General features: G+C 34.9%; 1 protein-coding gene across 4 annotated transcripts; it reads right to left on the minus strand.

The window, feature by feature from the left end:
• Nucleotides 1-18,238: 18,238 nt before the first annotated feature.
• On the minus strand, nt 18,239-51,269 carry LOC149538295 (uncharacterized). Of its 4 annotated transcripts, none has more exons than XM_089799670.1 (11): nt 50,639-51,269; nt 44,440-44,486; nt 25,121-25,236; nt 23,962-24,202; nt 23,461-23,811; nt 23,259-23,339; nt 22,318-23,076; nt 21,679-22,139; nt 21,385-21,494; nt 20,983-21,090; nt 18,239-20,091 (listed from the first exon to the last, which is right to left on the minus strand). In XM_089799670.1, the coding sequence occupies exons 1-11, from the start codon at nt 50,970-50,972 to the stop codon at nt 18,392-18,394; spliced, it is 4,308 nt and encodes a 1,435-aa protein (XP_089655796.1). In that variant the 5' UTR covers nt 50,973-51,269; the 3' UTR covers nt 18,239-18,391. The 4 variants fall into 4 exon arrangements, with proteins under 4 accessions (XP_089655796.1, XP_089655799.1, XP_089655797.1 ...); XM_089799673.1 differs by having other exon boundaries at nt 18,239-20,088; nt 21,385-21,491; nt 50,639-51,268; XM_089799671.1 differs by having other exon boundaries at nt 21,385-21,491; nt 50,639-51,268.
• Between the last annotated feature and the right edge of the window lie 20,820 nt (nt 51,270-72,089).

The following is a 72,089-nucleotide window of genomic DNA, read 5'->3' on the forward strand; positions in this document are numbered from 1 at the left end:
TTCTTTGGGGCTTAGCCAAGAGTGATAAGATTTTACTTCCAAGAGAGGTGTCTTTCGATTCACCTCTTGATTTTTATACTCTGCCAGAACACTGGAGTTGACGTCATTCCAAGGGGTGATGAAATCCCCAAGTAGGCCTCCTAAAAAAAAAAAAACAAGACCACTTATTTCTTGTGCACCCAAGTTCACCCGAAGGCGCGAGAGGAGAGAATACGTAAGTGGCCTCGTGGTTTAAAAGACACATGTTCTTTCCCAATGAAGCTTTAGGTTTTGTAATCTACTTTGAAGAGACACGTGTTTATAACATACAATGTTCTTTCCAACTTAACAACGTCGTCAACATAAAAATTGAGAGTTTGCCAACATAAGTAAATTGAGCATCATCAACATAAGCAAATTTGATAAGGAAAGAATCAATTCCATTATGCATTCAAGATTGAGTGATTGTTCATTTTAAGCACCAAATTGAAATGTGTATTGCAATGTTCATTGATCCTTAGACATGCAAGATTGTGTTATCATCCATTCCACTAAAATGTTCAATTTCCTTATGGCATTCAAGATTGAATTCGATTGTTTTAGCTTTAACCATGCATTCAAAGAAAAGTGCTTAAGCATACAAGTTCATTCCCAAAACAAATTTAAATCAAAATCTGCAAGCAATATGGTTAGTGATTTCTAGAATTCTCCAACCTTCAATGCACAAGTGCGAAAATATCTTTGCAAAACCACAAGTTAGGGCATTGAAAATGTATGACAAACATGAAATAACCCTGCAATGAAAATGTTAACACAAAGTTTGGTCTTTGATAGAAAAAATAGGGATCTAATTAGCATCAAAATCTAATGAAACCAACACCATCACGACGGGCTTGGAATCAGCTTTTCGGCGATATTTTGTTTTTCAAAAACGGAGTCCATATGCTCAAGTTATGAGCAAAAACCCAAAGATTGCTCCTTATGGTCTAGAAGAGCATGTGGAATGCTGGTGCAGTGATGATGTCAGCAACTTGTGGGCTTAAATTTGACAGTTAGATGCATGTTAGGGGAAAAAAAATTGTTTATTTCTACTAAAAAAAAAAGAGAAATCTAGATGTTTGATTAAAAAGATAAAATTTTATTTTTAAAAAAAATTGAAAAGATAATCAAGAATTATAAGCTTAATCTAAATATCACAATTTTTTTTTAAATGGGTTGAGGGAGGGAGGGCGAAGGAGCAAGGGTTTCAGCAGCGGCAGAGCAGCGGTGGCAAGGTTGAGGGAAGGTGAGCAACAAGCGGCCGCAAGGGTTAGTAGTGAGTGGAGGTTGTAGGCCAAGAGGAGTAGTTGTTAGCAGTTGTAGCGGCAAAGATGTAGGTTGAGAGAAGGTTGAGGGAGTGGAGGAGTAGTAGCAAAGGGTACTCGGCGGACAGAGAGGGGATATGGGAAAGGCTAGAGGGAGGAGCGGCAGCAGTGGCTGTGGGGGTTTCGGTGGAGCGATCGCAATCGAGCACAGGAGAGGGTTCAACGATGTGGAGAGATACAAAGGAGGTTGCAAGGAGTGGGGAGGAAGTAGGCGATGGTGGGCATTGCGGTTGCACGGGGGTTAGCTGTGAGTGAAGTGATGAGTTAGCTGCAGGTGAAGTAGCGGTCACGGGAGAAAGAAGCAGCAGAAATAGGGTTGCAGGTAGGTGGAGAGGGGAGATGGTAGCAGAAGGCGAAGGAGTGTGTTGCAGCTATGGCGTTTAGCATGGAGGAGGTGGCGAGTTTCAACAACAACGGGTGGTGTTTTGGCATGGAGGAGGTGGTGGGTTTCAGCAGTGGGAGAAGTGGGATGAGCCACGGGCTACGGGGCAGTAGTGGTAGAGGGAGTTGCAGGCAGGCAAGGTGGAAGGGTTGCAGGGGCCGAGTGGGAGGGAGCAGTGGAAGGGTTTGAGCGGGAGCGGTTAGCGAGGTTTGAGTGGGAGTGGCCAACGGTTGCAGCAGGGAGTGGGGAGCAGGGCGGGGCTCATGGGTGGCAGTGTTGCAAGTGGTGGCACCGACCTGCAACCAAAAAATAGTGACTTAAAAATGTTTTTTTTTTTTTTTAAATTCTCCCCTACCTAGACTTTTGCTAAAAAAAAATTAACAACTTCTATATATATATATATATATATATATATATATATATATATATATATATATATATATATATATATATATATATATATATATATATATATATATATATATATATATATATATATATATATATATATATATATATATATATATATATATATAATAGCATATATATTTATTATATATATAATAGCATATATATAAATATAAATGATTAAAAAAAAGCACAAACAAGATAACATAAAAAAAAAAAAACCACCCCCCCCCCCCCCCTCCTGCTTCTTCTTTTTTCACTAATAACGAAGTATATTCAACATATATACACTCCTATGACTTGGAAATAAAGAAATAAGAACTATAGAGTGTTATATGTCAAAAGAATTATCTTGTGTGCTTCAAGCACGATGATGGGCTTTTTGGCTCGATTTGAGACTCCTTATGAAACTTGATCTCCAAGTGCAAGCCTTCAACCTACAAGCTTGAAAACTCACAAATAAAATCAAAAACATGTTAGATGATTAGTTTGAACCAGTGAAATGGGTCCCACTGGGTATGCCAAAATGTGTTGCATAAAAATGTAACAACGAAATAAACAATAAGCAACTAAAGCCTATTCATACATATTCATGCAAACCTCAAATATGAAAGACAACATTTAAATAAGGATGACATGAAATCACAAGAGTTTAATCTACTCAAAATAACACTAATGCAAACCTCATAAAATCACCAAGAGTTGATGATTTCATTGTTATGGGATGTGGTTTCTCACAAATCCTACAACATAACAATGGGCTAGATAGTGCTTATGGAGATGAGGAGAGGGTTTTCCTTTTATAGGAAATGAGATGAAACAGGCGGTTGAGATTCAATGCAACATGAAGGGCTAAGATCTCTCAAGATCAATGAGGTGGAGGCCAAGTGGACTCCATGTGGATTAGGGTTTTTGACCATTCAAAGGGGGAAAGATGCTCACACATGTGTGAGCAACCTTTGATGTGATAGGTCAATGACAGGTGTAAGAGGTGTGAGAAGCATGGTTTCTCACACATGTGTGAGACACCTTGATTCTCATGTGAAGGGGGACAAATGTGTAAGAGGTGTGAGAAGTGTGAGGGGTGTGCAAAGTGTGAGTGTTCCTCACACATGTGTGAGCACACACTTAGGATTAAAAGGGGATTAGCAAGGTGATTAGGAAAAGTAAGGGGATTAAGTAGTGGGCAGGTTTAGAAGGATGGGTTAGGTTAGGAAAGTGAGGTTGGGTGAGGGTTAAAGTTAGGAGCCACGTGCTCAAATAAGATTAAATTTAATATTTAATTTCAAGTGGGATTAAAAGGGGTTAATTCAATAAACGAAGTACTTTACTTAATTAAAGTGAATGGGTTAAGATGTAAGTGGGATGAGGGGAAGTAGGCTAGGATTTAAATAAACCTTAGTTTATTTAAATCGAGGAAAAGCGAATGTAATTAAATAAATGTAAATTTGTTTAATTAAAGGTAAGGTAATTAAATAAATAATAAATATCTATTTAATTGGTCATGAAACAGGTATTTGGACAATTTTAGGTGTCTACGGGTATGCCTTTGATTGACTTTGTGATCATTTTTGTTGTTCTTGCTTGGGTGTTTGCAGTGAAGTCTTATCCTCCTATAGAGGCAAAGGGTTCAATGGGACCCACATAGTGAGTGCTAGAGTTTTACCTTTCTTGTAGGCTTCCAAGAGTAAGACTAAGTCCAGGGGGGTAGATGTAATGCCTACCCCTAGTTGAATTTTTATGTTAGATTGTCAGATTCTTTTAAGAAAGTTTTATGATTATGTTTTATGATTAGCGGTACTTGGTTACCAGATTTGATTAGATGTATTTCATATTCAATTGATATATGTGTTGAGTTACTTAGTTAATTCATGTGTTCATGATTATTTTGATAATGATAAATGTATGTTCATATAGTGATTTCAGTTATTTCATGATCTTAATTAGATGAATGATTTATATGTAGTTTCTATGGATACTTACTTCATACTTACAGGTGTATGGTGTACCTGTATGTTTTACTCTATGTATGATGTTTCTAATGTGGTTGAGGGAGGGATTCGTAGTCACTTGCTAGTCAAGATCTACACGATGCACCACTTCTCGTCATTGTCTGTTTAGTTTAGAATTATATATGTATGTACATGCTGAGATTATATGCATATTATAGGTACCGGGTATTGACTTCCCTGAATTGCCACGATGAGTGTACCTTGTCATGGTATCTTAATGGTAAAAGACGGGAGATAATCCTTGAGTCCAAATCTTAAACCTTAAGTCAGTTTTCCTAGAAAGTAGAACAAGTATCTGAGTTGTTTACCTCCTAAATTCATCAAGTGACGTTAATTTGTGATTTTGACCCTAGAGTTTAATTATGGTTTTTGTCTTCAATTGAGTTGTCGTATTTTATCTTGTGGGTGTGTGGTGATTTTCAGTTATAATTAAATCAAATTAAAAGATAATTTAATGATTTAATTTAATGGAAATTTAATAAAGAAAATTTAACATTGAAATATATTTAATTGAACGATGGATTTGGGTTTTTTGCTTTGCTATAGTTTCATGTGTCTCATGCATATGACTCTTTATCTATGATGTCCTTCTATCATCTCCATTTGTCATACCGTATTTAGTGTTGAAGTTTTTTAGGACTAGTTTATAATGAGCTCGACCAGTTGTGACCTAGTAGTTGATACTGGTGTTTACATTGCTTCTTCAAATAGCCATGGCGCCTCCATTGAACAAACGTCCTTGCAAGTTTGTCTTGAAGGTCTTTCACGAAGTAATCCTTATATTATCCTTCCTCTACAAGAATTTGATGTTGCAAGTGAATGTTTAGAACAACATACATTGATACGTTATTTTGTGGGTAGGACTCCTCTTGAAGCCATGCTCAAAGAATGGGTTACCAAGAGCTGGACTCATCACAAGACGTGGGAGGAATGTATCGGGTTTGGTGAATGAAGTCGATACACATGCAAATATTAATTCATACTTACAAAAGATCTAAACATATAAGTCACAATGATTTTGGGGAGAAATTGAAATGGGTCAACTTTGTAGAAAGACCAATACTAAGTTGGTAAGCTGATTTATAAATAAAATAAGCAGGATAAATTTATTAATAAGAGGGGAGTACAAGTCACAATATAATTAAAAGAGAACCTAATTTCAAATATCCTTTGTCTTATACAAAGTTATTATTTATATATATAACTCAAGAAATTGGATTTTTTGAAAACAAATACAAATTCTATATATTTCCAAGTATAGAACAAATACTTGAAGTCATTGAAAGACTTTAGCTTGAAAACTAAGAGTGAAATGAAGGACATCCAAAAACAGGACATTACAAGTGGTATCAAAGCATTTTTCTTGCCAGCCTGTGGAAAGTAGTTAATGCAAAAACACCAAAAGGATCAGAGAGTATTAGAAAGGGAAGAAAGGAAAAATTCCACCAAAATGAACAATCAAATAAGTAATGAATTAAAAGCCTTCATGGAACAAACAAACTAAACTACCCAAGCGCTCATGGAACAAACTGAAAGAAATGCTCAGGTTATAACCGAGCAAAGTAAAATGAACCAGCTCCTCTTAGAAGCCCTTCGTAATATAAAAAAAATTGAGAGAGATACAAATTCTCACCAATCTGAAAATGATCATAATAATCAATTGCATACACCAAAATCAAAGCATAGACCTACAAGACCCCCCTTCCTACCTAGAGAAGAACAAGAAAATGAGGATGAGTTAAATGAAGTGAATAATATAAATGAGTACTCTAAAATTGATCGTGAACTTAGAAGGGAAATACCTTTTAAAGACTATTGTGATGCCTGGATGAAGGCATTCAATAAAAGAAGAAGACATCCACATCAAGAAAAGAACCTAAAAGAGGAAATAAATAAGGTGAGTCTCCCAAAATTTGACGGATTACAAAGAACAACAACACACTCATGTGTACAAATGTTGGATACATATCTTTCCTTAAATCCTATGATAGAAAAGGGTGCTATTCAATTTGTTATCCTTCATTTAAGAGGAGTAGCACAAGATTGGTTTCAATATAGCCTTAGCAACGAGGGACATAGAAAAATTAAGAGTTATGATGAATTCACCCAAAAACTCATAAAGCGATTTGATTGAATAGACTCAGAATGGTACTTCAAAAAATTAACCCAACTTAGACGAGAAGGATCGGTGATGGAATTTTCTAGGGAATTTGAAAGGTTATCAGCCATGGTACCTGAAATATCAAAAAAGAGACTTGCCTACTTATTTATAGATGGGTTGAAGGAATCAATCAAGAGCATAGTGGGAGCACATGAACCCAAAAAATTAGAAGATGCAATCCAAAAGGAATTAAAATTTGATACACAACCAGCAAGGGATAGGTCCAAGAACCATGCACCGAGTGCACATTCCAGACATTACGAAAAATAAAGAAAGCACTCCAAGGAATTTCAAAAAAATGGGTTATGTTACCATTGCAAAGAACCATGGGAACATGGCCATAAATGCAGAAGAGAACTCAAAAGCTATCATGATGAACTAAAAAGAAAAAAAAATGTGTTTAATTGCAAAGAAAGTTGGGAACCAGGACACATATTTGGAAAGAGAATCCAAGTTCAAAAAATTAATGCCACACTTGATGAGGAAGTAAAAGGAAAGATGAATAAGAGACCTAAGTATAATCAAGAGATAATGAAGATGCGAAGGACTGACAAGAACTAGATGAGCTACAATTTAGTGGTGATTCAATAAATAAATTCTTAAAAAAAGGATAAACTTTATATATGTATAATAAAGAGGATTATAATAATTAGTGAATCTAATTACCTCTTAAGTAGACCACCTTGATGGATGTCAAGTGTTGCCATCAAGGCCAAGAGGGCCAAAGTTTCACTCTTGGGCTTAAGTAGGATATTTAAGAAGAAAAAGATTTCCAAGTAGATCACCTTGATGGATGCCAAAGTGTAGTCATCAAAGCCAAGAGGGCCAAAGCTTCACTCTTGGGCTTAGATTGGGAAAAGAATGTTAAGATGGACATCTAAATAGACCACCTTGATGGAATGATAGAATATTTTCATCAAGGACAAGAGGGCAAAAGTTTCGCTCTTGGCCTTAGATTGATCAAATTAAGAAAAATTTGACATCATGTCAACCTAATTCAATTAAGAATTTGCCAAGTAGAGCACCTCATTGGATGATTGATGTCTTCCATTGAGGCCAAGGGGGCCAAAGTTTTGCTTTTGGGCTTGGTGGGATATTGGTTTAGAACTAATCTTTTCTTCAAAAATATTTGTATGCTAACGATTACTTGTTCTTACAGGATTCATGATCAATAAAACATACTAGGGAAGTATATTTTGTAAATCATTCCCTTTTGTCTATTTCATTGTGAGAAATAAATTATAAAGAATATATAATGTGGTTGCATCGTGTTTGCTTCATGTTTTAATCTATCTACATCGTGTATGCTTCGTGCCTTTATGCATTCATATGACTAATTTTGTCTGCTTCATGTTTTCATTCATTAAAGATGTATATCTCATAAATCTTCTAGACCTTCAATATATGTCATGAAGGAGCTTGTGTACGAATGTTATTACTTGAGGACAAGCAATTTTGAGAAGGGGAGACTATCATGATCCCTCCCAAAAAGAGAATCCCACAAATTATAACTAAATAAAATTATATAATAATAGTTTATTATATGAATAAAATATATATCGATTATTCACACAACAAACATTATTGACAAATTATGTAGATAAATATTTATTCTACTAAATTATTTATATTTAATAATATAAAATTTTATTATTCATAATGATAATTATAAACATTATTCGTAATATACATCTTGTATAAATCTATAAATCTTTTATAATATACATCTTATATATCTATTATTATGCCTAATCGATTGCAATAGGGGACACTATATATTTAACCAAACATATTACATAAACTATCAAATCAATGTCATTGATGCATGTACGGGTGACATCACCTCTCATGCAAGGAAGGGTGATGTCACATCGTGTACATATTTAAGGAGGTGTGCATATAAAGGGGATCATGGAAGGACATGAACCGAATCACATTGAGGAAATAAGGAGGTGGTATGACTTACAAATCATCTCCCAATTTCACATGGATACTAATATGAAGGTCGTGGAGTGAAGTTTGCGGGACATAACAATATCACAATAGGAGGTGTGAAATGTGGCATATCATCGTGTTGGCATAAAGGAAGGATAATCACGTGGACCAAAGCATATTGAAATAAGGCGTGGAAAATCCAACTAGCAATTAAGGACACGTCGGGTATACGAACATCTGAATTAATTCTCTCATCACCACAACCGAAGTAGGCCATGGGAGGAATGTATCGGGTTTGGTGAATGAAGCCAATACACATGCAAAGATTAAATCATACTTACAAAAGACCAAAACATATAAGTCACAATGATTTTGGGGAGAAATTGAAAGGAGTCAACTTTGTAGGAAGACCGATACTAAGTTGGTAAGCTAATTTATAAATAAAATAAGAGGGATAAATTTATTAATAAGAGGGGAGTTCAAGTCATAATATAATTGAAAGAGAACCTAATTTCAAATATCCTTCGTCTTATACAAAGTTATTATTTATATATATAATTCAAGAAATTGGATATTTTTGAAAACAAATACAAATTCTATATATTTCAAAGTATAGAACAAACACTTGGAGTCATTCAAAGACTTGAGCTTGGAAACTAAGAGTGAATTGAAGGACATCCAAAAATGGGACAATACAGTTTTCATGAATGTTTTATCATGGAATGTAAAAGGTCTTATAGACCTCTCTAGAAAGTACTATGTCTGGGATACCCATCTTGATAGTTCTTGATAGTTTAATGTAATGACATTGTGACATGTCTTGGTAGTTATTTGACTTTAATCAGTTCTGATCTAGATTTTAAAAACTGAAACAAGATAGAAAATTGTGATGACCCTTTTATGGATGATTGTGATACCATTTGACACTACACAAATGGAATTTATGAGTTGGCAGGTCTTGATATTTGTGATGACATTGATACATGTCTTGATAGTTCTTTGACTTTAATCAAACCTGATCTAGATCTAAAGGTTCACATTCTTTGTTTTTGAGTTGGTACTATAGGGTCAAGAACTCTTGCATTCAAACATTGGCAAATTCAATTTGAGATGTTTGTATTCAAATATGTTGTTTGGAGACATCATCATGGGATAGGTAGTCTAGTAGCATGACATACATTGAGATCACTTCTCCAAGGGATAGGGAGTCTAGTAGCATGACATACATTGAGATCACTTCTCCAAGGGATAGGGAGTCTAGTAGCATGACATACATTGAGATCACTTCTCCAACAATTGTTGATTCTATAATGCTATCAATCATCAAATATCCTTATGACACTAACAACATGCTTGAAGCATTAAGCACAAATTGCAACATGCAATTTGTACCATATTTGTACCACCCTAGAATCAACATAATATGGAAACAATGGTGTGTTTATTTGGATTGTGGATTTTGATAGATACTTTTAGAAGTGTGATTGTGGATTTATATAATCTAACATATTTCAAAGTTTACATATACAGGTTGCAGGACACATCAAAGAAGACACAAGCTAGGAAAGAGAAGGTTGGTCAACACCATCTTGGCTCTGGTGGATATATGAAAATTCAATCATGCCTTGTAAGTAGCAGTAAATGAAAAAAAAATTATATAAAATTATAAATAAGAAATACATTCAATATTGATGATATTATGCAACAAATGTAGGGCATTGATTTTAATCTAGCGCCCACAGAAGAGGACAAACAAATTGACTTCAAGAAAGGCTATAAAGCAGTTGTTGCCCACCACCGCAAAGATTCTAGTGGCCAAACAAATGTAGAAGATTCTGGTGCACTAGTTCACACACAAGTAAATAGGCCTAATGAATAATAACAATAATTGAGAACTTCATGAGAAATTATCTATATGATGTTAATTTCAAACAATGATAACAATATGCGCATGACATTTCACTGCAGCCTACTACTCTTGGCACAAATCTTACTCATGGTGATGACAAAGACCTTTATGTGCATCACAATGATACAAGTACATATTCAATTTCTATTGAACATTAATCATGTAAATATTAATAAATTTAACATCTTAAATTAAAATTGGTGTAAGCTTTATGTGATATTTTTTGAGTATGTAGAGTGTGATGTTAGTGTTGAGCATGTTGAGGTTGGGCCTGAACAAAATGTGAGAGTAGATGATGTGGCACTATCAGGCAAAGAAAAATCCTTGTTATGTTCTTTAGATTAATGAAATACTTGTAACATTAAAAAAATGTTTAGACTTAAACCCATTTATTTCTTATTGTAGGGGTGTATCAGCCTTGTCCTAGAAAAAAGAAGAGGAAGCCTCACATGTCGTGAGATCAGAACCACAAGAGCCACAAGAGAATGTCGAAGATAGTCACGATGTGCCTATAAGCCTTTATCTTCAACAAAAGAAAAAATAAAAGAAGAAATGAATGTTAAAATCCTTATTTGATGATGAATGTGTTGATGAATTTTTATGAATGTTGGTTATTAATGAATTTGATGTCATGTTTTTTATTACAAAAAATAGGTTTTGAAGAGTTCCTGAAACCCTTTACAAATCATATAATTTTCAATGAAGGCCAAACATAAAAATAGCAATCCTAAGGTGAAACAGGTCGCCTGCCAAAACAAGCTGACTAGGGTGGCCTCACAGCAAACACAGTGCTCTGCTACCACCTAAATAGGTTTTAAACGACTCCTAAAACCCCATGGTCGCAAAAGAAGACATTTAATCTAGAACCATGTCAAACAACAAGACAAAAAGCCAAAAATACTAGGAGAAACAAAACAAAATGGGACAGCCTCAAAAAGACCAGGCACGCAATAGGATAAGAAATCTGAGCCTCAAGATTTACATTTTAGTCTCGTCTTTTGAGAACATAAAGACATATCAATTGCTGGATTGGAGGGATTGACCTTTTTTCCTTTTACTATTGTTCATCCATCCTCCACCTTCCCAGCAGCCTTCTTCCAAGCAAAGTCATCCACACCACAAACAGCCCCCAAAATCCTCTTAGCTGGAGAAGAAATACCACCACTAGATGAAAGACAGGCAATAGCTCCCTCCAGAGACAGAGCCACATGAGGGGCAACAATCAAATCAGCAATTGTAGCATCTGAATCTATATTGGCCACTGTTGTAGGGGAAACATTTAAATCATGAGGAACAGCAACAGAATCCACCACCAAAGAATCTTGAGAAGAATCAACCAACCCATCCCCAACAGAGGGAGTTTTCTAAACAATGTAGTGATCATCTGAAACCCCTTTCTAGCAAGAAGGTGACTTCTTTGATCTAACCTTTCCAGAGGAGCAACGCAGAATGAGGTGGTCGGTCTTATGGCATTTCCTACATCTGAAGGGGATACCCTCATAATTGAGAAGCTAAATCCAAGAGCCATTAGGAGAGGCCAACATGATCATTTATGGGAGCCCCTTGGAGATGTCTATCTCCACAAGAATGTGAGATATGTCATCTGAAACACATTGGAAGACGCAGTATCAATGACTAAAAAATTTCCAATGGCCTCCCTCATAGCCTCCAGGATAGAATCCAGCCATAAGTGAAGGGGAAGATTAGGCAACCTTACCCACAAAGGAATCTTGTTAAAGGATTCAATCAACGGATCAAAATCCACATACCAAGGTTTGGCCATCAAGGGGAACCTCTCCTCTCAAGAGAAACCGCGCCAAAGGATGGCATTTTGATCATTAGTAGTAGCAAATTTTACAATGAAAAAGCCTCTTGCCACAAGGAAAATCTGGACTAAATATGAAACGATAAGCTCCCAAAATTTGGAAATCCAAGCATGCAAATCTAATAAAGAAGGCCAAAAAATCCTAAAACAAAAAATGGCAACTGTAGAGGAGAAGTCCTCTACATAAGTAGAAATCTCATCGACAACATCAGAATTTAATGTCATGTTATTGAATATTGTTATGTGATTATAATGATTGACGTGTTCAGGAATTATTGATGAATGTTTATAGGTATTAATGAATTATATGTCGTGTTAATGAATGTTATATGAAGATAATGATTGATGTGTTCACAAATTATTGAGTAATATTTATACGTATTAATTAATTGTATGGCGTGTTAATGATTGTTGCTTATTAATAAATTTTATGTCATGTTATTGAATATTGTTAGGTGATTATAATGATTGACCTGTTCACAAATTATTGATGAATATCTATAGGTATTAATGAATTATATGTCGTGTTAATGAATGTTATGTGAATAGATTGATGTGCTCAAAAATTATTGATGAATTTTTATACATATTAATTAATTGTACATTGTGTTAACAAATATTATGTGATTATAATGATTCTATGATATAATTCTAAAATCAATGAATGAAATATTTACTTAGTTGTTAATGGGGAATTTAGAGTGATTATAGGGGGGGAAGATGCCAAATGAGCTTCCACCTTCACGTGGTTGGCCTTGTTAAGTAAAGAATATGAAAGGATTCTCAAAACCAAGTAAAGTTCAAACTAAACCTATCGAGTTGGGAGCAAACAAGACTTTCAGCTTGGAGGCAAGTGGCATCCTATAGTGGACTGGGCTAAAGGTGCACTAGATGCTTTTTGCTTTGTGTTATATGTTTCAAGGTCTCATATTAGGCTATATGCTTTTCATACATGATTGAGACAAATAATTTTGTATCAACTATCATGTGTTTCTGATTTGATATGATTTGCTTTTTGAAATACAAGTTAAAATTTCTTTTGTCAGCAATCTTCCAAACAATGCTAATGAAGACTTTTTAAGAAAGTTGTTTGGACCTTTTGGGAAGGTATAGTTTTTTCTTCATTCTTTATTATAAAATGAAATTTTGACAATTGGCAATTTTCTTAGCTAGTTTGTTGAGATATTTGTGGCTGCAGTTAGAAAGAGTTGTTATATCGATAAAGAGCAATTTGGTTGTTGCCTTTGTTCACTTCTTGACATGTGTTGTAAGTATAAAATCAAATGTCACAACAATAATTTGTCATAAGTATGCTTTGTTCTTTTTTGATGCCACAGTTTGATTGATATAAAACTATAACATTTTTTAACACATTTTATGTCTGATGTATTCTTTTGACTTTTTTTTTCACATTCTATAATGGTTGTTATGCTTGGTTTCTTTGTTGAGTGCAGATGGTGCATATTTTGCGGTTCGTTGTTGAATGGGTATCATATGTTTTGTAACAAGACCTTGATAAAGCAATCAAAGAACTTGATGGTAATACTATTGATGGTCCTAATAAAGGTCCTAAGTTCAAGATACAGGTTATTTTTAAAATTGTCATTCAATTGATTTTGTTCTTGTGCACCCTTCCATTGAATATATTTTATTGTTTGTACATGATACTTTTGTTTCTATTTTAAAGCTCCTATGTTCGTAGTGTTGACCTGATATCAAAATATAGATTATAAAGTCCATTAGAATTCTCATTAGCTTCATTCACTGGTATAGTTATGTGGTTGTTCAACCGTTGTTTTGGAGATACTACTTTGTTGATTTTCTCAATTAGGTAACAGTTGCAAAGCCAACGGAGAAGGCTAAGAAACAAAATCGTGAAGGCAAGTGGTCATAATCTTTCCAGTTAACTTGTGCTATGATCAATATATTCATCTCTCAGTCTACTTTAGCTTGAGAAGAAAGGGCTTTGAAGTGAGTTTTAGTTATTGGGTATGAAACTGTCAACAAAATAGAGATTGAATTGTTTTAGCCTTACTGGCATTAATGGGGACTGCAATGGGTGAGTTTATAAAAAGTCAAGTAGCAAATTGGGATGATGATGTGATAACAAGTGCAAGGTTTAAGGTGTTTAGTAGGCAAAAGTCAGATTGGGAAGCTAGGTTTCAGTTCTTGAGAGATCTCATCATTAAGGTTGCTCGGCATTTGGGTCGAATTATAATCGATACAAAAGAGGTTAATTGTCTTCTCTTCCCTTCGTTGTTGGTATAATCTAATTGTGCAGATTTTTGCTTTAATTTGGACATATGCAATATATGTACAAAACATTTTTTTCTTACACATCAATAGGAATTTGATTATATTTATGTTTTTTTTTCCAATAAAGCTTTTTAAATATTTATATCTAGTAAGGCTATGTTAATATTTCATGCACTATGTTTTAAAGATTTGTGACCATGGATTCCTTTTTCCTTTTGAATGGATCTATCAACAGTCCTATTGCAAACCTCACTAAATGTCTATTTGGTGGTTTTACCAATGTGGTCGGATTCATACTCAGGTCATGGTAGAATTTGTATTCATAGCTGATGGGATGCTCTATCTCAGGCTATATAGCCACATCATACCTAAACATAGCCTATCCTCACCTTATTTATATTCTTCTATAGCTCATTTCAGAATGATGTACTCCTATTCGTAGTGATGAGGAGATAATCAGATTGGATTATGTGCACTTGAGTAATGGGCCCTCAAACATGCTTAAATAGGCAACTAGGTTCATACCCCTTGATATGAAAACTCAAAACCCAACTGTTCTCGAAGCTAATTCAGAGGCAACAACTTTATAGAGCCCTCTTTCAGACTGCAAGACTCAAAGTTGAACCCCTTAACTATTTGTATGACGAGATCCAAAGATCATTATCCCTTGAGTGTATACTCCTCTCCACTAAGTAGTAAAATGAGAATTTAGTACTTCAGGCATGGGTAGACCCTCAAGCTCCTATTCTAAATCATTTGGATTCAAACTACCAAGGTTCCCAAACCTATTCTTCCTCCAAGATTTAAACTCTACACTTTAGGCCTAAAAGAGACCTAATTCCAAGGGAACGCCTTAAAATGGCCTTAACAATAAAGCTATTGGTATGTTCATTTATAGGGATTGATATTTGTATTGGAGATTGAAGTTGCATGCTATATTCAACTACAATCGTCCACCTCTCACCTACGTGTAACACAATACGAGCTTCAAAAAGTGGTAAAACCGAGAGGTGTTGTAAAGATAAATGTCGATGATGATGTTATTATAACCAAAAAAAAGAGTCAACAATCATAAATGTCTAGTAATGATTTTAATAGCATGTTATTACTTTCATATACAATGAGACTATTTGATTTGTTTTTTTTAACTCTAACTATCATCGATATTTCGATACGACCTATCGTCAATGGTATGACAAGCTCATTGAATCATCTTTAGATGTCGTCGATAATTCAATGCAGCCTATCATCAATGATATGACAAACTCAATGAATCTTCTCTGGCAAGAGTTGATATTTCGTTGCGACCTGTCGTTGATGGTATGACAAACCGATTGAATCATCTCTGGTTGTCATTGATATTTCAATGTTTCGAACTAGTAGTCTGACGTCGCCATGTTACATAGATGAGGAGGATTTTTCGACAGAGTGGCCCATCAATAAATTGATAGCCGTGGAGTGCGTCAAACTTTCGACGCAATTCTAGTGACATTTACTTTCGATGTTCAAGTGTCGTGATTTCGACCACTCGCATGTCAAAAAATAGGTCCAAATTACTAGTGATCATTGGAAGAAGATATCTAACTACCCCATTACATGTCTTATCCTTGAGGTACTATAGTGAGGAAGGACTTGTTATGTCAAATAGAGTTGCACCATATTCGGATGAAGAGGTTGCTAATGGGTGCAAAGTTGTTAGAATACACCAAGATAAAGAAATGCATGAAAAAGTGAGACTAGATTTTTGGCTATTTGCTTCAAGACTAGCATTCTCCATATGCAATAAAAGACCAAAATAAGATACGAGCTATCACATGGTGGTACATGTATGTTCAACCTTTCAAGAATCTACAACCTACTGCAATCAAGATCCTATTACAAGTTCTTTATTTCGTTACAATGCTCCAAGATAATAAAAAATGCACGAAAATGTGAGACTTAAATTTCCACATGTTGGTTCAAGACTCTAGCATTCTTCATATTCAATAAAAGACCAAAATTAGATGGGAGCTATCACATAGTGGTACATCTATGGCCAACCTTTCAAGAATCTACAACCTCTTGCAATCAAGATCCTATCACAAATTTTTGATTTTATGTTTACCTCATGCATTCTAAAATTCATGGTTTAAGAATTATTAATATGCTTTTCAATCATATGTATTGTGAGCATTGTCCAAAATTGTTAGTTCTTTTGTTGATGAAAGGAATTGAATACATACTCATATATCCATTCAATGAAGACAACTCGTTCGGCTCCAAGAAGGCTAAGATCTCAATCTACCTCTGCACCAACTTGTCTTTTGTCACATAAGAAAGATCAATACAAGCAACAGCTAGGTTTTCAGATGTAGCCCCAAAGTGTTGAAATTTGCATGCAGCACTTCATGATCTTACTCCACTCATAGATGATGATAAAATGACACATCATGCATCTAGCACAAGTGGAATCATTTTTTGTTCAAATGATCTTGAATTTGCAACATCCGAAGCAGACGATGAGCATGTGGATTTTCTTGCAAAACCTTATGATTCAGAATTTGATTTGTTGATTGAATCTTCAACCATAGACTAAGTTTTGATTTTGATAAAATCTTAAATGAGACCTTGGTGATAACTTTGAACATATTTCTGAATTTTGATTTGAACATTTTTGTCTATGAAGTTTATTAATTTACGTTGAACTATCACAGATGAAATATCTTAAATCTTGATCAATGATTAAGTATCATACTAGCAAGTGATTTTTTTTTGTATATTTGTTACACTTATTTTCATATATATATCATATATAGACAAAATCATGTGTGCTTCCTTCCGCATTTGCATCCAAAAGAAACAAAAACATTCGACATTTGAATCTGGCATCCATTTTCAAACCCGCTTCTGAATCAGCAACTTAGATTATAGACAACTTGCCAAGTTGTGGCCTTCACTCGGGATAATTCTGTAAGCCAGAAAATCAATATTTTTTTCCAGCTAATCAACATTTAATTGAAAGGAACATCAGGTCAGGGTTTAAGTTAGGCCTATGATGTACCAAAAACAATTTTAGAATTTGCCAAAATCGTATCAAAATATGAAAAGAAAAAATACACTTATTTGGCAAATCGTGTTTTTTTATTACATAAACAGAAAAACATATTATATTGGATAAAAATAGATATTCACTTGACATAAATCGCCACAGCCAAAGAGGAGAAACAATCCAAGTAGAAATGTAATCATGAAGTAAGAATATAAGCAACTTACATCTTACACTTCAAGTATAGCTGAAATAACATTTGACAGTCTTAGGGATTACTATAAGCATCTTATAACACAACATAAACCCCTCACGATACAATCATCACATTTTAACCCCACTACTGTTAGTCATTTAACAACCCAATCAGAAGATACCGAGACATGATAGATGAAATAAAAAAATAAAGAATACCGCGAAGAATATTCTAATTTTTATAATGCAGGGGTATAAACAAAATGCAACCATTGTAGAACCTACGTGTAACTCTAGATAGGACAATGATCTGATAAGTGGACCAAAATCTGATCTGCAAGTAGGAAACGGCAGCTAGCAAAGAACCCAAGACAGATCTGCATAATAGTCCAGAAAAGGATTAGGCATGCTATGAATCCAATACATTGCCTGCTGGTAGTAGGCGAAAACTGCAGTCATCCAGAGTAAATGACATTAAAAGTTCTCATTCTCATCATCACCGTATGAGTAAGCCTTAGCAGATCACTTGTTTGTTTATACTATGGTCTGTATACCATAGGTTGTCAAAATAATATAGGTGTACAATCCATGTATGCAATTCTTTTTGTTCTCAGATCTCATCATTCTCACCAACTAATAAATGTCGATCATTATTGCCATGTGCACAACTACCATCTCAAGTCCTTACTAATTTTCATAAAACGTGAAAAGGGGATTAAATAATTATGGCTTTTTTTCAGATCCTAAAACACAATAAGCATGGCAATTGTAATTTGATTACAACTAATTTAGTGAGAAATTTTGCCGATTTCTTTTAAAATTTGTCAGTTAATACTAGACCATTATGTCCATCTTTTAACCCTCAAGACCTGAACATGCCAAGAAAGCACAAGTAATACATTATATCTAGCAGCTGTTTATCTCCAAAAGATGCTTGAATCTACTTTTTTCTTCCTCTATCTCGTTTTACCTTTACAAACTTACGACCAGGTTTTTCACCCGTCGCTCCAAGAGAGAAACTTCCGCCAGAATACTCAAGCGCCCCTGCTGGTGGAGTAAATGTGCCTTGACCACCAGCTGCAAAAGGATTAGCTACTTGTGGACTTGGTTGGGAATTGAACATAAAATTTGGCGGCACACTTTGTTGAGAAGAAAATGTAAACCCTGGGGTTGATGAAGCTGACTGTCCACCAAAGACAGGTGGAGCAGGCGCTTGTGTAAGATCCTCTGCCATACTGTCTTCCATCTGATCGGTGGGTGGTGTTGCTGTGGGTGTACCAAAAGTAGGATTTGAATTTGTCAACCCGAATATTGATTGTGGAGCCAATGTTGTTGTGTCCTTGGAACCAAATGTAAATGTACCAAGTGTGGTACCACTCGAGGCTCCAACAGGAAATGAGCCACTGCTTGCAGCAACAGATCCTCCAAAAGAAAATCCTATGGAGCCCATAGCTGGAGTACTACCAAACCCAGATCCAAATAAGGTTCCCGATGATTGTGACGAGGAAGCTGCACTGGAAGCCCCAAAAAACTGTGCCCCGCCAAAAGGTGGATTGCTATTTGAACCAAACATTGGAGTGCTAGCAGAGCCAAATAGAGAACCGCTACCACCAGATGCTGGAAGGCTACTAGAACCAAACGAAGCAATGCTTCCACCAGATGCTGAAAGGCTACTAGAACCAAATGAAGAAAAGCTACCACCAAAATGTGAAGTGCTGGCAGAGCTGAAGGAAGCACTGCTTCCACCAGATGCTGGAAGGCTATTGGAGCCAAAGGAAACAATGCTTCCACCAAAAGGTGAAGTGCTGTCGGAACTAAAGGAGGCACTGCTTGCACCCAAAGCTGTAGCACTGGAAGAAGAAAATGAAGTAGTGTTTACACCAAATGATAAGCTGCCTGATCCGAATGTACTTCCAGAATTAAATATTGGAGCACTAGCAGAACCAAATGAAGGACTAGAACCTGTGGCAAAACGAGATGTAGTATTTTCATCAAAAATCATACTTGAGACTGGTGAAGACGAGGTGTTCAAAACAAACTGAGCACTGCTATTTGATCCAAATAAAGAAGATGAATTGGAGCCAAACTGTGAAGTGGTACTCAATCCAAAAACAGAAGACGTGTTGGACTGCGAAGTGGTGCTCAATCCAAATGAAACAGATGCATTGGAACCAAACTGAGGAGTACTACTTAAACCAAATGAAGGAACACTGCTCCCACCAAAAGAAGTGCCGGTTGACCCTAATGAAGGGTTGCGTGGGGCACCAAATGTGGTTGTAGTGGCAGTTTCACTTGCTGCAGTGCTGGAAGAAAACAATGGAGCAGGTGTGTTTACGCCAAATGGATTGGTACTGACGCCAACAGAAGACAAACTGCCAGAGCTAGAAAAACTTGATGCAGTCGAGCCAAATGGGCTGATTGAACCACTTGATACCGAAGTGACCCCAGATGATCCAAATAATGGAGGGCTCGTACTGCCAAATGTTACAGAAGAGCTTGTTCCAGGAGGCAAAAATGTCGATGAACTGTTACCATCAGTTTTAATAAAAGCTCCATCAAATGCTTTGATGCCTGAGGCAGGCATTCTGAAAGTTGCTGTAGAGAAGTTGCTACTTGAACTTGGTACAGATGACAAGTCTTCTGCCAAACAAACAAGCAGCAATTAGTGACAAATAAATAATGTACAATTCTTTGAATACATAAAAACGACTAACATGTGAAATTATCCGGTAAATGATGAGCACAATATTCCATATCAAAGCATCCACGGATTGATATTGTAAGCCCAAAATGGCCTTGAAATTGTATCCATATTGTCCTACTTCTGGACTACCCCAATTCCCATCTTATGCCCAAATTGCAATAACAGCAAACAAATCCAATTCCAACCAAAATTATCAGAAAATTTGCTGCATAAGTCACTACAACACATTTGTTATTTGAGTTGCTTCCTGCTGCTCTTAATACTAGACAACGTTTTTACATATTTGAGTGGATGTACATCACAACTGCAATTCATTAAGAAACCTAATTTGAGGTTCTATCAAGGAGCATCTTAAGATTTATGCCCACTGTGACAAAGGCATGGAACACTAAAAACATCTCAAATCCCCAATGGTATGTGCTAAGGCCAATAAGAGTGTCCCTAATGATGTAGCACAAGGATGGCTCAATAAGGCCCATTGAAAAATGAATAGCAATCAGGCAACTTTATTTTGAATGCAAAGGCTTGCCCTTTTCAATCTTGAAAATCCAACATTTTAGCAAAACAAGGGCAAAGTTGGGTAGGGCTACATTAATAAATGTTAATGTTAACCATATCCGATGGTGGATAACATGGCAAGTAGTTGAATCGGGGATGGCTGCAAGTCACATCCTTGCTCAAGTTGCCAAATCCTTCTGCTACAAAGAGTAATTGCATAATGCTGCCTAAATTTAGGATCAACAGACTTGATTTAATATAGGTCTTGTACTACCAAACGTTACAGATGAGCTTGTTCCAGGAGGGAAAAAATGTCACTGAACTATTACCGTCAGTCTTATAAACAGGTCCACTAGATACTTTGACAACCGAGGCAGCTATTGCAATAGTAGAAGTAGACAAGTTGCTACTTGTACTTGAAACAGATGACAAATTTCCTGCCAAATGAACAAGAAGCAATTAGAGAAAATAAATAAATTATAATTCCTAAATATATAAAAAGAGCTATTAGAGCAAGTTTCATCTCTTAAGTAGCCTAAAGCAGTTAGGATTTTTCTCAGAATGTTAGTAATTGTATACCCAAAATTCAACTTATGTGAAGGTTGCTTGTTTAGAGTCACGCACATGAAATTTAATCTATGTTTCAACTTAATGAATAGGCAAGAGCCCAATGCCTTAAATTTTACATTCCCACAGATCTAGATTCAGAAAAAATGAACATTTTTACATGCCTGAGAATACTGAGTCCGACGCAACTTTAGAGACTGAAGCCAAAGGTTCTGATGATCCCAATGAAGTTTGATTGGGCAAAGTGGACACAGCTGCAGCTACAGCAGTACTGCTGCAACAAATCTGAAATTGTGAGGAATGTTCTACCACGTAGGACAAAAGAATTATGTTTTTAGCACACAAAAACTAATTTCACAGTTAGATCATTGAGGACCAAGCATCAATAATATCAGCAGCCAAAATAGCAATAAAGAATAATAAGAAAATTAAAGATCGCAAGCAAAGTAGAGACAAACCTGAAAGCTTCTTCAGGCTTGCTTTCAAATTTGAAATCAAATTCTGGCTTGGAAGTATCTATGTCAGTACACACGCTTGTTGAGAATGAGAAAACAGGCCCTTTGCTAGTGCTTGTTGAACCAAAATTGTAAGTCGGAGCAATATTGTCTGTCACAGGCTGTGTAGTACCTTTAAACAAAAGTGATGGTCTTACCGATGGGGTCGGTGGTTCTGGGAAATTAGTAGCAGCTGAAGAAACAGGACAGGTAAACCCTGAAAATTTTGTAGATGGCTCAACCATGGCAGAAATTGCATATGGAGAAGCAATAGCTTTTGAGGAATTTATAGATGGTGTTGCTTTATCCCCTTTCAAAGTTGTAACCTCAGGACTATTTCCATGAGATATAAATGTGCCATTTCCAGTCTGAGAGCTAACCAAAACAGCATCATTTTTGCTTACATTGCCCTCTTCATCAGACTCCTGTGGCATCGAGGTTCAAACAAGATCAGCCAAAGTTCAAAATATTAGTTACACTTCAGAAAGCTCCCACTCACCTAGAAAGCATATACTACAATAAAACGTTACAAATATGAAACATGCAAAGCATACCAAATGCATACATTATAGCGTTAATGTAACCAATCCCAAGACAACATACCTCAAGTGCACTCATTCGAAAACCATTTTCTTTTTCTGGGACAGGGGGGCTATGAAGAGCTTGCGAATTCATTTCCACCTTTGATGAACTCAAATCAACAAGCTGGAGAGCTACATCTCCAGTGTCATGGAATTCATGTGCTTCCGCAGAAGCTTCCAAAGATTTTGACAAGAAAGATTTGCCATTACCTTCAAATATTTTATCAGAATTAGAAGCTAATTGACCATGTGATTGATTATTTCCCTGAAGAGAAAAGGTGTGTTGTTCGTGCCTATCCAAAAAGGCTATCTTGTCTACAGTCTCGGTGCTTCTTCTCACATGCTCATTACGCATGCTAACATTCAGCTGGGTAGGAGGCTTGGACCTTGCAATTGCCAGCTGTGTTTCCACAGACTTTTCTTTAGGTGAGGGCACCATCCGCTCCAAATGTTCCAAAATTTTTCGAGCTGTCTCACTAGATTGTTGTGGCACATACCCAAGGTTTGAAGTCAAAGCTTTTGTTCCCTCCTCTTGTAATGGAAATGCTGACAGAAATTTATGTTTCTCTGTTTCCATGGGCTTTGTAGCAGCTGCAGCCACTGTTTTTTGTCCAAAATCATATGCATGTAATGAGAAAGGATTTAACTGATTACTGGTTGAACTTGATGGATCCGAATTCCTCAAAGGGGTGTAAAAGGTAGTCTTTTGCCGGATTCTCCTTATTGGACCTCCAGATGTCATACCATCATCTAAAACAGACCCAGTACTCTTCTTCAACATCTGGATGCCAAATCATGTTGTATAATAACCAACAGTTTATCATAGAAACCAAGATCAAAGCAAGATTATTGATAATTGAAACAAAGAAGTCTATCAAATTGTATTTGAAAAAATTACAAACAATGAGTTGAAAGATATATCAAATAATTCATTCAATTGCTCTCACACAAACTTCAAATTACCTGTCGTCCACCTGTAAGTGGAGACTGTATTGGTGTCCACTGTGATGCTGGGATACTAATTGGAGTCTCATCACCTATATGCTGCAAACACAACCAAAAAGAGTCATGGAACTGAAAAAGTTGCAGAACAAAACAAATTAGATGCAATACCTATCGATTTCAAAAACGTGAATTGGATGTGCTACAGAACACCATAGGATACCTCAGAATGAGCCTGCTGACGAAAATTTCTGGCATATGGGGTATAATTCCGGCCATGAACTCTGTTTTGAGACCTTGGATACTGGAGGCTATTAAGCCTATTGGATGGGGTCTTCAACCTGTCGGCAACCTGGCCATTCCCAAACAGATCATTTTCTGTTGTTCTTGGTACAAGTTGATAAGCATTGGATCTATCTTGTGTGTGTGCATCTCGAAATAATCGATTTGGTGTACTCTCGTCTCCAAAAGGTCTACGCTGCAAACGTAAAGTGGATGTTGGTGCCCTGTGCGACCTCACACCCATAAAAGCTTTAGCTATATCCGCTGGAGTTGAGCCAGCATCATCAAAAACCTGCCACATGTGCCATTAAATCCAAAATATGAAAATGGATAAGTATGTACTATCCATAAGATGATTTATCGTTCTTGAATGTGACTTGGAAGAAATGAAATACACACTGAACTAAATTAAAGAGAAGACAAGCAAAATGTGTCAACTTACATTTCCAGTAGCAGAGGGAGACAACACATCAGGAAACAAGCCATTGCCCCAAGAAGGGTTATCCTTTTCCTCGCTTGCCTTCTTCCTCTCATCTCGCCATCTCTGAGTCTCTGCAATTTGTACATTGTTTGGTTCAATTCTACCATTAACTTCTCTAGTTTTTTCTTCATGGTTTTCGATGCCAGGAAAGTTATCCACAACACGTGACTGTAATACACCTATTAAATGATTGAACTCCTCCCTGAGCATTACAAAACCAGATCACTGTCAATAATCTTATGCAAAAGGATTCATGGAACATAACAAAAGCCTAGTTGTTAACATAAGAAATATAAGAATGACTCAAGATTTTGTTATGCTCGAAAAGCCTAAAGTGGTTTATCAACCTCCCTCTTACGGCATTCAAGATTTTATTTTTTATGGGGCTTGTTGGAAGAGGGCATTTTAGGATTCAAATAGACATCTTAATCTTTGCACACCTAGAAAATATACCGATAATCTAGTTGAGGGCTTGACTTTGCTCAAGGTTCTCCAAATTATGATTAAAGTTTGCAAGAACATGCTTACAATGAAAGCATGTTGAATAGCTTTGCAAGTTGAAGGTGGATGTTTAAGAGAATATATTTCATTTCATTCAAATTTCACAGAATTGTATTCACACATCATTCATTAAGACTTGCAAACAATACGACATTTTCTGAATCGATACAACTAATCTAATGTAACATCAATGACAATAACTTCTTAGCTAATGATGAGTATATTAATGAAGCTCAAAACATTGGAAACAAGTTATTATGCAGTTGGGTCCAGAAATCCATCCTACAATGTAATGTTACTTTTCATGGAATGCAACACTGTGAATCACTATGACATTAGTGTAGACAACAAAAGAATAACATAGATAGAATGTTTATTTTGCATTTTAGATTAAAATTCATTCCAACATACAAATGACACAGAGGTTGTATTAAAGTGACTTACCTCCCTTTCATTATAACCACATTGATAAAAGTTGGCAAGAAGAAATACAAAAAAGTGAAAAGAAATGATATGGCATATAAGGATGATAAGGAAAGAGAAAAGAATGAATCTTATGAAAATCAACTAGAATAAAACAAGCTTAAACAGTCGCCATGTAAAAAAGATAATTGCTGACCTTGAGAGTGTTTTATTTTTCAAGAGCTGCTCCAATCCAGCAATTTCAGAATCATTTTTATTTTCTACTCGGTTGACTTCTCCCTCTTTATTAACCACTTCCATTTGAACAGCATTCTGCAGACACATAGCAAGTAATTAGACAGACCAAACTGGGCATCAGCAAAGTACAGACATTCCAATTACTTCTAGGTTATGAATCGAATATTTAAATATACATACACTAAAAAGCTTAGTATCTCACACTCTATCAATTACAAAGACCTTAAACATGATAACTGATTGAAGCTGATAAATGGAAGACAAGCACATCATATGTTAAAGTTCACAAATCATGGACTAAGAATTCAAGAACCATGAAGTATCACCAGGCATAAGTAATAATTAGAGAAGGATTTTGATGCACTTTGCATCAGGTGGAAGCATAATGGTGTTTCCTTCAATTTAGCACACACCTCCAAATGGAGGTGGACTGCTAAATTTTCCCTTTCACCTGAATGCAACGGAACAAGGATCTGACAGAATTGACAAAACTACTAGCCATTCATGGGAAATCGCATACAAAACCAAACAACAGGCCTAGCCTTTTACATTCAACATACAGACCCACAAGTTATCCAAGAAAAACTAAATACTGTACTACCGCAGAGAACTACTCCATGCTCGCTTAAATGGACTCATCCAGACCTTCCTAAGTTCAGGAAGAAGTTCATGGTATGACAAAACCTAAGTTTATCTTGATTCGCTGATCACACTATAGACACTTCCATTGGCACACCGAATCCAAGCACAAGTATAATACTAATTTGCCAGTTCAGATTCAGGTCTACAAACACTGGTGGATCAAAAAAAACATAAAAACATAGCTAGGATTGGGTAACCCTTGGGCACACTCATAGAAAAACATAAAAATATACACATTTTGCCCTAAAACAAAAATTAAGTTCACATAACACATAACATGCATATAATAAACAAAAAAACCATGAAAATTCTAATTCAAAATCCAATTGTTAAATTTGAATGTCAGGACAGATATTTATTGTTCCATATTAAAACCTATGAAGACTGAAAACTACTTTGAGGGCCAAATTGTTGGTGTATAGATGATTCAGAATTGGAAGCCTACGTGTCCGCATTAATGATCAATTGTCTGACATTTCTCTTGTTCTTTTTCCTGAAGGTTTAAAGGGTTAAAGTTGTAATTGTGTAAATCGTGACTTTTGTCACTTGTAGTCAAAGTTAAGAAGTTCAGTCTCTTTGCACAAAATGTGTAAAGTTAATTACACTGGGCACAAAAAGGTTAATCACCAACTTGGATAAGGTAGTTACTAGATAGTTATCTATTTGTAAAGTAAAGTGGAGAGACTTTTTGCAAAAAGGAAAATAAGGAAAAATTTCCAAACAGGCTTTTGGGTTTACACCATGTATACAAGGGTTTTTTAACTTGTACATTTTCAAAATGATAATGAAGAATACATTTAGTCATGCGTCTTGAATGGATTCACAAGTTGTTATTGCTAATTTTTTGTATGTCAAGTTTGTAATCTCTTCATGTAATGGTGAAATCAGTGTTACACCAGTACGGGGGTACTTCAGGATGGCGGGACGTTGAGTTGAGTCCCCGGGATGTGGCGAAAATGAGCCTCATTTTCGAACTGTAGGGGGACAGCCAAGGGACGGCGGCAGGGGGAGAACAGGCCAGAGAGGGATGTTGTATGGTATACATATAGAACTTGAAATGCTAGTTATGAAATGATGTTTCGGTAGTTCACTAGAACATAACAAATTAAAATACTTGAACATAGAAAAATTGCAACATGAATTAGAACCATTGACATTCAACATAGTAACATATTACATACCCAATAGTAACATTCAAAAATCAAAATTCAAATAGAAATTCAAGTACACATCCCAGCAGCAGCATGGTTGCGGAATGGCGGAGGTGGGGGTGCTTGGGTACTCAAGTACCCAATGCGGGAACGTCTCGGGGATGGGTACTTCAAGGTTTCGAAGGGGGGTGCAAGTCTCTGGGTTACACTGGGTGAAATCCAATTGTTCTTCTATCTATGTAATTGATATGATGAAATGCATTCATATCTTGTGTTGATGTTTTGTAACTTTACTCGGATAAATTACATCATATATATATATATATATATATATATATATATATAAGATTTTAATTATGTTAATGAACAGATATGTCCCTTCTATTTTCTCACTCTTATAAATATACGAGGTGGATTGTTCTTCTATCTATGTAATTGATATGATGAAATGCATTCATATCTTGTGTTGATGTTTTGTAACTTTACTCGGATAAATTATATCATATATATATATATAAGATTTTAATTATGTTAATGAACAGATATGTCCGTTCTATTTTCTCACTCTTGTAAATATAAGAGGTGGCTGCAGTTGGAAAAAACATACCATAAACAGGCAGTGCTATTACATCTGCAATCCATCCTCAGAAAAACAACATGACATCAGAGCATAACTGCAAATGTAAATCGGATGAAGAGTATAAGAAAGAGGTTGTGAACCACGAGGTTGTGAGAGTTCTGCATTTGACAATCAGGAACAAACTGTAACACCAGATATAATAGAAGTCGTGAGTATTGGAAAGAGTATATATAATCTGGTAAACACATTTATTGGAAATTAAATATCTCTCCAGTTACAGACCTATAGACCTGTAGCTAGTTCAAATTCATCTAAGAGGAATTGGAGAACATATTCCATCCACTCACTAAAGCCCAATAGATACAACCCAAACAGGTGGGGGAATTTTCCTTCGCACATTTATAACTTATGGCTCTTCACAAACAAAGAAACTTCCTATAAACAAGGGGGTACAAAGCAGTGGAATATTGAGCTAGTGCATGTTGAGTGGATGCTTCAGTTTCCCACCTTGCTCACTAGGAGTTGATGACAAATATGAGCCACCTTGTGATCATGAAACTGAGAGTGCTAAAAACCTTGCCAATGCAAGTGCCAGTACCAATGCCACTGCTGGTGGCACTAGTTATGGTTATTCTAATTTACCACAGAATATGGAGGCTGATATTTTTGATGAACCAAATGAAATTTAAATTTGATGATGGCTGATTGTTGACACTTGACATTATTACTTTTGAACTATAACATTAATATAATGGTGTATCTTGTTATGTTATTTGAGCTAAAACATTACTATATACCACGAAATTCGAGTCTGAAGCTCAACTGGGCCAGGCAACTTTTTTTCATTATTATCATATCATTGTAATATGCTTATGTTATTAGATGGCTATGCTTAAGACAAGAAAGTCCTTATGTAAGCTTAATTTGTTTATATATTTTTTAAATTGTAAAAACAGTTTCAGCATTTATTATGCTTATCCTTAAAGTGAAAAAGAATGTCTGAACTTCATTTTTATTCCATTTTAAAACAGTTCAACTGTTTTATTAATGAGAGTGCCCCCTAACTAATAAGGCAGATAAGAAATAGATGGTAGATGAGATTAATAGGCTGCCATTGGATGAGCCCACCACAATAAAAATAAAAGGAGACAAAAACACAATTAAAATTATCCCCAAAAAGTCAATGTATTCCTTGGAACGACAGTGATTGTGCAGATTAATTGTGGAATTGAATCCTGGTAATAGTTATTAAACATTTTATATAATTAACAGCTGCAGTTTATTATCATAAACACGATACAACATAAAAAAAAAAGTGATTCAAGTCATGAATTATGTTGCAATATAAAAATTCATTAGTGGTCAATTATATTTATTATTAACCCTTCAAGCTTCTATTATAAACACGATACAACATAATAACTAGGTGATTCAGGTCACAAATTATGTTGCAATGTAAAAATTCATTAGCGGTCAATTATATTTATTATTAACCCTTCAAGCTTCTAACCCTATCCATGTCTTTGCAGCTTTGAGCCACACTAGCTGTACCGATAGTACCTCGTACCCTACTAAAAGCCATGATTTTTTCCCTTCTTTAACTTCCTTTGCTCTTACCCTTGTTTGGGTGCATCTGTCTAACCCCCTCCTCCACTTTTTCCCCTAACATCCTAGCAATGTTTCAACTATTGGCCATGCCCTACATAGACCTATTAGTATTGCCCCTGAAACAATTTTAAACCTTGACCATCTATGCTCAGTTATTGATGGAAATATCAAGCAGTCTCCCTAAAGCAATGTTAACTTTTGCTAGCAAAGCCTTGACTGTGAAATGATGTTCGCCAATCATGCTTCACGTATAGCATCTGGCTAAAATAAGTCCACACAAACAAGTAAAGAAGGACCTTCCTCTGTTCAATGGATTGGAGTCAGGTTTTACTAGCAAAGTCTTGACCATGTAATGATATTACCAATCAGTCTTCACCTACAATATTTTGGCTGAAATGGGCCCACACAAACAAGTGAAAAGGGACCTTCATGTGCCCAATTTGTTGGAGCTGATCGAAATCACTAATTTGACTGAGGTTGTCTCTCTTGGTGATCTTTCCAATAAAATTATGGTGGTTGTGCTTTCAAGAAGCTTTTGGCTAAAAAATGCCCATGCAAAAGAGTGAAAGGGTACCTTCTTGATGGGTGATTATGACCACACCGGCACACAATATGAAGTGCCAAAGGACACTCCATCCTCTCTTGATTAGAGACCCCCTCATATGCTAAGGTTGCAAAGATCATAGAGGCAACTCTGAGAGGTCCATAGTAGGGCCATGCGACTTTATGTTAGATACGAGTTTGTTTGGCTTGATGTATGCTAGTAATCCAAGGGGGACTTACGTGATTCTTCAAGAAGACTCAAAAAATTTTAAACTCGAGAAATATTCTCATGATTTGGGAGTGAAAAGTACAACAAAATATGCTAAAAGTAAAGAGGATAAGGGTTACGAGATTATATTGAAAACCTAATATCTTGATAAACAATGATTGTTCAAGTGAAATCCACCACACTTTGCTTTGTCAAATCAACTAAACAAAGGAGGTGCAATCTTCAAACATTGTGTTGAGAATTTTTCACATCATGAAGAAAAATGATGCACATTCAAAGATTGAAGTTAGGCATCCACATAAAAAGCTTAGACCAACCTTATACTACACATATAAATCATCTATATATAAAAGGAACGAGCAAATTATTTCACTATAAAAGGATATTATCAATCTCATTCATCTAATAACTTGAAAGCAAATCTAATCTACTTAAGGAACAAGAAACCATACAAACTCACAAAATGATGCAAGAAACCACCAAAACTACAATGAGCAACTTTTTATTCTAGTAGTTTATAGCAACAATTTCTCAAAGTTCTCTTTTATTACAAATGAGGGGGGTGAGCCCCTTTCATAGGCCTCAAAGTGACAATGAATGGCCAAAATTAGATTAAAATCAAAGGCTGTGATTTTGCCATACAACCCCCAAGTAGGGTTCGACTATTTAGAGATTTTGAGGTATTAAGAAGTGGGACCAAGTGGACCAACAAGAGAACAGGATGCCCACTAGGCATTTAATAACTCTTTGCCCAAAATAGCCTATTCTTTATTCCCTTCTTTAAATGTGGTGAATCTAGATACTACTATTCCTAAATTGTCCACAAAGACACTTAGCACAGTTCTGTGTTTGTACTCCATAATGGTTGTCCTTTTTACACATGTTGAAGGTCTTTTTCCATTATGATGTTGATTTCTAAACCATGTGCATTATGTTTGCAAATATGGAATCCATATCATCTTCTAAGAAAGAATCCATGCCAAATAACTCCTCCAATTTGTTCTCCAAACTATTTGCTGTCATCTTGTCATTAGCCAACCTCTTTGTAAACAATGCTTCAATTGCATTGAGGATTCCTTCCTAGAAGTTCTTTATCAAATAATTCATTCCCTTTAACCACTACTCATTACTACTGGGGAGAGTCATTTGCCTCATTTTCTCTTATCACTTTGTCATCCATCAATGTTTGCATGGGAATTTCAAAAAATGCCTCCAAGTGTGGAATGGTGTCATCCTAATAAATACGTGTATCATTCCACGCCTAACTAGGCACTGTATCCTACCAAGGATAGTCAAAGTTCTTTCATACATCTCAACTAGTTCCACAGTGAACTTATGTGCAACATCACAAATATTCTTCGCCTACTTTTTAGTGCCTTCGATGATTTTCCTCATTTCTTCAAGGTCATCAATTGATTTCTTTGGAAGAACTATAGGGGGGACAAATGTTTCATCTTCTTGCGTAATAGGATGGGATAGGTGTTGTGGATATCCAAACAAAGCTTTATTCTCTCTTTTCAATCTTCTATATTTTTTTCCATCTTCTTCATTTGTTCTTTGAATACCTCAGTGGAATCGTCAAATTCTCACATCACATGTGCCTTGGTTGCATGTCCCAGGTCAATTGTCATTACATAATGTCAATCTAGAGTAATTGAAAACTTTGGCCTTGTGAATCATCAGTTCTACTGCATGTAGAACTCTAGATCTTGACTCATCCTTGGTGATTTAGGTGATTCTCTTTGCCTTACTTTTCTCTACTAGCTTGTTTATTCGGTTCAAAAATTCTTGTGATGCCAATGTAAGATCAATTTCTTTCGTCGGATCCTTCCTCAATCTCTACCTTAACCATTCTAAAGCAGCGAACTCTTGATCATGCACTTTTGCCTACTTCAACTCTTGCATCGTTTCCTCTTGGAATTCTATAGATCTCCCAAATCTTCAACTAACATTGTATCAAAGCATTCATGGATATTAAGATGTGTTTCTAAAGGACATTCTTGCTCTTTATTCCTCTACTGGGAAAACTTTCTAGAAGCTTAGACACTTTGTCTATCTAGTGCTTTTGGAATCATTTGACTCTCTTCCTATAACTCTCAATTTCCTAGTAAAGAGATCAACTTCTTATACAGTTGAGAAATTGCTAGGTGATAATTGTGTTACCTCTATCCTTTGTCTAATCTATGGAGACCTTTCACTTGGAACATCTTTCCTTTCCTCTGATTGCATATTTTGGATTGTACTCTTCCCTTTTCCACATTCTATCTTTTCTTATCAACTCTCTCCTTAGTTCCAACCTCTAATGATTCCTTAGTCTTACCATCATGTGATTCTTGAACCTCCATCAGGTCACAAGTCAAGTAAACATTCATTGTTTTTAATTTACAAATATGATGCTCAACCAGCCATCTTGTGAGTTTTGTGACTAGCCTAATGCATCAAGATTCTTTATTGTAGGTCCAAACCAATTAGGCGGTTAAAGGAGCTTATTCTTCTTCCCGAAATCAAGTTGAACTACATTCAAGTCCTCTTCTACTTGATCTAGCATTGGATGGATTTCACATGTTTTGATCATCTTGAGTAGTATTCTAGAACACATTCTCTTCCTGATCTAATAATCATCTTTAACATTAGCCCTATAGTCCTCAAGTTGCATCATATGCCTATGCTTTTTTGTTAGCCACCATTCTTATTCTATATTAGGGGTCAAAAACCAACCTTTCTATATGAAATGAAAGTTGGTAAAATTGTAATTCTTTTGTTGACCTTTCAACTATTGATAGTAATGAGCACACTTCATTGGAATTTCCCATGATGATTGGGAATTATAGTCCATTCTTCCTCTTCTTCTTCTTTTGGATTTTATCATAAGTTGTTAAATGCCTAGTCATTTCTTGTAACACCATCTTATCAATTGGATATCTCGAAAGCCTATATGGATAGGAAAAGAATCACTGAAGTTGAATGGAGACAAATCTTGGGAAATAGACAAACCATGAGACATACCTTTCTATCAATTTCATTGTTGATTGTGACAACCTCGTGTGATCTAACAATATGCATGGTGAAGGCATCATAGGCTCTCAAGAAATTGGCAGTATTATACAAGTGCACCTAAGGATATCCTTTATATACCCTGAATTGTCCTCGAGCACATCCTATGGGTCCCTTGCACCTCAAGCCTTCATGAATGGTCATTCTTGCTAACATGTACACAATGTAAGAGCTCGTATAAAAAGATAGGAATGTTCCAAATTCCTCAATTACTCATCTAGGTTATCACAAATTAATCTTGACCGATCTACAACCTTCACTCCATTTGTCACTTTTTTGGTGAAATAAGACATCCACAACTCAAAGATGAATGATGGTAGGCATCCCATGTTTCGGCTCAACAAAATCACAGGGTTATATTAATGCTTTAAGTTCATTTGACAAGTTGTTTGGGCATCTTGGAACGATGAGGTTTAACCCTTCTACAACCACTTGCAAGGGATGACTTATGCACATCCATCTACCCAAAACTCATAGATCCTTAATGCCCTCTACTTTATGTATACCATAGAATGATAAGTTGAAAATCTTGAATGCTTCAACAATAACTTTCAAGAGGACATATGCTAATACCTTACCATCAATTGCCAAAATTGATCTTTTTCTCAAAATGACAATATCTTGCATATTCAATGATCAAATTTGGGCATTGTATAGTAGGATGGAAACAAGTTGCTACCATAATTCCACTTTAGGTCATCTTCTTAGCTATAAATGACAAAGGATGTTCTTCATAACCAAATATGACTCTTTTGAATTCGTCCAAATTGAGAGTTCCTAAGTTGGTGTCGCCAACTTCTTTCCAATTTTACACAAATTGTGACTCTAGGAGAAATCCTTTAAGCTCAAATCTGAAATCCTTGGAATGATCTAAAAACCTCGAAAGAAACGAAATACCAAACTTTTAGCCTTACTCCAAATTTACTTTTCCTTCCAAACGAAATACCTGGTTTCTGACCTTACTCCAAATTTACCTTTCCTTCCAAACACACATGCTCTTGACTTGTATTCTTCAACCTATAATGTGAGAAATGAAATTCTTACTCCATTGTATAGAGAAATCACCCGAAATTCTTACTCCATTGTATAGAGAAATCACCCCCTTTACTGCAAAGTTGGCACTTGAGTAATTTTCGCCACTCATTTAATACTTCCCGAAAAATCTTTCGAGTTTCCATTCTTGGGAGGCAATCTGACTTGTGTCTTCAATAGACCCCACAAGTTTCTAAAATATTTATGTTCTTTGGAATCCATGAGTCACATCTCTTTTTATTTTTTAACAAATATTAATTTGTGCATCCAAGGCTAGCTCTTTACTATTTCATTCTTGGGTGCATTTTAGAAATAGAGAAGGATTTTCTCCACACAACTAAATTTCAAGATTTCATACCATCTCAAACTTTGGCGCATCTAAAGATATGGAGGAGGATTTCATGACATGGAGAAAATTCCTTGGACTTGGTGGATTTGTGCACATGAGTGCATCTAAACCTTCGACGAGGATTCCTTACACCTAGCAGAATTACACCCATGAGCACACATCTTGGGTGAAGATATTTTCTCCACACTTAGTCAAATTTTGTCATTTCATGCCATTTCCATTTTGGACACATTCTATAGGGGGTCAAGAAATTTTCCTTGCCTTCTAGAAATTTTGAATGTCTTGCCACCTCAAGTGCATGTGAGAAATGTAGAGCAAATTTGAGATTAATATGAAAATCCTTGGTCATACTTGGCAAGGTTTTCGAGTGGAGGAGGATTTTGGAATTAAGGAGGCATCCTTTGTCATGGTGAATTCCCTTTCTTGGAAGGCACTAAAAGATTTTGGATTGTCATTGTGCCTAAGCAAAACTTCCTCATTTAGCCTTATATTTCAACTATATTGTTTGTTTTTGTCATAGCCAATGCTAACCAATTGCCAAAAAATTTAATAAAACTAGAAACTATTAAAATTGTAAGTTCATCCAAACTCAAAACCAGGCCAAATAGAGACAGAGAAAAAATTACTAAAAACAAACATTGCTAAAAATAGTAAGCTTCAAAGCACTTGAAACTTCACAGGTAGCCCTTTAACAAGATTTCTTTCCTTTCCCGCACTCAATCAAGTTCCTTTACTCCCTTGATCACAAAAATCTTTCTCTCAAATTTTGCAGGCCAGAAACATTAAAGGCAAATGACACCTGATTCCAAGCTTAGCATAGATCAGCGATGCATATCTAAACAGTTGGAAGTTTGAGAAATTACAACAATTTGCCAAGAACTCATACGCAAATGACCAAGTGGATAAAAATGAAGGTGGTCCTTATTTGCAGTGGGGTGATGTGTGAAAAGGTCATAACAGACTTCCTTCTGCTCAATGAATTGGAGCTAATCCAAATCACTAATTTGATTGTCTCTAGTAGTGATCCTTCATTACTGGGTGCATTTTAGACATTGAGAAGGATTTTCTCCAACACAACCAAATTTCAATGTTTCATACCATCTCAACCTTTACCGCATCTAAAGACTAGAGAAGAATTTCATGACATGGAGGAAATTCCTTGGACTTGGTAGATTTGTGCCCATTAGCGCATCTAAACCTTGGACGAGGATTCCTTACACCTACCAAAATTACACCCATGAGCGCACATCTTAGGTGAAGATATTTTCTCCACACTTTGTCAAATTTTGGTCATTTAATGCCATTTCCATTTTGGACACATTCTATAGGCGATCATGAAATTTTCACCAAATTAGACAAGAAATTTGAGATTGATAAGAAAATCCCTAGTCACGGTGAATTCCTTCTCCTTGGCAAAGTTTTTGGGTGGAGGAGGATTTTGGAATTAAGGAGGAATCCTTTGTCATGGTGAATGCCCTCTCTTGGGCACATTTGGAAGGCAAATAAAGGATTTTGGATTGTCATCGTGCCTAAGCAAAACTTCCTCATTTGGCCTTACATTTCAACTGACTTGAACCTAGATATTGTTTGTTTTATTCGTAGTCAATGCTAATGGATTGCCAAAAAAAGTACTAAAACTATGAACTATTAAAATGGTAAGTTCAGCCAAACTAAAAATTAGGCCAAATGGAGACAAAAAAACTTACTAAATATAGACATTGCTAAAAAAAGTAAGCTTTAAAGCACTTGAAAATTCACAGGTAGGCCTTTAAGAAGATTTATTTCCTTTTCCACACTCAATCGAATTCCTTTACCCACTTAATCATAAAACTTCTCTCAAAATTGCAAGCCAAAAATACTGAAGGCAAATGAAACTTGATTCCAAGATTAGCATAGATCATCAATGCATATCTACACAGTTGGAACTTTGAGAAATTACAACAATTTGCCAAGAACTCAAAAGCAAATGACCAAGTGGGCAAATATGAAGGGGGTCCTCATTTGCAATGGGGTGATGTGTGAAAAGGTCACAACTAACTTTATTTTGCTCAATGGATTGGAGCTAATCCAAATCACTAATTTGATTGTCTCTAGTAGTGATCCTTCTACTAAGGTTATGCTTGCCACTATTAAGACTTCTCCAACTAGTCTTCCTCCAAAATCTCCATTAACAAACACTTCTTTGAGATTTAAGCAAGCACCTCAAGCATATCCACCAAGGTAATTTTTTGTGGCTAATATTAGCCAATTGGCTAATTTTAGAAATTTTTTGGCTAATAATTTAAGATTTAATGCCACCTATATTGCCACATTTTTATTAAATTTAGTTCTAAAATATTTTATATTGCTCTATAATTTATTTTATTAAAAAATTAAATTCAAAGATTCGCCAAAGTATTCAATACATGATTAGACTTTATTCACCTAAATATTATACATTTTTGGGGAAATTAAAATTAATTCACCAATAATTATCATAATTATTAGTTTCTTTAGGGATATATCATTGATATTTAGTTTTCACTGTTGATTTAAATTATAATCTGATGATCATCATAATATTCCATGAGATAAAAAAATGCTCAAGTTTGATTTGTAATATTCCATTTTGAATAATGAACTTCCTCTTATTATTGAGATTTGTCAGTATTTTCTACACAAAAATTATGATTCCAAAATAATCACCAACATAAATAATATTTAAAATTAAAAAAATTGAGAGATTCCCCAATAGAAATAATTTTATTTTTCAAAATAATAAAAGATTCATGAATATTTTCTATCTTTTTGTTGAGGGTGGTTTCTTAAAGTTTACCTTGATATCCATGCCTCTTTTCTTTGATGTGGTGAGATCATCCCCATGATCTGAAATGACTACTCCTTAATCAACACCTCTACCCTGGAAACTTTTCTCAATAAGATCATTGTCACTTTTCGGGTGCTTCAATCAAATATTGTGAATGTTATGTTTCATGAGATCTTTGACAAGTAAACCACAAATGCCTAGTTAGAAACCCAACACCCAAACCCTAAGATGACTCTACAAATTGATAATAGTATATGTCTTTGACTTAGGTGTTCCATTTTGGCTCCATTATCTTCATTCAAAGATCCCTCAAAACATGTGTAAAACACATTATGAGTTTGTCGACAAGCATAACTTCTACTCACAGCTCTTTCATATATCAAACAGTTTGACATATTCATTGTGGATGATCCAACTTCCAAAAGTTTCATCTGGGATAAAAATGGGACCAATTTTTTTTGTAAATCGAGCTCAAAGAGATTTATACTCTTAGCATGGAAACCAAATCAGACAATGAAAAATATTTATTTCAACCAAAAACGAGCCCAATAATCAAATGCTTCCTTTTCATTGTCTAAGAACTGCATTTTATATATTCTCAATATTATCAAAAAGGTTGATAATGTTGAGACACTTCTCCTAGCATTTTGCCACTTGTCAAGCACTTCACAACAACCAAGGGATTTCCAACACTATTAACTAATTGTTAGGGCCAAGAGGCCCACAAACACATAGCAAATTTAAAGGTTTTTGTACTCAATGTCTTTAACAATACATCTACAACATTCTACAAATTGTCAACTTTCTCCAACAACACCCTCCCATTATCAACCAAGCCACAAACAAAATGGTACTAGATATCAATAGCCTTCATCCTCACATGAAAGGTTGCAATCTTTTCCATATATATGCTACTCTTAGTTACCAAATTGTCCATTAAACTTGTCAATTTTAAGTAGGGTATCTCCCAAAATCAAGCAATTCTTGAGATACATATGGATTCGAGTGTGGTTTGATATTTGGGAAGTCAAAACATAGTACAAAGTCTTTTTGCCTAGACTACACAATTTCATCAATGGCATGGCAATTCTGTAACTGTTTTGACATGATTCAAATTGTTATAATATTTTTTTTCCTCACACTTTTTATGGTAATAAATGAAAACCGTAGACATTGAATAAGTTTTTTGTTCTATCTTTTAATATTTTTACCATCCAAACAACAAAGCATGGCAATCCCAATCAAACTAAGAAGTGGAGTACATAAGGCTGAATATCTCTGCAATTTGTAGACAACCCAAGGCACAATTAAACACTCAAACAAGGATGCAAGTAGGAAAGAGTGTGTTCTATCACCACTTCTTTGGGACATTTAAAAACTCAAATCACTAGAAAGTTTCCAAAATCCCCATTTTTAATTCAATGTTCAAATCTTAATCAATAAAATATAATTTTATGGTTTATTCTTTATAGTTTAAATTTTTAACATTGTATCATTTAGAATAATTTGTACTATATTATTTATTTACATAATATTAATTATATATAATTAAAACCAAATATTTAATATTAATATTAAATGGATAGAAAACCCATATTTATATTTATTAGAAGGGTTGAAATTGTAGATCCAAAATGGCCTAAAATTGTGTCCATACTCTCTTACTTTTGGGACTCACCCAATTTCAATCTTAAGCTCAAATTGCAATAATTGAAAAAAAAAAACTCAAAGAAACCCAGAAGCATCAAGAAAAATGCCATGTAAATCAATATAAAATATAACATAATTGTAATTTATGTACTTTTCTCATTGTTGCTTCAAAAGTAGACAATGTTTTTACATATTTTGACATAGGTACAACACAATTACAATTTATTAAGGGTCTTAATTTAGAATTTAATGAAGCCCATTGTGACAAAGTGTTGACAATAATAACATCTAAATTCCATATGATATGTACTAAGGCCAAGAACAGTGCCTCCTAATGATGAAATGGGGCAAGAAGAGTTGAGGATGGCCCTTCAACAGATATATAACAGTAAGGAAACTTCACTTCGAATGCAAGGGCTTGCCTTCATTAATCTTCAAAGTGCAACATTTTACCAACGCAGAAGCATAGTTAAATAGGGTTACATTAACTCATGGTGACCATCTTGAATGGTGGACGTGGCACGGCGAGGATGCTTGTCAATCACTTACTTTCTCAAGTTGTCAATTTTTTTACTCAGAGAAAGAATTGCATTGTGCCTTGTAAATTTAGGATCAATAGTCTTGAAAATCAAAAAACCCTTATTTGACAATAGGATGTTGATCTCAAGGATACCACAAGTATTGATAAGGAGATGGCACAATAGGGGTTGGCTAGAGTACAACTACACAAGACAATCTATCATATTAGTGGTGTCATCTATTTGAACTCCAATTTTAATTTAGAGGAAAATTGGAAAGAGACATAGCGAAAACATATCTAGTTGTCTAAATTTGTCCTTTTGCAGTTGCATCCTTTCAACCTTTTCATTTCATCGTATGTGTATATTATAATGAAAATGTGAATGATTAGATGTTGATATGTTGTTGATTTCTATGATTACTCATGTGAATTGTCAATCATATTCTAATGTTGAAATAATTACCTATATAATGTGTACGGTGAATGTCTTATCGAATAAATAATTCAATTTCCAATATTGTTTAAAGACATTTTTTACATTTTTAAATTTTTCCTATTATTCAATTGTTGTCAACTACCAATTACTAGAAATAGCATCTTCTCCCAGCCATCCCAGAAATGCATTTTATCATACCCTATCATCCCCCTGACAAAAAAAAGTGTGGAACATAGCTAAAAAGTAATGCCTGAACCTATACAACATAATATGCGTGCTTATTCTATAGAAATCTTGCCAACTACTCAGAAGCAATTTCCAAGATTTAACATGCTAATCTTATTATGAATATTGTATTACATCATTAACTTGTCCACAAATACAGTATCTTGACACTATCTTGTCCATGAAATACCATACTTAAAAACTATTTAATGTCTGATCTATTATATCCCCTTTTGGAGGAAGGACAAAGTAAAGGAATGAGAAAAAGCAAGGCAACAACTCCAAGTACCCTCAAAATCCTATAAAATGAAAAGGTAAGGGGCAGCTGGGCAGCTGTACCGAAAATACTATGAAATATAACAAAGCAACATATGTGAAAGATTAAAAGAATACATCAAAACAAACCAAAGCAACATATGTAAAAGATAAAAGGAACAAATCAAAATAAACCATAAATAAAGATTTAAAAAAATTGTTGAGTATAACTTTTTCTCCACAGTAATAGTAAATCAAGTTATCAATATGAATATTCTGAATAGAATGAAGCTCATACTGCACTTTAGTGCCATGAAACAATACAAAAAACTTATGTTTAAAAAATGATTCTGCAAACTGAATGGTCTTGACTCGTGAAGAGATGCTAGAATTATAGACTGCATCAAACAATAATACAACAAATATTAAAAACAGCAGTCAATGATCACAATTGCATAGTTTTAACTTTTCTATCCTCAGTGCAATACATGTTGTGATAAAGGTGGAAGCTAAGAATGGGTGATGGGTAAACAGAGGTTAGGGTGGAGTTTGGGTGAACAACCTTTAAATTGAAAAAGTCATTGTCAAAAACAAAACTGTAAAAATGAGCAAGATTGACCAACTGCAGGTTTTAAAGCCATAAAAAAAGTTTTTTGACAACCATTAAAAAACCACAAACATCACTTTTTGGAAATTTAAATGCCTTAAAAATTGATGCATATTTTTTTTAAATGCATCAAATCCCTTATTTTAAACTCAAACTGCCACCTTGCTTGATCCGGGACTAATCACTACTTCACAATTTCTGGTCTCATGTGGATCCCAAAATTTGTCTTGAAAGACATCTTCTATGCACTTCACAGGACTCCATGATACCTCAATGAATGCTCCTGAATTAACACTTGAGCACAGAAGTGTTGGATTCCATCTGTCTCTCTTTGTGTGAAAACTTGATCTTAAGTTTATCCTAAAGTATATGGTAAGGAGATCAATTAGGTAAATCAGATATGTGCACCAGATCAATTGAATCTTGGATTTACCTAAAATAATAAGTCCCAACTCTTCAAAACATTAAACGAACCTAAAAAGGAGATAACTATATAACATTCTCAAATACTTCATAGTTGATAATATATGCAAAATGGATGGTTTATAGAGAAAACGACTGGGAAAAGAATGAAGTTTATTTATGCTATCATCCCTAGGAATTGTGTGGGTCTTGTGGATGCCATCCAAGACAGCCAACTAATCGTATCAATAAAGTGCTCAAATTACCAATTGATGTGATTGAATGAAGCAGCAACATTTAGATATGTATCAATGGCAAATGTTACAAAACACTTGAGAAGAAAGGCATGAATTATCTCTACTTTCACCCATCAGATGGTAACTAAATACAGTCCATCGACTTCTATGAAAGAGACTTCCTCTATTATTGCCAGGATAATAATTGCCCATAAGAATGAAAGAATTCAAATGGTTTCATGAATCCACAAATTTTCAATATACAAGTTCTGCTTAAACATAAAGGATCTTTGCCTCATTGGCAGAAAAGCAATACATTCTCTGGTGGAACATATTGTGCACTTGTGATAAATGCAAAACTTCCTTCTCTTTTTAAGAAAAGTTTGCAACCCCTCAAAGGGATCAGAGGAATTAAAACAGGCAAATGAAGCGTCCTGCCTTCAAGATGCAAAAGCTTCGTCAACTTGAAAAGACCCTAACAACCCCTCTTTTTCTTGGTTTCCACCTTCAGAGCAGGCAACAGATCTCTTAACCCATTGTGGAAACAAGAAAAGAAGACACAAATAATGGAGTTCATCAGCCTCCACCTTAACAAAGAAGCAAAACTTGGTCACTGATTTGTTGGACTAATTGGCAGGATACTTGCCAAGGTGTAGCCAACATACCAATATCTTCCCTTTTTGACCAAAGAATCAAAGCGACTTTGATAGTCCCCTTAAAAAACTGTCTTGAATATTAATTTGCTAGTTGTTTTGCTTCAAGAATAAAAGCAACAGTGATTGTCTACTTAGGAACTAGTAAGTGTCAATGCAACATAGATACCAGGCTAATTCTTAAGGTTTGGAAATTCTAACTGCATGTTGTGGAGGCCAAACATCAAAATGGAGAATGGGCATCTTGGGTTCCATTGATTGTAACATCAAAATGGAGAATGGTTTCCTCTTGATGGCAAGTTGAGAATCAATATCCAAAGGGAATAAGTTAGAAACTTTGTTGATGGCCCAGGAGTATATGGAGCATGTTTGACCTCTATTGCATAACGTTGAGATGGAACTCATTTTGCTATTGTCATCAGTCAAGAAATTATTGCAGGAGAAATACCACCAAGCTGAGGGTCTAGGTCATTATTAAGGGACTTTCAGAACTGCCAAAAGTATCCATTCAACTTCTTTATATTGGCAATATGTAAACAGTGCAAGAAAAACACCAACAAAATAAAACTCGAAGAAAAAAAATGCACTCGTTTTGGTGTTTTAAATATTTTAATAACTTAACCAGAAAACCAAATTAGAGTGGTAAATAAGAAATGATCCCTTCAAATAAATGGCAAACCCCAAAGAGAGGCGAAATAACCTACCTAGAAACCTGATAATGAAGTAGGATTGCAAATAACTTGCACCTTACACTTCAAGTCTAGTGAAACAAAGATTTAAGGCTCTCATGAATTTAATAAAGTGTTTTATAACTCAATATATAATCTTATAAACCTCTAAAGATACAAACCAACACTTTTGAACTCCACTACCATGTGTCGTATAATCATCCAAACACAAGATATTCAGACAAGAAGAGATAAAAAGGAAAAATTAAGAATGCTACAACGAATATTCTAATTTTAATAATGCAGGGTTATAAAGGAATTTATTGAGCTCATCAAGAGACTAAGTAACAAGCCAGAAATTCTGCCAAAAATGCAACCACAAAGACACAATGCATCACCTATAGGACCTACATGTACTTCTAGATAAGAAAATGATCTGATAAGCAAACCAAAATCTGCTCTGTCAATAGTAAGAAATCGCAGTGTTTCAGGAAGCCAGGACAGGTCTGCATGATAGTCAACACAAGGATTAGGCATGCCATGAATCTGATGCATTCCTTGCCAGTAGGCCAGGCACAAACTGCAGTCATCATCATCGTCATCTCTAAATAGCATTAAAAGTCATCCTTAACATCACCATATAAGTAAGAATAAGCATATTCTTTGTTTTTTAAGCTATGGGGTGCATGCCATACATTGCCAATATAATGTTCGTGTTAAATGTCAAGCCCTTGAGATTCAATCGATATATACAATTGTATCTGTACTCAGATGTCATCGTTCTCACTAACTAACAGGTTTTAATCTTGATTATTATTACCATGTGCCCAACCACCATCACAGGACCTGAATTATTTTCATAAAAGTAAAAAGGGAATTTTAATCATTATAGCTTTTTCTTCCAGATACTAAAACCCAATAACAAGGCAATTGCAATTTTACTACAAGTAATTTAGTAAGATTTTTTGCTATTCTCTTTTGAATTTTATCAGTTAATGATAGATAAACGCTACCAATCATCCTTGTGCATAGACAAACCTAAATTTTTTACACCCTTTCTAACCATATAAAATGCTTCCCCAAACAAGCCATTTACTAAAAAGTTATTAAACCTATTGAACTGGAGCAAGTCCTATCTTACACTAAACTATATTCTGCACATTGTTTATGCCATCACAGACATGATATCTTGATCAGGGAAAAAATACATCAAAACAAACTAATTAATAAAAAAGATTACCAGAAAGCTACAGCATCTCTTATTCTACAAGAATCTAGTCTCTCCTACAAATATCACCGACTATGCAACAAAAAAAGGCTATTTCAAGGTTCAGAGAATGTTATCATAAATGGGGAAAAAATATGAATGTTCAAAAAAATGCCAAAACCTTCGGTAAATTGAGAATACAAAATGATCAATAGAGAATGCCCGGTACAACAAGTGAATGACGTGATTCAACATCAAAAAAGCACATTTTAATTTTTTTCCAATATACAGAAGGCACCCAGTTTCATTAACCAACAGAAGGAATAATATACAAGCTTTTTTACATATTAACAGCCAAATTTAACAAACATAAGTAAGAAAAAGTAGAATTTACTACACAGTATGGAAGAAATGTATAAACTTACTTCCACAGCTTCTTCCTCAACATCTTGAAGCCTCTCTTCTTGAACTTCTGTTACAATAGGCATCAAAATTTCAGATATATTTAATGGTAAAGATCAATCAAAATATATTTATAAGTGGTTGTAATTATATTTATTATACATGATGAAAGGAACAAAATATTTATTGAAAAAAACATGTGATGTTAAAAACTACAAGTAAACTCAGCCTTCCCACTAAAACTAAAATGTCCCAAGAAATTTTTTACCCAAAATCAATCTTTACCAGTTCAATTAAGAAGCAAACTTGAATTTAGAGCTACAAACTTTGAAAGGAAGCAATTGGCAAAGTTAGATTCCCCACAGATTGAGACCTGTAGAGCTGATTTAACAAATTCAATCTACAACTTATATTGCAACAATATTAGGCTATCATTGTATTTCTGACTGCCAAAAGCAGGCTTTTGAATTTTCTAACGACCACCCAATCCACAAAACTTATTATTACTGAAAACATAGCACCATTAGGTTCTTGATATTATTTCCATGGCTCATTGTTTCTCAACCACATATCTGAAATGAAATGTCTTAACCACTTCTCTTTGTAACTGCACATCAATTTATTTTATTATTTTTTTCTTCTGTACTTTGCCCCACTACTTCTAAAATCAAAGGCTTAAGTAGCATGCAATGCTTGTATTTGCTCCATCTTTCTCTGAGTACGATAAAATCTATCAACTAAATAAGTACATGTAGTTAGTTGAAAACCTTTTCCCAAATCATTTTTTGATTTTTTTTTAAAGCACGTTATCTTTATGTGCAAAACAATCTTCAGTGAAGGCTACTCCATACTCTTTGTATACAAACAATTGACATTCCTTTCACAAAGTTTTGACCTATCATGAATACCATCACTGGTAGTAAAAGCACCCCAAAAAAAATAAGATACATCCTGCATAGAATCATGAGAATCACCTTGACACAAACTACTTTCATAGGTAGTCATCATCATTGCTTCTTGTAATTTCTCTGGATATGTCAGGGAGGAGAGAGAGAGAGAGAGAGAGAGAGAGAGAGAGAGAGTCCTAAATGCCAAACGAAGTTTCATCAAATTAAAAGAGCTGCCTTTTAGTTTCCCTCAGTGGAATTAGAACTTTCCTCATAAGACAGATAGAGATAGAGCTAAATATCAGACAAAATCTAATCATATTGAAGAACTGTGTTAAATTTTCCCCATGTCAAATTAGAGCTTCCCTAATTTTCTATATCTCCAACTACATCCAGAAATATACATGGGAAAAAAACTGTTGAACCAGCAAAAAATAGTCGATGCACTTAAAAAGGTGGTAATATGATGCAATGTCCCCTACTAGGCTGCCAATATCCAATGATCAACATAGATCACCATGCATTTAAATTGGATTAAATTAAGAGACAAAATGTTTCGTACTACATTTGGCAGTCATTATATTTAAGCCCTGATTCCTTACTTCTCTCCTGAACATCAACTGTAAGGAGGATGGTGAATTACTTGTCATAGGGCACTTGGAAACCATCTACAAGCGGGCTCCCACAAGGCATTGAAAATGCATGTTCATACCCATCTCGGACATCCCCCCGAGGCATTCGAAATACACACCCTTACCCATCTTAGAACCTACCTACCTTGTGAGGATTTACTCTACCTCTCCCTACACAATATCAACCTATAATTCTGGTATTATTATTATCAATTGATATTAGCATTGCTGCATATATACTGGACCATTTATTAGTCCCTTAAAAAAATTCAGATGTAATATTCTATATGCCAGTATTGAGGTATAGGCGTGTTACAGCACACCACTTGCTGTAACACCTTGCTTGCTGGTCTATCAGAATAGATATGATACTTATTTGATATTTTCTTTCTGCTCTGCCATCCCAATTTTTCCTATCAGGACTGACTTCCTATATCGATGTTCCTGAATGAGTCATATTGCATGGGATGTGCCTTATGTCCTTTCAAGACCACTGCTAGCCACATAATCATATCAGCTTGTATTAATATCTTTTTACTATGAATATCAATGAGTTATCTCCCTAAATGAGTCATCTTATAGTCTTATGAATGGCAGTATTTCCAAATTGATGCTATTAGGAATAGTCATTGCACCCTTCCAGTCCAACCAGTAGTTGTTACTAGCATTGTGTCTCTTCAATATAGCTCAATATATTACTCTTTAGTTAATTACTAACTGTTACTAAGATATAGATTATGTTGGCAAGTGCATGTCAAGCGACCATACAGGTGTTGTCATTAACGACAATATATCTTTCTGGTACAGCCGCTACTGACGATGACAAGTATTGATGAGTCAGTTAAGTGAAAAAATGCCTAAGTCAAAGAAGAGTACAGTTGGATAGTTTTGGTTAGCGATGACAGAAATTACCATATGGGTCTATAACTTCAGGAATATGTTATATGGGATATATATGGTCTACTAATATGATCGCCAGTGTTATTATATGATGCAGCATAAGATATAATAGTGCGAAGTGGCATAGGTCTAGGAAGGCAACGATACAGGACAATTTGGGTAATTGGATAAATTGGCTTAGCAATTGAATTGGTTTACCAATTCAATTACTTAGCATTGAAGGGAAAACATCCAAGGTCTTAAATCTTGGATAGCATGATTAAATTTTGTATTTTGGTACAGGTATGAACACATTTGGTAAAGCCATATTGAAACCAACTAGAATAAAGAATTGAATTGGTATAAAGGAAAGTATTTTGGCATGCGAGGATATGGATGATTATGATATGATGTTGTGATGTACAAGCCCTGATGTTAGATGTCCAAATAGAGCAGATGCGAGCTTAATTGGAACTGATCAAGCATTGTAATACTATGCATAGTTCACCAGGTATAACCCAACCCTTGATGTAATATTCTATTGTAATGGACAGTGAGTCCTTGAAGGCAGCGAGCACCCTTTTTGTTCTTACAACTCCTAACAGGATTGAAGACCTGTAACAAGGTCTAGTCTACTAACAGGAAATTGTCCTTCAACAGGCACTGATGTACTAAATGCTTCGTATCAACTCCTAACAACAAGGACACATTTACACTAGTGCATTATCTTGTGGGTTCAAGCCGCACTGGGGGTTTTCCCTTGGCCAGGGTAGGGTTTCTTGGAGAACAAATCAGGTTTTATGAGTTCTCTTGTTGTGTATACTTTATTACTGTGCTTTATCATTTCAGTTATTATATGGTATTGTGGTAAAAAGAATAAATTGTTTAAAAGTGTTTACAAGCCCTGATGTCGGATGTCCAAATAGAGCAGATGTGAGCTTTACTGGAACTAATCAAGCATTGTGATACTATGCATAGTTCACCGGGTATAACCCAACTCTTGATGCAATTTTCTATTGTAATGGACAGTGAGCCCTTGAAGGCAGCTTCAACCTTCATTTTTGAGCAGTGAGCTCCCTTTTTGTTCCTACAATTCCTAACAGGATTGAAGACCTGTAACAAGGTCTAGTCTCCTAACAAGAACTTGTCCTTTAACAGGCACTGATCTACTAAATGCTTCATATCAACTCCTAACAGGGTCGAGACTCCTAACAGGGACACATTTACACTAGTGCATTATCTTGTGGGTTCAAGACCCACCGGGGTTTTCCCTTGGCCAGGGTTTCTTGGAGAACAAATCAGGTGTTATGAATTCTCTTGTTGTGAATACTCTATTACTGTGCTTTATCATTTCAGTTATTATATGGTATTGTGGTAAAAAGAATAAATTGTTTAAAAGTGTTGTAATACTGATTCAAACCCCCTTAGTGTTGCTTGATCCTAACAGATTACCATCATAACAATTCGATCTCCTACTCTTATCAATACAATATATGTGATCATATTTATTGATCATTGTGCAAGCGCTTGACTTAGCATCTCTGATCATTGTTTCACCACTTCACTATTGACCTTCACCCTTAACCCTTTACTGATATAGATAGATGAGACAATAGGTGATTGTACACAGTTGCAGGCTTAACCATTCACATTGGTCTTTAGCATTGATCAATGCTTGCCTCTTTGTCAAAATGCTAACATTTGCAATTGATCCCACCACTGATTGCCCCTTTGTCACAATACTAACAATTACAATTGATCCCATTACCATCATAGTTGATGTAAATTGCTTCATGGCTTGATGATTGTAGTTAGTTGCACCCTAATCATCAATGTAAACTTTACTTTCCTTAATCGAACCATTGATAGTCATGGTTTTCCGGCAATAATCTTTGGGTTGACTCTACCTTATGATTACTATCATCTTCCTCACCATGTCACCTTCAAGATTTTTACCTTCATTGATTTGTCAACTACCTAAATGATTACTGTCGTCTTCCTCAACCATGTCACCTTCAAAATTTTTACCTTCATTGATTTGTCAACTACCCAAATGCATAACATGTCATGGTATTTCAATTTATCACTGATTATATGTCCGTCTTTATGTGTGGAACGATTGGATACTTATGTAAACATCAATGGCTAATTGCCCATTGAACTTATGTCCCTCACAGATAAGTGTTCTGCTTAACATTTTTATGTTATTGACTTCTTTATGGGTCACCTTTTGTTGTACTTCTGCAACTTTGTCTCTTTTAGAGACTTCGCAAAATTGAGTTACCAGATTGATAATTTGAAAGGATAAGGACATCACAGATTAATCTTAATTATCTTCTAATTATATTATATTATAACTTATTTATTTTTATATTTTAATTTAATCATTATTTTATTATTAAATTATATTTCAGAAAGGGGGCATCACAGAGGAACACTGATATTTCACCTGAAAGATCTGAAGTTCTATATATAGCACTAGCAGGAGTATGTTCAAAGATTGGAAATAGAATAATATTTGGACAAGGAAATTATATGGATTTGATATCTGACACTAGAAAAGAGAAAAGGGCTATAGCCAAGTTAATTAGACATACAAAAAATGTGACCTTAATTGATCTGCAGATCTGACCAGTGATGAAGATACTAGACCTAGTTGTGATATTGCTAACAAGGACTCTCTCACCGTAAAGATATTTTCAATATGACAGAAGAACTTTTGCATTATCATCTCCATTAAAAGTTTACACATGTAGTTCTCAACTAAAATTTAAAGTCGTAATTCAGATCACTTTCAAATCAGAAAACAGATTAAGTTACACACTGCAGCACCCAAACGTGCCTGAATCTACCTGATGATAAGGTGCAAAAAGGCATCTTCCAATGTACTTCTCTAGCACTATATTCCAAAGGGTTCTTCCTATAACTAACAGTTCCATCTTAAATTCCATTGTTATTCTCAGTGTTACTGATGGATTGACTATTTGGTGATGTGAAAACAACATACGAGGCCATAACCCCGTAATAAGCCTCAACGGATGATCCCTGTGAGATTAATTCAACTGGCATGATACATTATGAAAGCAAATATCTTCTTCAAGCTATTTGAGCATGGGGAGGTTAAATAAATAAATCTCTCCTAACAGTTATTGCAAATGATAAATTGGCAGAAGAGAACCTATTCAAATCAAATTGCCATTGTTTGCCCATAAGAACAATCCCACTGGCATGACAAATTAGAACCGCAATAGCTTCTTCAAACTATATTGGTATTGAGAGGAAAAATAAACGTCTCTCTCCCGTACTTTATTGGCAATGGTAAATTAGCAGAAGATGACCTATCTTGATCAACTCCTCATTGTTCAACCTCTGAGAAGTGAAATCTCATAAAAGCAGGTGATCCATACTAACCCGATTAGGTATATGAAGTTTAGCTCGCAGCTAAAGCAATTTCACATTCAGCTGCGATGATCCCCAAATTATTTAATGCATGCTGGAGCATCCCAAACCCTATGGTATACGACATTCCAGTCTAAGAACTTGAGTGAACACTGCAAATTAGGATTATCGATTAACGTTGAAAAATCATAAATCTGAATTGTTTTCACACGCCAGTACTCCTAAATCAAACGTAGACAGAAAGGAAGCTTCACAACAACATAAAATTGCAATTTATTTCCAATGCATGAAACAGCTTGAGTGCCTGACATCTACTCTAGCATTATAAGACATAAGAGATGAAATGAAGAAAACCCTAGCTAGGCAAGGTGAAAAGACAAAAACCCTGTCATAAAACTAAGATGGAAAAATGAAACGGGGCACACCTTGCTCATGGGCGGGCGGCGGTAGGGCGCGCTTTCTGAAGACGGTGCTGAACCATTTCACCGCACCATTATTTATAAGACGGGCGGCCGGATCCACCACCGCTCTCCACACCCAGCTGCCGCTATCACTATCTCCTCTTGCTGCTGCCCTAACAGCCGCAGGTGCATGGCGCCCCGTCTGCGGTCGGTCGTATGGTGTGGAGGTTGCTCGGCGCGATGACCTCGACGTGCGGAGCTTACCGCCTGCTCCGCGCCCCCCATACAATCCTGACGCCTCTCCTTCCCCTTCTCGTCCTCCTCCTCCTCCTCTTCCTCCCCCCCAACACTCTGCCATGCGATGCGACGGCGCCGCTTTGCACTGTTTTGCTTTATTTTACTCCTCTCTATCTCTTTTTCTCTGAGCATACGGAATAATAGCTTCTTCCGCGATCGATCCTCAACTAACCATCACCTGCAGAGCCGCCTCGGCCGCAAAAACGGAGTGTAGTAATGGCGGCAGTGTGCAAAATATTGCAAATTCTACGGCAGCCCTTGATTTTAGTCGGAAATCCACATTAGGTGTAAATTAATCAGGCCCTGGCAATGAAACGCGAGATGGACGGCTGAGGAAGTGTTGAAGTTGAAAAATATACGAAATAAGTTTTCAGAGATACATTATGATAAATGATCAGTGATACATGATAATTAGGGAGTACAAATTTCCTCTCAAAACAAATCCAAAAAAAAGCTAAAAACTAAAAAACTACAATTAAAATCAAACAAAATATTTAAAAACTAATAAAAACACTAAAATTAAAATGAGGCAAAACAAAAACTTAAAAAGTTAGAAATTTAAATTTAAATCATATAAAACTTAAAAATCATTGCAATTATAATTATAAGTAAATATTATTTTTTAAAATTTCGGGTCAATTTATTCAATATGATTTTATAATCTAGAAAAAGTTAAAATCAAATAAAACATTAAAAATCTAAAATTAAAATCAAACAAAACATTAAAAACTAATTAAAAAACTAAAATTAAAATGAGACAAAACAAAAAAGCTAAAAAAGTTAGAAATGTTAATTTAAATCATATAAAACTAAAAGACAAAACAAAAAAGCTAAAAAAGTTAGAAATTTAAATTTAAATCATATAAAACTTAAAAACCATTGTAATTATAGTTATAAGTAAACATTTTTTATTTCCATTTGAGGTCAATTTATTCAATATGATTTTTTATCTAGAAAAAGTTAAAATTTTAAATTTAACAAAATAATATAACAGTAATAAACATTGTTAGCTTTTTATTCTCATTTGAGTTCATTTAAATGCATTATTTATGTATTATGGTATATTTCAAAGAGATGATAAATAACATAGTTTTCATTTCATTATATTCTTTGTATATAGCCCCAAAAATTTATTGACTTTTATTCTATTCTTATTTATATTTAGATGTGTAATCACATAATTGAACTAATGTAGCTAAGGGTGTGGTCCCATGATGGGGGGTTGCAAGGTCTATCTTTATGGAGCAGGTGATCCCATGAAGTCAAAAAAATGTTTGTTATATGATAAAATGGAATTTTCTTCTCAAAATGAGCAGACCCTACTTTTTAGGGTGGAGATTATAGCGGGTGGAAAAGGTGGGGGGCTGTTGGAAGTCTTAATTGGACACCAAGATATTGAGAGGAAGGGTGAATTGGGATCCACAATACTTTAACCTTTTCAACAATTCTAAAATACATTCACCACATTTATCATCTTATATCCAATTGCTTATGCATGCATAGCTTATACAATCAAATTGTAATAACATATATATCTAATCTATCAATCACATGTATCAAAAGTAATCACGTGACATAATGATTTTGATTACCCAAAAACACATCAGAATGAAGGTAAAACTAGGGTGGGGATGACACCCACAAATCTTCACTACTGCACTAATAAAGTTAACATGTTAGGGTTACAATGTTTGACCATATCCAATGATCTATCCTATGAGGGATATACCCTATTAAAAGCTTTTAAGACTGTTAGATCTCACCTTATTAGAGGATTTCGCAAACACAACAAAATAAGGACTTTGTTAGGAGATTTACAAAGATCTATTAAGATCACTCTGTTAAGGGATTTACCCTGTCTCAATTTGTTAGAATTGATTTAGTACCCTCAATTTGCTCTAATAAGACAATATTGGATCTCCTCTTTCCAATATGATTTTATCCTCTCTTCGATTTGATAAAGTTGTGTTGCCCCTTCACTGATCTGATTAGGTCGCTTGGTCTGTTAAGAAATAACAAAACACTTTGCCTCTTCTATAATGTTTGTACATTCACACATGTATCGTATGAATAGTTTGTTCGCTCCTTGGTATCTTTACCATACCATACTCTCTCATCTAATCAAAATAGGTAAAGTTATGCCCTGTTTAAAGATTCCATGAAGAGTTTTCTAGATGCTTTCATGTTTTGCCTCTTCATATGATTCATTCATCACAGAACATAGGGATTTGTGATCCACGTCATAAAACACATAAAACACTTTGTAACAAACTCTACAAGTATTAAATATCACGTCCATGTCAGCTTCAAATGGTTTACCTCAAAGTTTGCATCATTCCTAATTCGAATGTAAATTCTATGTTGCTCAGCACGTACTATTTCTGATACTCACCACTCATTGTATATGTTGTTGACACTCAATCTCTATTATGTTCAGTACCTTTTGTATAACTCAGCTTCAACATACTTGAACTACTCAGTTAACATTGCACTTGGCTTACATTGAAACTACTCAACGACTACATACTTGCTCGGCTCCCATAGAGCTTGGTGTATACAAGTTTATATACATGACTCAGCCTATATAGAGTAGCTCAGTCGTAATGATGATCATCTGACTCTGCCTAATAAATGACTAAGTCTTTGACACTAATTGACAACAACAATTAAAGAGGTCAACAATCTCCCCTTTGACATTAATGGCAAAAATATTGCATCATGATTACATCGTTACAATGCTAATATGAGTACCCCCTCAAACCTATGACTTAGTTTAAAGATAGAACTTCAAAACTTTAACTTATGTCAAATAAACAATGAACAATATATACACATGACTCTAAATAGTCTGATTATTTCTGTGTCATACCCTAATTGTCTTCTACATTTTGAGTGCCCTGATTGCCTTTTGAACTCTTAAATCTTATTATATTCCCCTTGTCCTATTCACTGCTTCTCCCTTCAAGATATGTAATCATCATTACATTCCCCTTTGGTTTTGTCACTTATGGTTGTTGTTGAGTTTGAATGGGTGGAACTAAACCATATTTGTCAATAAAAGGTTTGTGTATTTGGGTGATCATAACAAGTGCATGATCCCAAATGGTTCTTTTTTATTCGAAAGTGTGATTTTGCAACTAGAGCCTAGCTACCAAATCAATTAAATTGTTATCCACTAAAAGATTATGATCTTCATTAATAAGATATTGGGTTGGTTTGTTTTCCCTTTGCATAACCTTCAAATGAGGTATCAACTTTATTTGAATAGAGATCAATTCTAATCTCATGTTGCTGCCAACTACCTCTAACTCGGCTAATTTGTCTTGAGCATCCAATAGGTTATTGTAGGTGTGGGTGCTAGATTCAGTTGGTTACAAAATGGTGTCTCTTGTTGTCTTTATGTCAGCCTAAATCTGTTGGATGTTTGTAATGTCCCCATTTTAGTAGTTGACCAACTGTGTGTGCGTTAGCCCTGTTCTACATGGTCCCGAGGGCTAACAAAGGGTTAAATGGGATCCTGGAGTGTTTTAGCCTAGTCATTTCCAGTTTGGGCCAAAACAAAGTTGATTTACTCAGTTTCAAGCATACTTACTATTTTTAGTAAGTTGGCAGGACACAGTGTAGGTCAATTTTGGTGATTGGATTTGATACTCCTCGGTGAGAGCTTTCCGATGAGCTATCACTCACATTATTCGGAGTTCGATTGTTAATACATTTTAATGCCTGAAGTTTTATTAAAGTAACGTCTAATTTAATTGTAAAATATTAAAGTGTTACTTTAATATTTATTTTATGGGGATGTGTACCCAAGGGAGACATAAGGGGTATTTTAATATATGTTTTATATACTACACATCTTTTATCCCGCATGGCCCATATGAGTTGAGCGGACCCTTGGAAATAGAATAAAAGGAAGCATTTGTGGCTTCATTAGCCAGGTTGAATATGAGAAGAAATTGGTGTGTGAGTTGTAGCTTCGTTCTTGGCATTTGAGGATGTCTATCCTCTCTTGTAACATTCTAGATGTCATTCCCTTGGGGTTTGGCCTTTGGAATTCTTTATTATTGGCTTCATTATCAGGCAATTTAGTTGCATTTCCAGCTACAGACAGATTTGGTATTTTGCTCATATCTTCTTCACTACTTTTTCGACGCTTATGCCACTTTGAGGGAATGATATTACGAAGGTAGTGGACTGATTGAAGGACAAAGCACTATAGCAGCAAGTTCGAAAGCATGGGCTGGAGTATTATGTCAATACTGCTAAAGTAATTAGTGAGTTGATAAATCTACCATTTATTAGGTTTTATGAATTCTAAAAATAACATTTGATTAGCAGCAGTTCATTTCCACTTTTGCATATTATTGTAGTTTCTTTCTTGTTTATGTTGTATGATACCAATTCTATGCACAAAACACAACAAACAAATAAACGTTTGATTTTCGGAGTTATAAGGGGTTTAAAACATTAAACGAAGAAATAAGAGGTTGAATGCAAACTGTTTGACATAATTCCTTTCAACAATTTGGTTTAGTTTTTTGGGACATTCAGGGGTGCCCATTACAATGTTGGCCCAAAGATCACTTGTGAATCTTGGCACATCACAGAAAATAGTGTATAGTTGTTGTACTCTTTGAAGTAGTTCGATTGAACTTTGCACACATTCCTGCAGTTGCACTTGCTCGACAATTGTTGTGGAAAATTTATCTACAACCTTATTCTCAAATTTATTTGTAGACCAATCCATTAACTTTTTATTGGATTCTATATCACTGGCAGCTATTTGCTCAGCAATACTTATAAGCTGGGAAATTATTAGGGCCTACCCATCAAAATTGTGAGTATCAAATGCCTCAACAAAAATATCTTTAACATCATGTAGGACTTGTCTTTGTTGATGTTCTTGCCTCAATTCTTCCTATCTCTTCTTCTTCGTCAAAACTTATCACAACAAAATTGTTTGCTCAAGAGTGAGACTCACCAAATCCTATTGTGGCATCTCAACAACTTAATCTAGACTAACTTCAATATCTAGAGAGAGGTTTTTTATTGCTTTATTTTCTAGCAGTGTTGAAGTGTTGTTGCTTGACACTGCTTTGGGAGATGGTGAGAAAGTATCACCACTCGGTCGTGTCTATACATCAGTGCTCGAGACAATAATAGTAGCACTCAACTCTCTTTTATTTAACTCAATGTGAGGTTCTGACACTTGTGGTCCTTCTTGAATTGTTGTAGAAATGTCTACACAAGAATCCTTACCAAGTTCTTCTACCTTTGACTCCTCCTTGTCTACATCTTAGGGCCTTTCTGGAGTGCTAGGGGTGTAGGCATGAACTTGTGACATGGTGCCTTGTGGACTTAATAAAGTTTACAAATTTTATGTTATAACTAAACCCTGTTTTACAAATTAATGATTATTTAATTAAATCAACATTAGATTTAAAATAGAAAATTCAAATATAATCTTATTGGTTTAAAACATAAAACCTTTTCCAAAAATTGGTCATTTAATAACTAACATATAATTTAAATTCATAATAACAAAATTAAATAATCAATATTAATTATTAATAGAAAAACTATAATTATTAACGACTAATTTTAATTCATTAATAATCATAATTAATATTACTAATAATGTAGTATTAACTAAAATATATTACAATATCTTTAAATTTAAATAATTTTAAATTAAACAAACTATTTGAAAAAATATATTTATTAATTTAATATATATATTTTTTTAATTATTAAAAAATCACATAACACAAAGGTATTTTAGGCCCGCCAGCCACACATGATACTACTATAGCAGTACTGCTGTGCAGTTTTAAAGGAGGTCGCCAAAAGTTGGAAAGCAGGAGGAGAAAAGGGGGGTGGAGGTGGTGGCCCCCACCCACCACTATATTATTTATTTATTTATTTATTAAAACAAACAAAACACATGCCCCCCCCCCCCCCATTTTTAATTATTTTTTATTTATTTAATATATATTTTATAATTATCACAGTAATTATAAATTACAGTGATGTGTGTGTGTGTGTGTGTGTGTGTGTGTGTGTGTGTGTGTGTGTGTGTATATATATAATCCAATATAAACCTAATATAGCAACCCAAATTAAACTGTCAAAACTTATAAAATAGATCTGGTTTTCTCTTCTCAACCCACATCCTAATTTTTATTAGATAAATTATGAATCCAAGAATCCAAACAAGGGTTTTAATTAATTAAATCGTTCACAGACATTTTCAAGAATGGATAATAGTAAATTTCAACAAAAGGGTTTTAACCTGAATAAATTCTAAAAATAGATCCATTCAGACACAGAAAAACCATATATTTTTAAGAACGAATCTATTGCAGAAAACCCACAAGATCCTACCTAAATATGATGCTAAACAACCAAATGCACAAAACTCACAAGCAATTCCCTTCTTCCTTCGAAAACCCTTTTCTCGAAAAATGACTCCTCCAAACCTGTGTATGGAGAAATGAGCTCTAATTTCCTAATAAAGAGCTTTCCTCAAATTAGGGCTTCGATTTTGCAATCACCCGCAACCCTTTTTCCTTTATTATTTTAATTAGTTTAATTTCATGCACAACTTTTTACAATTTAATTAAAACAATCTTTATTAAATAAATTCCTTTCTCTCTTTTATTAAATCTTGAGACATTTATAATAAGATATTTATGAATTTAACTAATAATTTTTTTTAGAGTTTATTATAAAAATGAAACTCATAGATCATTATTAAATTAAATAAATATGATTACACCAAAATTAGAACTTTAATTAAATTATTTAAATTTAATTCTTTTATTTAATTAATTTCTCAATTAATTAAATATATTCAAATATTGAATTTTCTTAATAAAATTTCCATTAAATTAAATCATTAAATTATCTTTTAATTATAACCCAAAATCAGCACAAACCCACAAGACCAAATATGACAACTCAACTAAAGACAAAGAACATAACCAAACTCAAGGGTCAAAATCATGAATTCACGTCACTTGACAAATTTAAAAGGTAAAAAACTTAGATACTTGTCCTACTTTCTAGGACAAATGGCTTAGGGTTTAGGATTTGGACTCGAGGATTATCTCCTCTCTTTTACCATTAAGATATTACGATAGAGTATGCTAATCCTGACAATTCAGGGAAGTCGATACATGATACTTGCAATTTGCATAAAATCTAAGCATGTACATACATATATAATTCTAAACTAAACAGGCAATGACGGGAAGTGGTGCATTGTGTAGATCACAACTAGCAAGTGACTATGACTCCCTCCCTCAACCACATCATAAATGTCATACATAAAATAAAACGTTCAAGTGCACCATACACATGCAAGTATGGGGTAAGTATCCATAGAAATTGTGTACAAATCATTCGTCTAACTAACATCATGAAATAACTGAAATCACTATATGAACATACATGTATCATCATCAAAATAATCACGAACACATGAAATAACTAAGTAACTCAATACATATATCAATTGGATATGAAATACATCTAATCAAATTTGGTAACCAAGTACTACTAATCATAAAATTGGCCTAAAAGAATCCAACAATCCAAAATATAAAGTCAACTAGGGGTAGGCATTACATCCACCCACTAGACCTAGGCTCACTCTTGGAAGAAAGATAAAACTCTAGCACTTATTGTGTGGGTCCCATTGAACCATTTCCCCTTGTAGGAGGATAAGACTTCACTACAAACACCCAAGCAAGAACAAAAAAAATGATCACAGAGTCAATCAAAGACATACCACCTTAAAGCATGATCATAAGAAAACATGTTTGAAATCCAACTCAAGAGTTATTCAAGTTTTTATTTTTTCTATGTTTCAAGAAATCAAGCCTAAAGTTCAAAGTGTTCAAGTTGCAATAGATACATAACATTGTTTAAGTTTAGTTTCAGTTTAACTAGTTGACAACTAGTGGCATTCTGATATACCAAGAGCTTCCAATGTAGAAACTCGGGCTTTGATACCAGCTCTAATACCAGATAACGCCTTGCTATGGAACCCAAAAGAAATTAACCTAAAGTTTCACTAAGTTTGTCAAACATATTTTTCTAAAAGATAATAGACAAAAAGAGATAATACAGATATAATAGCGGAAACAATAACTCACATACATACAACCACCATAAATAGATTACATATCTTAAGGGTACCATGACATTGAATCACATATATGTTTATTAATATAAGATGTAACACATAACCCAAAATTCACATCATGGAATAATCACAAGTACAAATCCATTTAAATAATATACAATTAGAAAGGATGTCATTTGACATAACTAGAATGCATAATCATCCATTGTACAAATCACAGGGTATGAAAAGCTCAAAGAATATACATCATAAATAAATACATCATCTCATAATATCTGTGAAATCAAATACAATACAACAGAGTATAATCACGCAACAAAATACAAGATTAGAAAGAAAGGAACAATTGCATAAGTACATCTAGCAACAACATCCAATGGTTGGATCTCAATGGTATAAGTAAAAAACACTACCACCGGACCTCATGGAACCTAAATGACCCACTCCCATTGTGCTAAGGAGATAACCTCAAGTCCCAAACGGACATCAAAATACAAGTCAAAACTAATATCTAGGTCAAGCAAACAATTAAAAGCAAACTATCTCAAAGGGTACCAAGAACACAAGTATCATCTAATCCCCGAGGCAACAAAGACACTTAGGAGATCTAATATGTATGTGGGCAGGTGTCATTGTATGAGCCAACTCTAAGGTTACCATGGCAATCTATTTGGACTCTAGCCCCCTAACGTATTTATGCGATGCCAGTATCCTTACATACAGACAAGGCATACTAATGAAGCACGGTTGCAACAAAGCATCCTCTCTACTCCCATCCTATCCTATACTAGCACTTGAGGCATGAGCAAGGAAAATACTGACTCTTATTAATTTATTTTATTCCCATTTAATGAAATGTTATCACTTATTAAAAACAACTCACAATGGGTTACTTAAGTAGCAGCTTTGGGCTATGACCTCCATTCCAAGCCACTTCCCAACGTACATATAGATTATCTACCCTAGGCTCATAAAAAGTACAACTCATAAAATCACAATTTTCGCCTTAGTCCTTTGTAAGCAACTGGAAGGCACCTATAGATAAAACATAGTAATCACGTCAGTCCTATACAAGCAACTGGAAAGCATTAAAAGATAATTGATTGAAGACTCAAAGGTTACACTAGAAAAGTCACACCATTCATCTTAGTTTACACAAGAAACTAGAAAGTATTACAAGCACTGGTCAAAACTCATCATAGACAACATGTGACACATCACCATGGTCAAGTATAAAAGATCGTGTACATAACATCATCATGACATCACCAAAATAAAACTCCAGCCTCTAGTAAACATCCAAACTAGTCAACACTCTAAGTCAACCCCATACCCAACACAAAAAAATAATCATACGACATAATTGTGTAATTTTCGTAGATTTTCTTTGGTTTTGAAAACATACAATTTCAATTTAACAGTAAGGTTCAACTTTACATTTTGTTATAAGTTTTTGACTTAATGACATTTACAATTTTTTCCTTACAATTGAACCTCATTTTACAAATCAATGATTATTTAATTAAATCAACATTAGATTTAAAATAAAAAAATTCAAATATAATCTTATTGGTTTAAAACAGAAAACCATTTCCAAAAACTGGTCATTTAATGACTAACATATAATTTAAATTCATACTAACAAAATTAAATAAATAGTATTAATTATGAATATAAATACTATAACTATTAATAAATAATTATAATTTATTAATGATCATAATTAATATTACTAATAATATAGTATTAACTATAATATATATATATATATATATATATATATATATATATATATATATATATATATATATATCTATTTAGAGGGGTAAACGCTTTGACCTGGAGCTATGAACCAGTGAGGCCACAAACAAGGGACCTCATCCCCATGAGATTTGAACCTTGATGGCAAGGATAACAACACAACCACTTAACCATCACAACATGCCACTATTGGCATTAACTATAATATATTACAATATCTTTAAATTTAAATAATTTTAAATTAAACAAACTATATTTAATTTTTTTATTAATTTAAAATTTAATAAATTATTTATTTTTTAAAAAATTGCATAACATAAAGGCATTTTAGGCCCACTGGGCACACATATTGTTGTCGCAGTAGTAGGGCACTACATCAACAATACTTGATGTTGCCGCAACAGTACAACTACGCACAATTTTAAAGGAGGCCATTGGAAGTTGGAAATTGGGAGGAGAAAAGGGGGTTGGGGGTGGTGGCCCCCGCCCACCACTATATACTTTTATTTTATTTTTATTAAAATAAACAAAACAGATGCCCCCCTCATTTTTTATTTATTTAATATATTTTTATAATTATCATAGTAATTATAAATCACTATGGTAATTATATAAATATATATATTTTTGATAAAATTTTCAATATAAATTTAATATAGAAACCTACATTAAATAGTCAAAACTTATAAAATAAATCTACCCACATACTTATTTTTATCAAACAAATTATGAATATAAGAATCCAAACAAGGGTCAATTAATTAAATTGTTCACAGACATTTTCAAGAATGGATAATAGTAAATTTTGGCACAAGGGTTTTAACCCGAATAAATTTTGAAAAAAAATCCATTCAAACACAGAGAAGACAAATATTTTTAAGAACAAATCTATTGTGCAAAACCCACAAGATCCTACCTAGATCTGATGCTAAACAACTGAATGCACATAACTCGCAAGCAATTTCCTTTTTCCTTCGAAAACCCTCTTCTCAGAAAAATGACTCCTCAAAACCTATGTATGGAGAAATGAGCTCTAATTTCGTAATAAAGAGCTTTCCCCAAATTAGAGCTTCGATTTTGCAATCATGTGAAACCCTTTTTCCTTTATTTTTATTATTTTAATTTCATGCACGACTTTTTGTAATTTGACTAAAATAATCTTTATTGAATCAATTCCTTTCTCTCTTTTATTAATCCTGAGATATTTTTAATAAGATATATATTTTTTTTTAACTAATAATATTATGTAGAGTTTATTATAAAAATGAAACTCCTAAATAAATTATTATTAAATTAAATAAATATGATTACGTGAAAATCAGAACTTTAATTCAAATTTTTAAATTTAATTATTTTATTTAAATAATTTCTTAATTTAAAATATATATATATATATGAATAGTCCCTTTCTATTAATAAAATAATATACCAGTTACAAATTCACAAAAAAGGGACTGAGGGATACAAGATCACCCCGTGAGAATTCACACGACCAAAGCCAGATACAATAATTATTCATTAAAACCCTAGGCATCCCTAGGATTGGCAGGCATACTAAGAACAGTCCAACCATTAGTAATGTCATCAGCAACTTGTTCTTTATCTTTGTCTTCTGCCCGCAATGGAGAGATAGCCAAATTCAGGAAGAATGGCCATTTAGAGCTAACAACACCAGGAGGGGCAGTAGGAGGGGGAGCCATAGGAACTAAGGACCAATTAGAGCCATGACGAGGTGGAGAAGTCGAGTGGCACCACCAACCATCATCACCAACACTTGGAGAGCGGTGGTAGGGAACCTACAAGCACAATGTGTGTAAGTGGTGGCAAGCAGAAGAACTATGACCTTGATGGCGGCCGTGGGGCGGTGTATGGTTAGTTGTGTTAGGAGGTACACTAATGACTGTGCATAATGTGTTACCCTAGTGATTGAGTAGCTCCTAAAGGTGGGCCACCTCCAGAGCCACCTTGTTAACTTAGACCTGTATTTGCAACATGACATTATTACAAATTCATGCTTTAGTGTACATAGAAACATTGATATCAAGAAAGTTGTGAGTGAAAAGAAAAACATTCATATCCTTCCATGAATTAAACAAAATCTCCTTCCTGAAAGTATGCCAAATCTAGGCAAATTTCTTAGGGATCCTAGGGGAATCACCCAGCACAATCATGTACCAAGAAAATGGCTTGCCCTGAAAGGCTTGAAAAAATCATCTATCCAATTCCAATAATTTGGAGCACGCCTCCAAAACCAAAAATATATGCAAAAAAGACTCAAGATATCCACAAAAAGGACAACAAGGATCTAGAACACCAAGATGCTTGAGTTGTGGCTCAGGGGAAAGCCCTTGAAACATCAAGCACCAGGCAAAATGGGCAACCTTTGACTAAGTGATAGCACTCCAGATAGTATCAAATCACATTCTCCATTGATAAGTAGAAGACTAAAGATGCCAACATTGGTTGAGAATATTCACCATAGGAAGATGGGGAGAAAGCCAACGATATCCTAAGATGGCCTTGTAGTTGATGAAGGGCGTGGTAGGATACCACTTCCAGTCTTTCCACCAAGGTCGCACAAACTAGATGCCCACCTTATGGATCAAATGATCTGGAAAGGAAAAGAGTAGAAAATCAGAAGTTTGTCAATCTGGACGAGCAAGATGGAATTGGACTTGAATATCCTTCCAAGATCTAAGACTCGTGGAGATCCTATAGAAGAGATCCTTGGGAGTCTTAATGGAGCATTAGAAAAAATGCATAGCACTAGCACCTTGAGTCTTGGCTAGAGGAACACCCTAAATGGAAAACAATGGTGACCACCAAAGGTTCTACTAATTTAAAGAAAGTCCATCACAAAACCCATCACCATCCCAATGAAGCCAAGGCTTGACAACTTCCCAAGTTTTCCATATGCTTTCGATAACAAAGGAACCCTGGATATGCACAGGTTCTCACATAATGAGAAGGGTTTGAAGACCAATCCCCTTCCACACAGGCCTGTTAACAGGGAAATCATAAAAGATACAATGTTGAACCAACACTTTCCAAGCTTCATCAGCCATGAGGGCAGGAATAATCCACTTAGCACAAAGAGTGAGCCCTTGGTTCTGTGTAGAAAGAAGGCCAAGACCTCCAAACTCTTTGGAGAGAACAAAAATTCCAGGCAACCCTATAGAAACCATGATGATCAAACCCAAAAGCCCAAAGAAAGTCATGAAGCAAACGCTCCAGCTTGAGGTAGGAAGCTTTGGAAGGAGCCTAACAAGAAGAGTAATACACATGAGTAGCCACCAACACCTTAAAGAAAATCTGGAATTTCCCTGCAAGAGAAAGGGGTTTAGTAATCCAATAATCAAGATTTTTCTCAATTTTCATCAGCATAACATTCCACAATTCCACCAAAGAAGCTTGAAAGGAAAAGGGAATGCCCAGAAAGCCAAAAATCCCCTCGTGGGTAACCCATTTCCACTCTAATTGAGCAAGCTAGGATGGTGCTAGAAGGAAGGATTGCTTATAACAAAGTATATTATGCCATTGAATAGTCAAACCAGAGGCTTGACAAAAAGTGTCCAAGCATTGCAGGGCATTAGTGATATTTTCCTCATTCTCTAGAAGAGTGAGAAAAGAGTCATCAACAAAGTGGCCATTGACAAGCTAAGAAGAAGACTCGGGTAGGGAAATTCCATGAACCAAACCAATAGAAATAAAGTGGGCAAGCAACTAAACCCTTCAACAACAAGAACATACAAAGTCGGGGCCATAGGAAAACCCAACTGGATAGATTGAAATAGCCTAAAGGTTTTAGATTGAGAGTTGTTAATGGTAATACAAGCATTAGCATCACTAGAAATCATTTCCATAGACTAAAGAAAATTAGGGATGAAACCTAAAGCCTGAAGCATAGTCAAAATGAAGGGTCATTCAATTCGATCATAAGCTTTGGCAAAATCAAATTTTAAGAACACAGTTTGTTGATTGGACTTGCAAGCCCACTCCATGCCTTCCCAAATAGAAATGACATTGTCAAGAATATACCGGGACTTGATAGAACCAATTTGTTCTGGGTGCACAATTAAGGGAAGAAGATGTCGAATCTTGAGAGTAAACCTTAGCAATGATCTTGTATGATACATTAAGCAAGGTGATGGGCCGCCAATTAAAAATATCCTCAAGGTCACCAGCTTTAGGTATGAATTTAATGTTTCCTTTGTTAATGATGGCTCCTAGACTCTTAGTGTGGTAGGCTTCAAGATATACTCTATGCAGGTCTGGACCAATAGACTCCTAGAGGTGTTTACAAAATTCACGAGGGAACCTGTCACATGTAGAGGATTTGTCATCAGCCATATAAAAGACAGTCTCCATGAGTTCCCTAAGGGTGAGAAGCTACTAACAGAAAGCCCATTGCTCAATCGCTAGGCGGTTTGGAGTAACAGAAATACACTTTCTGAGAGCTTTCTCCTGAGCAACTAAATTTTCTTGCAAAGCAAAAACATTTTCATAATGATGAAAAAAGGCTTGCAAGATTTTAGGAAGATTGGAAAGAATAACATTGCCCTATTTAATCTTTTTAATCCCAAAGTTGGTATGAAAAGATCTGAGAGCCTAGAAGAATTCTTTAGAAGCTTTATCGCTAATCTCCAACTAGTGGAGTCAAGCCTTAATTTGGGCACCTCAAGCAACATAGTTATCAACAATATGTTTCTCATGGTGAAGCTTGGCAAGTTGGATTTGCAAATCAGAATCAAATGGGTTAAGGGTAAGAGTTTCAGAAGCCTTCTTGAGAGCCTTGGTATTGGCTTCATAAGATCTTTTTTTGAACACAACCAATTGTCGCCCATAGATGCGAAGAAACCTAGTGGTTTTGGGAACAACATCATTCCACCATTTAATCCAGCCTATGTGAGAATGGGGAGGTGGCTCTAAATTCTAGACACGTAAGATGTGAGCAATAGTGGAAGCATGCATCAACACCAATGTGTTGAGGAAAAATTGCTTGCTGGACAACTATTTGCCAAGAGATGGTAAAATAAATGGGATAGTGGTTTGATAACGTAACATCCAATAGAGGAATGACAAGTAACTCTCGATCTTTAAAAAAGGAGATAAATAGTGTGCAGTAACCATAACATGATCGAGACATTTTACAATGCGGTTAGAGCCAACTTAAAACTTAGACCAAGTGTGCTAGATCCCACTCTACTGGTAGCAATTAGCATTAGGATAAAAAAGGCCCAATTTATTGTGCATATAGTACCACGCTTCCCTTTCCCTAGCTGTCCAATGAAAGGGCAAAATACCTTCCTTGTCAGAAGCCAACTCAACCATATTAAAATCACTGCACATAACCCAAGTAGTTGGGAACAAGTTGTCAGCCATCCAACACCAAAGGTGAGATCTATCCACAACATCATTGGGAGCATAAACATTAACTATACCAAAGGAATGATTATTAATAGAAAGAAAAATCCAAACAATTATGTGCATGGTGTCAGAACCATGCAAAATAATGACAGAATGAAGATGAGGTGATAGGAGAGTAACTACATCGTCTCTACTAGTTTCATGCTGAGAAGAAAATATAATGTTGTCCGACCAAATGATGCGACATGTAGAAGAAAGCATGAAACCAAAAATTAACTTCTTGCATACAAAGAAAATTTAAATTACAAAGTCTATGACGAGTATCCCAGACATAGTACTTTCTGGAGAGGTCTATAAGACCTTTTACTTTCCATGACAAAACATTCATGAAACTATATTGTCCCATTTTTGGATGTCCTTCAATTTGCTCTTAGTTTCTAAGCTAAAGTCTTTGAATGACTCCAAGTATTTGTTCTATACTTGGAAATATATAGAATCTGTATTTGTTTTCAAAAATATCTAACTTCTTGAGTTATATATATATATATATATATATATATATATATATATAAAACTTTGTATAAGACAAAGGATATTTGAAATTAGGTTCTCTTTTAATTATATTGTGACTTGTACTCTCCTCTTATTAATAAATTTATCCCTCTTATTTTATTTATAAATCAGCTTACCAACTTAGTATCGGTCTTCCTACGAAGTTGACCCCTTTCAATTTCTCCCCAAAATTATTGTGATTTATATGTTTTAGTCTTTTGTAAGTACGGTTTAATTTTTGCATGTATATCAGCTTCATTCACCAAACTCGATACATTCCTCCCACGTCTTGCTTCAGTTGTGGTGATGTGAGAATTAATTCAGATGTTTGTGCGCTCGATGTGTCCTTAATTGCTAGTGGGACTTTCCATGCCTTATTTTGATATGCTTCGGTCCACGTGATGATCCTTCGTTTATGCCAACACGATGATATGCCACATTTCACACCTCCTATTGTGATACTGATATGTCTCGTAGACTTCACTACACCGACCTTTGTATTAGTATCCACGTGAAATTGGGAGATGATTTGTAAGTCATACCACCTCCTTATTTCCTCAATGTGATTCGGTCCATGTCCTTCCACGATCCCCTTTATACACATGCCTCATTAAATATGTAAACGATGTGATGTGACCCTTCCTTGCATGAGCAGTGATGTCACCCTTACACACGTCAATGACATTGATTTGATAGTTTATGTAATATGTTTGGTTAAATATACAGTGTTCCCTAATGTAATCGGTTAGGCATGATTTTATATATATATATATATATATATACAAGATGTATAAATAATGTTTATAATTATTACTATGAGTAATATAATTTTATATTATTAAATATAAATAATTAAGTAGAATAAATATTTATCTATATAATTTTTCAATAATGTTTGTTGTGTGAACAATCGATATATATTTTATTCATATAATAAACTATTATTATATAATTTTATTCAGTTATAATTTGTAGGATTCTCTTTTTGGGCAGGGTCATGACAATCTCCCCTTCTCAAAATTGCTTGTCCTCAAGCAATATCATTTGTACACAAACTCCTTCATGACATAGACAAAAGGTCTAGAAGATTTATGAGATATACATTTTTAATGAATGAAAACATGAAGCAGATAAAAGTAGTCATATAAATGCATGAAGGCACGAAGCATACACGATGTAGATACATAAAAACACGATGCAAACACATTATATATTCTTTATTGTTTCTTTATAATTTATTTCTCACAATGAAATAGAGGAAAGGGAATGATTTACAAAATATACTTCCCTAGTATGTTTTATTTATCATGAATCCTGCAAGAACAAGTAATCATTAGCATGCAAATATTTTTGAAGAAAATAATAGTTCTAAACCAATATCCCACAAAGCCCAAGAGTAAAACTTTGGCCCCCTTGGCCTCAATGGAAGACATCAATCATCCAATGAGGTGGCCTACTTGGCAGATTCTTAACTGAATTAAGTTGACATGATGTCAATTTTTTCTTAATTTGATCAATCTAAGCCCAAGAGCGAAACTTTGGCCCTCTTGGCCTTGATGAAAATATTCTATAATTCCATCAAGGTGGTTTACTTAGATGTCCATCTTAACATTATTTTTCCAATCTAAGCCCAAGAGTGAAGCTTTGGCCCTCTTGGCCTTGACGACGATACTTTGGCATCCATCAAGGTGATCTACTTAGATGGAAATCTTTTTCTTCTTAAATATCCTACCTAAGCCCAAGAGCGAAACTTTGGCCCTCATGGCCTTGATGGCAACACTTGACATCCATCAAGGTGGTCTACTTAGGAGGTAATTAGATTCACTAATTATTATAATCCTCTTTATACATACATACATACATACATACATATATATATATATATATAGACTCACACACACATAGCTTTTTTCAAATTTATTTATTGAATCACCACTAAAATTGCAACTCATCTAGTTCTTGTCGATCCTTCGCATCTTCATTACTCTCTTGATTATACTTAGGTCTCTTGTTCATCTTTCCTGCTACTTCCTCATCAAGTGTGGCATCCATTTTTTGAACTTGTCTTCTCTTTCCACATATGTGTCCTGGTTCCCAACTTTCTTTGCAATGAAAGCATAATTTTTTTCCGTTTTAGTTCGTCACGATAGCTTTTGAGTTCTCTTTAACTTTTCTGGCCATGTTCCCATGATTCTTTGTAATGGTAACATAACCCATTTTTCTCAAATTCCTTGGAGTGCTTTCTTTCTTTTTCATAATGTTTGGAATGTGCGCTCGGTGCATGGTTCTTGGACCTATTCCTTGTCGGTTGTGTATCAAATTTTAATGCCTTTTGGATTGCATCTTCTAATTTTTTTGGTTCATGTGCTCCCACTGCGCTTTTGATTGATTCCTTCAACCCATCTATAAATAAATAGGTGAGTCTCTTTTGTGATATTTTAGGTACCATGGCTGATAACCTTTCAAATTCCCTAGAAAATTCCATCATTGATCCTTCTTGTCTAAGTTGGGTTAATTTTTTGAAGTACCATCTAAGTCTATTTGATCAAATCATTTTATGAGCTTTTGGGTGAATTCATCATAACTCTTAATTTTTTTGTCCCTGGTTGCTAAGGCCATGTTGCCACCAACCTTGTGCTACTCCTCTTAAATGAAGGACAACTAATTGAATAGCACCCTTTTCTGTCATAAGATTTAAGGAAAGATATGTATCCAACATTTGTACCCATGAGTGTGCTATTGTTCTTTCTGATCCGTCAAATTTTGGGAGACTCGCCTTATTTATTTCCTCTTTTAGGTTCTTTTCTTGATGTGGATGTCTTCTTTTTTTATTGAATGCCTTCATCTGGGTGTCACAATAGTCTTTAAAAGGTATTTCGCTTCTAAGTTCATGATCAATTTTAGAGTACTCATTTATAATGTCATTTATACTATTTACTTCATTTAACTCATCCTCATTTTCTTGTCCTTCTCTAGGTAGGAAGGGGGGTCTTGTAGGTCTATGCTCTGATTCTAGTGTATGCAATTGATTATTATGATAATTTTTAGATTGGTGAGAATTTGTATCTCTCCCATTTTTGTTTATATTTCAAAGGGCTTCTAAGAGGAGTTGGTTCATTTCACTTTTCTTAGTTATAACCCGAGCATTTCTTTTAGTTTATTCCACGAGCGCTTGGGTAGTTCAGTTTGTTTGTTCCATGAAGGCTTTTAATTCATTACTTATTTGATTGTTCATTTTGGTGGAATGTTTCCTTTCTTCCCTTTCTAATGCTCTTTGATCCCTTTGGTGTTTTTGCATTGACTACTTTCCACAGGTTGGCAAGAAAGATGCTCTGATACCACTTGTAATGTCCTGTTTTTGGATGTCCTTCAATTCACTCTTAGTTTCCAAGCTAAAGTCTTTGAATGATTCCATGTATTTGTTCTATATTTGGAAATATATAGAATTTGTACTTGTTTTCAAAAATATCCAATTTCTTGAGTTATATATATAAATAATAACTCTGTATAAGATAAAGGATATTTGAAATTAGGTTCTCTTTTAATTATATTGTGAGTTGTACTCCCCTCTTATTAATAAATTTATCCCTCTTATTTTATTTATAAATCAACTTACCAACTTAGTATCAATCTTCCTACAAAGTTGACCCCTTTCAATTTCTCCCCAAAATCATTGTGACTTATATGTTTCAGTCTTTTGTAAGTATGATTTAATCTTTGCATGTGTATCGACTTCATTCACCAAACCTGATACATTCCTCCCACATCCTGCTTCAACTATGGTGATGTGAGAATTAATTCGGATGTTCATATGCCCGACATGTCCTTAATTGCAAGTGGGACTTTCCATACCTTATTTCGATATGCTTCGATCCACATGATGATCCTTTATGCCAACACGATGATATGTCACATTTTGCACCTCTTATTGTGATATTGATATGTCCCGCAGACTTCACTCCATGACCTTCGTATTAGTATCCACGTGAAATTGGGAGATGATTTGTAAGTCATACCACCTCCTTATTTCCTCAATATGATTTGGTCCATGTCCTTCCATGATCCCCTTTATACGCATGCCTCCTTAAATATGTACACAATGTGATGTGACCCTTCCTTGCATGAGCAGTGATGTCACCCTTACACGTGTTAATGACATTGATTTGATAGTTTATGTAATATGTTTGGTTAAACATATAGTGTCTCCTAATGCAATTGGTTAGGCATAATAATATGTGTGTGTGTAAGAATTTTCCTTAGGGAAGAATTCACCCAAGACCAAGGAACTCAAACACAAGCACAATAGTAGACCAAATAGAGAGTATGATCAGAATGATGACATTTCATTCAATATGCCATATGAAAGTACACTAGGAGTGCCTGTATACAAAGGCCTCTCGAGAGCTTCTAGAATGCATAGAAGTCAACAACATGATAAGTCATACAACCAGACACATGTCCACCAGATATGGGTTATCCTCCATTAAGCATAGAAGTAAGTGCGATGATGAGAGGATAAGCCTACAATGGTGTAGCATACAAATCAGTGTTGCAGACAACATGTGCTAAAAAGGGAGTGCAAATAACTGTGTTGTCAACATGACAACTCAATGAATGATGCAAACTCCAATGTTGTAGACACCATGTGCTAAAATAGAGTTGCATACTTCTATGTTGTCAACATGACAACTCATGAGAGTAAACAAACTCCTAAGTGTTTCACCTAAATAAATAATAAAATAATGAAATATAATAAAATAATTCATTAACCTAAGTAAACTTAAGTGAAGTGTAAATAGTAAATACTTATTTACACCAAAACCCCCCTTAAGTGCAACTCAGGGGAATGCCCTTAAGCTTACAAAATCTAGGATGAAATGCATGATGGGTCTTGGCTACTAGGCCATGTTAGGTACCCATGTACATAATGAAATGCAATATCTCATAAAGCGGAGAAAGAGGGAAAACCTCATGGGAAAAACCCTCCCCCAAAAAGAGAGATGAAAAAACACATACGATGTATGGATGGATGGAGTAATCAAGACCCCCCCCTCATTACGACATACATCCAGTATATACATAAGAGAATGATGAGAAGAGGAAGAGAGATAGGATAGGCTCCCCTCCCAAAGAAGAATGCTAGGTAGTGACTGCTCCTATGAAGAAGTTGATCCAAAACTGCATAATGGTGTTCCTCCCCTTAGGAAGAAACAAGGCCAAAGGTACAAATGAGATGCTTCCACTGTGCGAGGAAAGAATCCCATAGGTAAGTGATGTCTCTAAAACCTACTCAACTAGCTGAAGAACCTATCTCAAAGAATTGTTTGTCTCCTTAGCTGATGAAGAACC

This window comes from Cupressus sempervirens, chromosome 9 (genome assembly GCF_028749045.1).
Source record: "Cupressus sempervirens isolate cs-2001-9-10 chromosome 9, ASM2874904v1, whole genome shotgun sequence".
NCBI classification, from domain to species: domain Eukaryota; kingdom Viridiplantae; phylum Streptophyta; class Pinopsida; order Cupressales; family Cupressaceae; genus Cupressus; species Cupressus sempervirens.

What these genes read in the sequence shown, in the direction of transcription:
- LOC149538295 (XM_089799670.1), bottom strand. Translation starts at nt 50,972, where the DNA reads ATGGCAGAGTGTTGGGGGGGAGGAAGAGGAGGAGGAGGAGGACGAGAA. An exon ending in GCCGCCCGCCCATGAGCAAG is followed by an intron (nt 44,487 to 50,638) that starts GTGTGCCCCGTT and finishes CTATTGTAACAG; the next exon opens with AAGTTCAAGAAGAGAGGCTT. An exon ending in TTCGAATGAGTGCACTTGAG is followed by an intron (nt 22,140 to 22,317) that starts GTATGTTGTCTT and finishes TCGATGCCACAG; the next exon opens with GAGTCTGATGAAGAGGGCAA.